The sequence below is a fragment of the Notothenia rossii genome, assembly GCF_949606895.1.
Source record: "Notothenia rossii genome assembly, chromosome: 9".
Taxonomy (NCBI): Eukaryota; Metazoa; Chordata; class Actinopteri; order Perciformes; family Nototheniidae; genus Notothenia; species Notothenia rossii.
Genome location: NC_136907.1, coordinates 81,367,083 through 81,439,171, shown reverse-complemented (window position 1 = coordinate 81,439,171; position 72,089 = coordinate 81,367,083). Strand labels below are relative to the sequence as shown.

Sequence of the window (72,089 nt, the reverse complement as noted above, 5' to 3'; positions counted from 1 at the left end):
AAGAATAGATCATATTTGTTAAGTGTTATTATGGGAGAATGACTATTCTTGTGCTACTACTGCCTAGGCCCACATTGAGCAGCGCATATTAAGACCAAAACTCATGTACAACAACTTCCTTACTTGCAGCAAATAAGCACTAATTAGAAGGTTATTGAGGAAAAACTCTCAACTAATGGCTTATTACTTGTAGAATATGGTCATGTAGAACAAGGCATTAATAAGTGTTTTATAATGACTAATAAAGAGCCAAAATACTGCTAATATGCATGTTAACAACTAGTTGATGGTTAATTTGTGTACCTTAATATAAAGTTTTACTGGTTCAATCCTAGGTCCTCTCATTTTCTCATTGGATTCAGTTCATCTCTGGGCACAATCTGATCATAGGTTCTATTGGAACAGCAGCTTGTGTTGTGGTGTTCAAGACCTTTAAATATTGAGTGATGAAGCAACATTCTTATTAGATTAAGATAATTTAAAACAGATTTCTCTCAAGATGAAACACCTCTCACTAATCTGACTTCAGGTTAACGCAAGTCATTGTTATTATTACGTTTTCTTTACTGACTGCTCAAACACTTTGAATCACCTCTCTCAATAAACTGGAACACATCAAGGACTTCAGTTTTGATAACTTTTTTTCTTATCTTTATCAAATACAATTATCTGTTGGTCTGTGATTAATCGTGGTGTACCACAGGGATAAATCATAGGTCCTCTCATGTTATATTTACAGACTGCCTTTGGATCTGTCACCCAGGAGGAAGTGTAACTGAGAGAAGTGAAATACAGATCTAAGAGGAGACAGAGAGATTCAGGGAGGAGCTAAGATGTTCCTGAACTATAGAAGAGAGAGGAACTTCCATATTCACCAGAGTTCAACACAGACCATCATCATCATCACCTTCATTCAACATGCTGTCCCTGCAGAACTCAGCTTTTTCTCTGATATGTTTTGCAATCTTATCATGTTTGTTGCACTCTTGCTTTATGAGTGTGGTTTTGCTAAAATAACTTTTATAACATGAAATAACAGAGTTAATATTTCCCTCAGGCGTCAGCTGTCAAGATCTGACTCCAGTCAAAACAGAAGAGTTCAGTCCAGAAGGCAGCTCTGTTACTCTGTCCTACAAAGCTGGATCTAATGCTAATTATTTCTTCTGGTATCGACAATATCCTGGAGAACCACCAGAGTTCCTCATCTCACACTCTGCTTCAGGCGATGTAGGAACTAACCCAATCCCTGGACTGAATATTACAGTGGAGTCAAACCGAATCAATTTGATCATCTCCTCTGCTGCAGTGACCGACTCTGCTGTGTACTACTGTGCACTACTGTGCTCTGCAGCCGACAGTGACAGGAAACACCAACACTCTGTACAAAAACCTATGGAGCAAAGACAACACAATACTGATCAACATCCACCAGAGGGAGTCTCTCTCTGTCAGACTTTACGGAAACAAGACAACTAATGTTCAAACAACTCAACCCCAAGAGAGACCTCCTTTATTTGATGCTTCAACACCACGTTACTTTAATTTATCTCTCACATTCATCCTAATAATGTTCAATGAGAGCATTCCACCAGGTGCCAGACTCCTGATGGACCTTCACCAACACTTCCTGTTTTTCATATTTATTCCCACACGCCCTGAAATCTGAAGTCAACAAACCTCTTAAAAATAAACCTTGGCACTTCACTGATGAACATTTATAGGCCGGTTAAAATAATTGGAAAAATGTTTTTTAACAATTAAACAGCTGTTTTGGCACATGATAACTGTTTTGATTTGTTCCAGTCACACAGCACTGAGACTGCTCTAATTAACATTTTAATGACATCCACTTAAACACAGACAGTGGCAGAATCTCACTGTCAGTGTTATTAGATCTCAGCGCTGCATTTGAAACTGTTGACCACAACATATTACTAGACCGACTGGAAAACTGGGTGGGACTCGGGCACTGTTTTTATTGGTCTGAATCCTACTGAAAGGACAGGAAACACTTTGTTTCTATAGGTAACTCAACATCTGAGTGGACGAATATGACCTGTGGTGTTCCTCAAGGCTCCATCCTAGGGACTCTTCTCTTTAACATATACATGCTTCCAGTAGCTTGGTTAATGGATAACTATGAAATAAGTTACCAAAGCTATGCAGACGACACACATGTGATAACATGATAACCAGGAGGAAGTGTAACTGAGACAAGTGAAATACATATCTAAGAGGAGACAGAGAGATTCAGGGAGGAGCTAAGATGTTCCTGAACTATAGAAGAGAGAGGAACTTCCATATTCACCAGAGTTCAACACAGACCATCATCATCATCATCACCTTCATTCAACATGCTGTCATTAGACTATTATTTACATTCCCTACTGTTAGTTTCCATTCTAAGAGGTACGTAACATTCTGCATGAACACGTTAATATAATTGCTGCTCTCTCCTTTGGTAAGATAGAAACTACAACATGTTTCTAGGTAACTGTTTAAAGCTACTGATTGTTCTCCTTTAATCCTTCATCTTTATTGATTCATCTCTTCCTCTGCATGGTCTCTTCTTCCCCAGAGTGTAAAGGACAAGACACAGTGACCCAGACACCAGGAGAAGTCAGCGCTACTGAAGGAGACACAGTTACACTTGACTGCACATTTAGGACAACTCAGACATCTAATACAGCCTATATGTTCTGGTACAAACAAGAAGTCAATGGTTACCCAAAGTACATGTTGATGCGTTTCTCAACCACTGGAGTTAATGCTGCAGAGTTCCAGAAAGACAGATTTGATGCTACAATCAACGATAAATCAGTTCCTCTGCAGATCTCCTCTGCTGCAGTGACAGACTCTGCTGTGTACTACTGTGCTCTGCAGCCCACAGTGACAGGAAACACCAACACTCTGTACAAAAACCTCTGGAGCAAAGACAACACAATACTGATCAACATCCATCAGAGGGAGCCTCTCTCTGTTAGACTTCAGCAGAGTTTATCAGTCCTCTTTATACTTGCTGTAGCTCAGAGTTTCTCAACCTGCAGATATGATGCATCTGGTTCTCTCAGTGTTGCTGGCTGCTATGAGTCTTGGTATGAACTCTTTGATATCAGTCCAACATTGAGATGATTCTCTAACATGTCCCTGATACTGTTTGTTGCTGTTTTACAGAATGCAGAGCCCAAAGAGACAACGTGCTGCAACCTGAAGCAGAAAAGACTGCTGCTGAAGGAGAGGCAGTAACACTTGGCTGTCACTATAACACCACTTCATCAAATCACTATCTCTTCTGGTACAGCAGCACGGAGACAACAGCCCCACATTCATCCTGAGCCGCTTTAAGATCGGCACGGGGAAAACAGAGGACGAGGACAGATTCTCATCCACACTGGATTCAAGCTTAAGATCTGTTCCTCTGAAGATCCAGAAGCTTCAGCTGTCTGACTCTGCTATGTACTACTGTGCTCTGCAGCCCACAGTGACAGGAAACACCAACACTCTGTACAAAAACCTCTGGAGCAAAGACAACACAGTACTGATCAACATCCACCAGAGGGAGCCTCACCCTGAAAAGCTCCAACAGTATATTACAAAACAGTATAGACTCTTTGTGACGGTGATACAAAAAGAAGTGCTTGAGGTAAACTTACTGAGGGAAAGTGTTTTTTCATACGAATGTGAAATCTTTCCATGGGGCCCACAATCCCTGGCGTGTATGCTCCAGAGGGCAGGACCTATAACACATGTACTACCCAATAGCATGTGAGGCTGAACAAAAGGACCCTTTGACTATGTAAATGTAGTCTTTTAAAAAACCAAAACATTTACTGACTTTTTGAGGATAGCTTCAAGTAATGTTGTAAAATTACAACCGGGGGCCTTACAGGGTTAAGGGCTATTGTTTATTGTTATTTACTTTAAGATGTTTATTCTTAACCAATAATTGAATTTAAAAACTCTTATTTAAATGATGTGTGTGTGTCTCTGTATTTCTGATGATACACTGAGAGAATGAGCTCATAGGGCTGCTGATCACCAGAAGCTAAACAGTCTGCATATTGCATTTCATTTGTATAATGTAAGCTCCGTTGATACTCTGCCTGCGGGAATACGAAAAAAATAGTGAGATATACTGAATATTATTTGATCCATTCCACCACTAGCTTAATCCCACATAATGTAGAGGTGTGTTGTAGGTGCCTTAAATAACCCCTTATTTTATAGTGAGATGTATTTTTGTGTTCATATAATAGTGATTTCAATGCCACCCCAAAATGATCACTGGTTCCATCCTGGCCACCCCACTGACAATGTCCTGGCTCCGCTACTGGATGAAAAGCCTCTCACTAATCTGACTTCACGTTAACGACTGTCATTGTTATTGCTAAGTTGTGTACATTTCAATGTATGTGTCTGTGAGAAACACAAAGAGAACTAAATGTTTTAAACAAGAGAAAAGTATTATGATGGCTCAAAACCTGCTGCTCCCGAGGGCACCGAGCCTTCGCAGCAGCTGGCCCCAGGCTCTTGAACACTCTGCCCCTCCATTACCTCATTCACACCAACGGTGTTTCAGGGCCGGTTCGGAGCTGGAGCTTGAAAAGCACCGGGTTTTCCTCTTCACACCACAGCGGAGCAGCCTCTTAGCTCCGGAATCCGGTTCATTTCGAGCACCAAAAAATTGTCCGACCAGAGCAAAAGCACCACATACGTCACGCTTACGTCGAGGAGGGGGCAGGGGCAGGGGCAGGGGCGGGGGCGGGATCAACTCCTGAACAACAACAAGAAGCCAGCGTTTTATCCAGTTTGTACAACGATGGAGAAACTTAACAAGCAGCAGTGGTCCACTGAAGAGACCAGCTACCTGCTGGGAATCTGGTCTTCTGAAGAGACCAGCTACCTACTGGGAATCTGGTCTTCTGAAGAGACCAGCTACCTGCTGGGGATCTGGTCTTCTGAAGAGACCAGCTACCTACTGGGGATCTGCTCTTCTGAAGAGGTACAGAGGAAGCTGGAGCACAATCGGCCATTGTTGTTGTTGTCGGTGTCAGCTGTGAGGGGTTTCCGCGCAGTTCGGCTTTATGAAGCAGGCACGCAAACGGTTACGTCATGACGCAAACGATGACACAGCACCAGTCGGACTCAGGGCAGTGTGAAAAGAGCCGGAGCTAAACAGAAGAACCGGTTCCGAACCTGAAAAGCTCTAGCACGGAGCTTGAACCGGAGTTGCGTTGGTGTGAATGAGGTACATGTGAGGTCGGCCCAGACCCTAGGGGTTTTTAAATCTACTCTTAAAACTCACTTCTTCTCCCTGGCCTTCTAGTCAGAGCGGAGCACGACTCCTGACTTTTCCCTGTGTTTTTATATCTGTTGTAATTTATTGTCTTTTATTGTGATTGTAGTAATGTGTTTTTATTACATGTACTGTACAGCTCTTTGGCTCGACCAAAAATCGCTTTTAAATGTGCTTTATAAATAAAACTTCATTTGAAAACCATTAAAACATGATTCTCTGGCCACGCCCACTGACGTTTGTATCAACCAATGAGATGATCTGTGAGATGTTTGAGGAACTAAAAGCACAATGATCTGATGTTGAGGAGAAGGGCTGAGCAGCAGAGAGGCTGTTTCCTGCTTCACTTCTGCAGGAGGAGAACTCATCTGCTGACTGTTTGACTTCAACATCTCCAAAGACATGTTGCTTTACCTCTGTTTACTCTTCTCTCTCTTCATAGGTGAGTGTTGGAACAGAGATAAAGTCTCATTTAACCCGCTGTATTAGCCAGAGATTTCATAACTGGAGGTTTGATTGTGTAAGGCAGCAGCCGTTGTGATCCATGAAGACATTTGGTCATGTTTTATCTCAAACTGATCAAAGATGACAGGAAATTGAAGACCCTCCGTTGAGTCTCTTAATGTCCAAATCTCCTGCAGACTAACTGACATGAGTAATTCTCATTTTGCAGCCCTGGGCTCCATGAACAGCATAAAGCCAGAAAGAAGTGAAGAACATGTTGCAGAGGGCAGAAACATCAGCCTGACATGTAAATATGAGGGGAGTATCTACAATATCCAGTGGTACCGACAATACCAGAGATCCAGACCAGAGTTCCTGCTCCACATCACAGAGGCAGGAGTGATCCATCCCACTGAATCTGATTTCTCTGCTCACATTGACAAAACAGAGAAACGAGTTGATCTGGAGATCATCTCAGCTAAAGAGACAGACTCTGCTGTGTACTACTGTGCTCTGACGCCCACAGTGACAGGAAACACCAACACTCTGTACAAAAACCTCTGGAGCACAGACAACACAATACTGATCAACATCCACCAGAGGGAGTCTCTCTCTGACAAACATCAATAGTTTGTGATCATACAGTAATGTCATTTACCTGCTCGATCTTTTGAATGATAATGTATGTACATGTCACTATTATGCAAAAACATGTACTGCCTTTGATTCACATCCACAGGTTCAAATGTTTAACTCAACCATTGAATATGGCCTTTTATCATACGTTGAAATAAAAGCAAGTAGTCTCCATGAACTTAAAATAAGTTTTTCTGTGAGTCTGTGATTTCATGTGGTGTACCACAGGGATCAATCCTAGGTCATCTCACTTTCTCATTGGATTCAGTTCATCTCTGAGCACAATGTGATCATAGGTTCTATTGGAACAGCAGCTTGTGTTGTGGTGTTCAAGACCTTTTAAATATTAAGTGATGAAGCAACATTCTTATTAGATTAAGATCATTTTAAACAGATTTCTCTCTCGATGAAACACCTCTCACTAATCCGACTTCACGTTAACGCAAGACATTCTTATTATTACGTTTTATTTACTGACTGATCAAACACTTTGAATCACATCCCTCAATAAACTGGTACACATCAAGGACTTCAGTTTTGATCACTTTTTTTCTTATCTTTATAAAATACAATTCTCTGTTGGTCTGTGATTAATCGTGGTGTACCACAGGGTTCAATCCTAGGTCATCTGACGTTTTATTTACTGCCTTTGGATCTGTCACCCAGGAGGAAGTGTAACTGAGAGAAGTGAAATACAGATCTAAGAGGAGACAGAGAGATTCAGGGAGGAGCTAAGATGTTCCTGAACTATAGAAGAGAGAGGAACTTCCATATTCAACAGAGTTCAACACAGACCATCATCATCATCACATTCATTCAACATGCTGTCCCTGCAGAACTCAGCTTTTTCTCTGATATGTTTTGCAATCTTATCCGGTTAGTTTCAGTCTGGATAAAACATCAGTGTCATTGATTTCTGAGTGTGGTTTTGCTGAAATGACTTTTATAACATGAAATAACAGAGTTAATCTTTCCTTCAGGCGTCAGCTGTGACGATCTGACTCCAGTCAAAACAGAAGAGTTCAGTCCAGAAGGCAGCTCTGTTACTCTGTCCTACAAAGCTGGATCTAATGCTCAGTTTTACTTCTGGTATCGACAATATCCAGGAGAACGACCAGAGTTCCTCATCTCACACTCTGTTTCAGGCGTTGTAGGAACTAACCCAATCCCTGGGCTGAATATTACAGTGGAGTCAAACCGAATCAATTTGATCATCTCCTCTGCTGCAGTGACAGACTCTGCTGTGTTCTACTGTGCTCTGAGGCCCACAGTGACAGGAAACACCAACACTCTGTACAAAAACCTCTGGAGCAAAGACAACACAATACTGATCAACATCCACCAGAGGGAGTCTCTCTCTGTCAAACTTTAGGGAAACAACACAACTAATGTTCAAACAACTCAACCCCCAGCAGAGAGGCCTCCTTTATTTGATGCTTCAACACCACGTTACTTTAATTTATCTCTCACATTTATCCTAATAATGTTCAATGAGAGCATTCCACCAGGTGCCAGACTCCTGATGGACCTTCACCAACACTTCCTGTTTTTCATATTTATTCCCACACGCCCTGAAATCTGAAGTCAACAAACCACTCTTAAAATCAAACCTGAGCGCTTCACTGATGAACATTTATAGGCCGGTTAAAATAATGGGAAAAATGTTTTTTAACAATTAAACAGCTGTTTTGGCACTTGATAACTGTTTTGATGTGTTCCAGTCACACAGCATTGAGACTGCTCTAATTAACATTTTAATGACATCCACTTAAACACAGACAGTGGCAGAATCTCACTGTCAGTATTATTAGATCTCAGCGCTGCATTTGAAACTGTTGACCACAACATATTACTAGATCGACTGGAAAACTGGGTGGGACTCGGGCACTGTTTTTATTGGTCTGAATCCTACTGAAAGGACAGGAAACACTTTGTTTCTATATGTAACTCAACATCTGAGTGGACGAATATGACCTGTGGTGTTCCTCAAGGCTCCATCCTGGGGACTCTTCTCTTTAACATCTACATGCCTCAACTAGCTTAGTTAATGGATAACAATGAAATAAGTTACCAAAGCTATGCAGACGGCACACACGTGATAACATGATAGCCAGGAGGAAGTGTAACTGAGAGAAGTGAAATACAGATCTAAGAGGAGACAGAGAGATTCAGGGAGGAGCTAAGATGTTCCTGAACTATAGAAGAGAGAGGAACTTCCATATTCACCAGAGTTCAACACAGACCATCATCATCACCTTCATTCAACATGCTGTCATTAGACTATTATTTACATTCCCTACTGTTAGTTTCCATTCTAAGAGGTACGTAACATTCTGCATGAAAACGTTAACTTCTAATGTTGATCAAAATGTGATCTATTAACTGAGTCTTTTGAATTACTCCTCTCTTCAGGGGTCAGCTGTGAAAATCTCACTGCATTACAGAGAGAAGAGTTCAGTCCAGAAGGCAGCTCTGTTACTCTGTCCTACAGATACTCCAAACAAGCAGCTGGTGGTGATCGGTTTTACTGGTATCGACAATATCCAGGAGAACCACCAGAGTTCATCATCTCTCATTTAGGAAATGGAAACATTATGAATAATCTGATCCCTGGACTGAATATTACAGTGGAGTCAAACCAAATCAATCTGAGCCTCTCCTCTGCTGCAGTGACAGACTCTGCTGTGTTCTACTGTGCTGTGAGGCCCACAGTGACAGGAAACACCAACACTCTGTACAAAAACACCAGCTGACACACTGACAAGCTGCTGGAAGCCTTTCCTCCACACTGTTGGACTGAGCTGTTCACCTCCACTAGAGGGCCACATTATCAAGTAGGCGGTGCACGTCTTCTGCACTGTGTTCAACCATCCAGTCAATAAGAAGTGCTGCTGTGAAGAGAACCATCCTCACACTGAATGCTGAACATCAGCTACTTCCTGCTGCTGATTTAAACCTTGTTGTAGAGATGGAACATTGGCTGTGGATTATTCTTGCTGCTCTCTCCTTTGGTAAGATAGAAACTACAACATGTTTATAGGTAACTGTTTAAAGCTACTGATTGTTCTCCTTTAATCCTTCATCTTTATTGATTCATCTCTTCCTCTGCATGGTTTCTTCTTCCCCAGAGTGTAAAGGACAAGACACAGTGACCCAGACACCAGGAGAAGTCAGCGCTACTGAAGGAGACACAGTTACACTTGACTGCACATTTCAGACATCTCAGACATCTAATACAGCCTATCTGTTCTGGTACAAACAAGAAGTCAATGGTTACCCAAAGTACATGCTGATGCGTTACTCAGACATTGGAGTTAATGCTGCAGAGTTCCAGAAAGACAGATTTGATGCTACACTCAACAAAACATCAGTTCCTCTGCAGATCTCCTCTGCTGCAGTGACAGACTCTGCTGTGTACTACTGTGCTCTGAGGCCCACAGTGACAGGAAACACCAACACTCTGTACAAAAACCTCTGGAGCAAAGACAACACAATACTGATCAACATCCACCAGAGGGAGCCTCTCTCTGACAAACATCAATAGTTTTTGATTAAAAAGTAATGTAGTTTACCTGCTTGATAATTTGAGTTATATGTACAATTTGTCACTTCCATACAAACACATGGACTGCCTTTGATTAACATCTGCAAGTTAAAATGTTTAACTCAATCAGTGAATCTGGCCTTTTATCACAGCTTGAAATACAAGTACTGTCTCCATAAACTTAAAATAAGTGTTTATGTTTTTATGTCAGTCTGTGACTTAATGTGGTGTACCACAGGGTTCAATCCTAGGTCCTCTCACTTTCTCATTGGTTTCAGTTTATCTCTGAGCACAATGTGATCGAAGGTTCTATTGGAACAACAGCTTGTGTTGTGGTGTTCAAGACCTTTTAAATGTTGGGTATGAAGTAGAATTCTTATTATATTAAGATCATTTAAAACAGATTTCTCTCTCGATGAAACACATCTCACTAATCTGACTTCACGTTAACGCCCATCATTGTTATTGCTACTGGTCCTGACTAACATACGGTTCACTGCAGTGTGAGGTGGAACAGTTCATGGTGAAGAACTAGCGTTAGATTGTTGCAGTGGTGTAATGTAACTAAGTACATTTACTCATACTGTCCGGAAGTAAAACATTGAGGTAATTGTACTCTTTTACTAATGTATACTTTGACTTCATTACATTGTGTAGGCAAGTGTTGTTCTTTTTACTTCACTACGTGTATTTTACAGATTGACTGACATAGCAGATTTAGGATATTAATACACAATATAAATCGACACACATTATATTATAGATGAAGCTACCCAGTACTCTATGAAGTCATTCAAATAAACCCCACCTTTACCCCCATCAATCATTTTAACAACCGAAAAGACCTGGTGCTTAAAATATTCACTTTGCATAACGCATACTTTTAACGTAAAATATTGTTTTGTTTCTGAAAAATCAATGGAGTATTGTGAAAGGATAGAGCAACCTGACAAATCCAAACACCTCACCACATCATCACATGTATTCCAATAGTACTCCCTTCATGCTGTTCATGAGTCAAATGATGCAACAAATGCCCGATTTTATGTGGGCTCAAAAGCCTGAGGAGGAAATCATGGTTTCAAAGAGTCAGCTGATAACCAGCTTTGTAGTTCCTGTTATATCTGATCAGGAGCTTTAGTTTTGCCTGAAAGGCCTTCATTAGACTCTTTGTTTATTCCCATATCAACATCTCTATGGAGCTAACCAATCAGAGCTGACTGGGCTCTGGTTTCAGACAGAGGGTGAAAAGAGGTGCTGCAGCACAGGCAGTATGAACATCTACAAATTCTGATATTTTTCCTGAATATCAGAAAATATTTACTTTTTCTAAATCAGATTTTTTTCTCCAAAGAAACCTCGATATTGTGATTTTTTTCCCTGAATTTCTCAACTTTTGACTTTACGGGGAATATCAACAGTTTGAGTTTCTGAAAAAATCAAAGATTTCTGAAAAAATCAGAAAAAAACGGAAGAGACTATAACCTTTTTGAATTTATTCTGAAAATCTCAATCCAATCATTTCAAAATCCTGACTTTTTCCAGAAATTCTCATAATTCAGACTAAAAATTTTGATATTTTTCAGAAAATACCAGAAATCAGAAATGTTCAGAAAACCTCAATATTGTGACATTTTGGAGGGAAAACAAATTCAAACTTTTTCTGAGAATTCTGAATTCTGACTTTTTTCTGAAGAATTCTGAATTCAGATCTTTTTTTGAAAATTCTGAATTCTGACTCTTTCAGAAAATGTTGGAACTTTGCCTTTTCCCCTGATAATGTATGCATCTGAAAAGATGTAGAGGGTATCCCAAATGTACCTAAATCCTCCACCACACACACATTTAACAATACTCAACAAAGATCACACCGAGGCTCTGGAGTCAGCAGCAGGTCTGAGAGAGAGAAGGCTTCCTGGAGCTCCTCCTTTAATGACTGGCTCTGGCTGCTGATAGGCCAGCTGAGGGTGAGGGGATCCAATCAGCCGCCAGTCTGAGGTGCTAAGGCAGGTTCTGATCAGCTGCTGATTACCTGCAGGGAAACACAGGGGAAAAGAGAAAATAGCAGGAGGACACAACAAACAACAGCCCGCCTGCTGGCACCACGTAACACTGATACAGAGTCATTTATAGAGTTCACATCTTCTGGTTCAGTGTAGAGTTTGTTAAGACCTGAAAAGGTGAACATGTCCATCAAGTCTTAAAGAGTCCCTTTCCTCTCTCTGTGGTGTTCCCTCTCCTGTAGTGTCTTCTAGGTGCATGTTGTACTGACTGAACATCCACCTGAGGGAGTCTCTCTCTGTTAAACATCAATAGTTTGTGATGATACAGTAATGTAGTTTACCTGCTTGATCATTGGAAATCTATTAACAATTGCTCCCTACCATACAAACACATGTACTGTCTTTGATTCACATCCACACGTTCAAATGTTTAACTCAGTCAGTGAATCTGGCCTTTTGTCAAACGCAGAAATAAAAGTGAGTAGTCTCCATGAACTTAAAATACGTTCTTTTCAGTTTTTCTGTGAGTCTGTGATTTCACGTGGTGTACCACAGGGTTCAATCCTAGGTCCTCTCACTTTGTCATTGGATTCAGTTTATCTTTAAGCACAACCTGATCATAGGTTCTATTGGAACAGCAGCTTATGTTGCTGTGTTCAAGACCTTTTAAATGACAACTGTGAATCAATATTCTCATTAGATTAAGATATTTTTAAGCAGATTTATCTCTCGATGAAACACCTCTCACTAATCTGACTTCACCTTAACGCCCGTCATTGTAATTGCTAAGTTTTTGTACATTTCAATGTATGTGTCAGTGAGAAACACAAAGAGAACTAAATGTTTTAAATATGAGAAAAGTATTTTGCTGGCTTAAAACCAGTAAAACATGATTCTCTGGCCCCGCCCACGGACGTTTATATCAACCAATGAGATGATCTGTGAGATGTTTGAGGAACTAAAAGCACAATGATCTGATGTTGAGGAGAAGGGCTGAGCAGCAGAGAGGCTGTTTCCTGCTTCACTTCTGCAGGAGGAGAACTCATCTGCTGACTGTTTGACTTCAACATCTCCAAAGATATGTTGCTTTACCTCTGTTTACTCTTCTCTCTCTTCATAGGTGAGTGTTGGAACAGAGATAAAGTCTCATTTAACCCGCTGTATTAGCCAGAGATTTCATAACTGGAGTTTTGATTGTGTAAGGCAGCAGCCGTTGTGATCCATGAAGACATTTGGTCATGTTTTATCTCAAACTGATCAAAGATGACAGGAAATTGAAGACCCTCCGTTGAGTCTCTTAATGTCCAAATCTCCTGCAGACTAACTGACATGAGTAATTCTCATTTTGCAGCCCTGGGCTCCATGAACAGCATAAAGCCAGAAAGAAGTGAAGAACATGTTGCAGAGGGCAGAAACATCAGCCTGACATGTAAATATGAGGGGACTATCTACAATATCCAGTGGTACCGACAATACCAGAGATCCAGACCAGAGTTCCTGCTCTACATCACAGAGGCAGGAGTGATCCATCCCACTGAATCTGATTTCTCTGCTCACATTGACAAAACAGAGAAACGAGTTGATCTGGAGATCATCTCAGCTAAAGAGACAGACTCTGCTGTGTACTACTGTGCTCTGAGGCCCACAGTGACAGGAAACACCAACACTCTGTACAAAAACCTCTGGAGCAAAGACAACACAATACTGATCAACATCCACCAGAGGGAGTCTCTCTCTGTCAGACTTTAGGGAAACAACAAAACTAATGTTCAAACAACTCAACTCCCAGCAGAGAGGCCTCCTTTATTTGATGCTTCAACACCACGTTACTTTAATTTATCTCTCACATTTATCCTAATAATGTTCAATGAGAGCATTCCACCAGGTGCCAGACTCCTGATGGACCTTCACCAACACTTCCTGTTTTTCATATTTATTCCCACAGGCCCTGAAACCTGCAGTCATCAAACCAACCTGAAAGAAAAACCTTGGCGCTTCACTGATGAACATTTATAGGCCGGGTAAAATAATTGGAAAAATGTTTTTTAACAACTAAAAAGCTGTTTTGGCACTTGATAACTGTTTTGATGTGTTCCAGTCACACAGCACTGAGACTGCTCTAATTAACGTTTTAATGACATCCACTTAAACACAGACAGTGGCAGAATCTCACTGTCAGTATTATTAGATCTCAGCGCTGCATTTGAAACTGTTGACCACAACATATTACTAGACCGACTGGAAAACTGGGTGGGACTCGGGGACTGTTTTTATTGGTCTGAATCCTACTGAAAGGACAGGAAACACTTTGTTTCTATAGGTAACTCAACATCTGAGTGGACGAATATGACCTGTGGTGTTCCTCAAGGCTCCATCCTGGAGACTCTTCTCTTTTACATCTACATGCTTCCACTAGCTTAGTTAATGGATAACAATGAAATAAGTTACCAAAGCTATGCAGACGACACACACGTGATAACATGATAACCAGGAGGAAGTGTAACTGAGAGAAGTGAAATACAGATCTAAGAGGAGACAGAGAGATTCAGGGAGGAGCTAAGATGTTCCTGAACTATAGAAGAGAGAGGAACTCCCATATTCACCAGAGTTCAACACAGACCATCATCATCATCACCTTCATTCAACATGCTGTCATTAGACTATTATTTACATTCCCTACTGTTAGTTTCCATTCTAAGAGGTACGTAACTTTCTTCATGAAAACATTAAGCTAATTGCTGCTCTCTCCTTTGGTAAGATAGAAACTACAACATGTCTCTAGGTAACTGTTTAAAGCTACTGATTGTTCTCCTTTAATCCTTCATCTTTATTGATTCATCTCTTCCTCTGCATGGTCTCTTCTTCCCCAGAGTGTAAAGGACAAGACACAGTGACCCAGACACCAGGAGAAGTCAGCGCTACTGAAGGAGACACAGTTACACTTAGCTGCACATTTCAGACATCTCAGACATCTAATACAGCCTATCTGTTCTGGTACAAACAAGAAGTCAATGGTTACCCAAAGTACATGTTGAAGCGTTTCTCAGACATTGTAGAGAATGCTGCAGAGTTCCAGAAAGACAGATTTGATGCTACAATCAACGAGACATCAGTTCCTCTGCAGATCTCCTCTGCTGCAGTGACAGACTCTGCTGTGTACTACTGTGCTCTGAGGCCCACAGTGACAGGAAACACCAACACTCTGTACAAAAACCTCTGGAGCAAAGACAACACAATACTGATCAACATCCACCAGAGGGAGCCTCTCTCTCTGTCAGACTTCAGCAGGATGTGAAGATACAGTCTCAGGCCTCGGGACCCACTTTTCTCTTTGTCAATAAATCGCGACCTGACATTTTGAACCACTCAAATCTATTCAACAAAAAATGGTGCTGTAATATATGCTTCAGCATACAATATGAATTAAAGTGAAGTACAGTGCATATATCCCTTCTCAGACCTAAAGTATGCTTTAAAGGTTTAATGAGGTGATGGAATCAAAGCTGAACTGTATCAAAAGGCCCAAATGCTGGAAACCCAACCCCAGAAAAAAGTCTGGAGGGATTCTCCCCCAGGAGACTTTTTGAAATACTAACATATAAACTACGCATTCTGGTACACTCAGAGAAGAGAATAAATACATCTATTACTACCCGACATATTCATAATATTTGATGCCATTGTTTGTTTTTCACTTAGTTCTGACAGCTTGCTGCTCCTCACAGAGAGAGAGCAAAGAGGAGAGAGTCTGAGTGAATTACTTTGTGGGTAAGGGTAGATAGCCCCCATTGTTCTGTGACCTGTCAATCATCAAACCGGGGGTCATATTTCATTATGTGTTCATTTCTATCTGAAGGTGTACCCATGGATGTATAAAGAAGAGTTCTACCGCAAAGTTATTCTCCGTGGGGACTTCCAGCAACCATCTTGATTCTGATTGGCCAGAAGACTCGAGAAAACATCAGCAAAGATGTTTTATTGAGAAGATGATCACTACTTGACAGAAGTTTTCAAAACCGTTTATGTTCTCCGGTACTTCCAGTCCAACGCCTACTGCATGCACAGCGTTAGAACATCGGGCCTTCAAAATAAAAGTTTGACTTTAAAAAAAAAAAAAAAAAAAAAAGATACTTTTTTCTTTCTTCACTCACACATCTGCGACCCACTTGAAACAGGTCCGCGACAGTTGAGAACCACTGGTCTAGATTAGATTCTCTAAAACTCACAGCTGTGATGAAGAGCTCCAGAAACTCATTGGACATCCGAGTCTCCTCCTGCTGACTGCAGAGCTTCATGACTGACACCTCTCTGATTCCAGCTGTGAACATCAGACCAAACACAACTCACTAAACGTTTCCATACTGAACAACCACAGCTTTCCCCTCTGTGAACATGGAGAAACTGGCTGCAATTCTGCTCTGTTCAGCTCTCATAGGTACGTATGTTTCTGACAGGAGAAGGGGAACTATGCAGACTTTTTCAAAGCATTACACATCCAGTTTGGATCTTGGATTTACGCTTTACAGCAGTGTGGTTTTTTCACCAAGGGATTGATGGGTTTGTGACTTTGGAGCTGTAATGATAGCATGATGTCTTCCTCTCTAGGTAACAGCTTGGAAGATGCTATTACTGCCAGCAGTGCTGAAGTGTGTTCCTCAGAGGGCCGTAGTGTTACTCTGTCCTGTACATATTCAGTTAAAGCTGAGAATCTCCAGTGGTACAGACAGGATCCTGGATCAGCTCCTCAGTTCCTCCTCCTGATCACTGACACAAATCCGCCTTCCGTGGTGGAAGCAAAACCTCCAATCCCTCGACTGACAGCCACACTGAACCAGGAGAAAAAACAAGTGGATCTGCAGATCTCCTCTGCTGCAGTGACATACTCTGCTGTGTACTACTGTGCTCTGCAGCCCACAGTGACAGGAAACACCAACACTCTGTACAAAAACCTCTGGAGCAAAGACAGCACAATACTGATCAACATCCACCAGAGGGAGCCTCTCTCTCTCTTAGACTTCAGCAGAGTTTATCAGTCCTCTTTATACTCGCTGTAGCTCAGAGTTTCTCAACCTGCAGATATGATGCATCTGGTTCTCTCAGTGTTGCTGGCTGCTATGAGTCTTGGTATGAACTCTTTGATATCAGTCCAACATTGAGATGATTCTCTAACATGTCCCTGATACTGTTTGTTGCTGTTTTACAGAATGCAGAGCCCAAAGAGACAACGTGCTGCAACCTGAAGCAGAAAAGACTGCTGCTGAAGGAGAGGCAGTAACACTTGGCTGTCACTATAACACCACTTCATCAAATGAATATCTCTTCTGGTACAAGCAGCACGGAGACAACAGCCCCACATTCATCCTGAGCCGCTTTAAGATCGGCACGGGGAAAACAGAGGACGAGGACAGATTCTCATCCACACTGGATTCAAGCTTAAGATCTGTTCCTCTGAAGATCCAGAAGCTTCAGCTGTCTGACTCTGCTGTGTACTACTGTGCTCTGAGGCCCACAGTGACAGGAAACACCAACACTCTGTACAAAAACCTCTGGAGCAAAGACACCACAGTACTGATCAGCATCCACCAGAGGGAGCCTCTCTCTGTCAGACTTTAGGAGATAAGACGACTAACGTTCAAACAACTCAACCCCCAGCAGAGAGGCCTCCTTTATTTGATGCTTCAACACCACGTTACTTTAATTTATCTCTCACATTTATCCTCATAACTTTTTATTAGTGCAGTCCACCAGGTGCCAGACTCCTGATGGACCTTCAGCAACACTTCTTATTTTTCATATTTAATCCCACTTGCCCTGAAATCTGCAGTCTTCAAACCACTCTGAAAGAGCAACCTAGGGCAGGGTTCGGTAACCGTAGGCACGTGGCACGTGGTACCGTAACCATAGGCACACTAGGAATAAGTGGAATAAGTGTGCACAATATTTAAATTGTATTTTTGGATCCTGAACGAGACAGCCGCCAGAGCGCGTTACATGCAGAAGGAAGCCATGCACGCAACGCAGCGCAGAAGGAAACAAAAAATGTAAAAAATCTAGACCGCAACAGAATTAAACAAGCAGCTGCCTGTTTTTCATGGCCATGGACAGGTTCCTTGAACACAACATGAGCGTAACGTGTGATTATGTGGTATAGTGCTGCCGGAACGCGGCTCCGGCACTTCAAATCATTGCAGTACCCATAAGGAGCCGTACACACTGGGGCGCCGCAAGGGATTTTGGGCCCCATGAAAAGATAATCATATTGGTTGCTTAAACATTTTTTCTTAATGATCTCAAATTGTTTTGGTCCCTGTCAGTCACGGGCCCTTAGAATCGTCCTAACTTTTCACCCCCTTACGGCGCCCCTGGGTACACATGCTGCAGTTTTTATGTGGCTGTGTCTTTAGTTGTAAGCCCAGTGGCATCTGTTCATCTGACATATGATCATACAATATAATAATGCCATGGAAAATAAAATGCTACATTACAGTACAACTACTTCTGGGTCTTTCTGTGTCATTCAAGCTCGGCTCTGTGTGTGTGGCACGAGCGTATCTTGTGTGAGCGAGCGAGAGAGAGAGAGAGAGAGAGAGAGAGAGAGAGCGAGAGAGAGAGAGAGAGAGAGAGAGAGAGACAGACAGACAGACAGACAGACAGACAGACAGACAGACAGACAGAGAGAGAGCGAGCAGTACTAGGGACTATCGCATCTGGTTAGCTAGCTATGCGAACGAATATAAGGAGCTTTTTCTACAACCAGGTGGAGCTCTCTCCTGTCAGACTGAGAGGCTCAGTGAGGTAAAGGCACACCTTTAAATGATCATTATAGTTATAAAAAAATAAGAGAATACATTAAAAACAGGTATAAAATACTATATGACAGTAAAAAAAAGTTGTTATTAATAAACAAGAATTGAGTTTAAAAGGGGAGTGATTTGTAAAATATCCATAAAGAAAAAGAAAATCTGTTTACAGTTCTATTTCATATGGATGACATCCACTTAAACACAGACAGTGGCAGAATCTCACTGTCGGTATTATTAGATCCCAGCGCTGCATTTGAAACTGTTGACCACAACATATTACTAGACCGACTGGAAAACTGGGTGGGACTCTGGCACTGTTTTTATTGGTCTGAATCCTACTGAAAGGACAGGAAACACTTTGTTTCTATATGTAACTCAACATCTGAGTGGACGAATATGACCTGTGGTGTTCCTCAAGGCTCCATCCTGGGGACTCTTCTCTTTAACATCTACATGCTTCCAGTAGCTTAGTTAATGGATAACAATGAAATAAGTTACCATAGCTATGCAGACGACACACACGTGATAACATGAAAACCAGGAGGAAGTGTAACTGAGAGAAGTGAAATACAGATCTAAGAGGAGACAGAGATTCAGGGAGGAGCTAAGATGTTCCTGAACTATAGAAGAGAGAGGAACTTCCATATTCACCAGAGTTCAACACAGACCATCATCATCATCACCTTCATTCAACATGCTGTCCCTGCAGAACTCAGCTTTTTCTCTGATAAGTTTTGCAATCTTATCAGGTTTGTTGCACTCTTGCTTTCTGAGTGTGGTTTTGCTAAAAATAACTTTTATAACATGAAATAACAGAGTTCATCTTTCCCTCAGGCGTCAGCTGTGACGATCTGACTCCAGTCAAAACAGAAGAGTTCAGTCCAGAAGGCAGCTCTGTTACTCTGTCCTACAGATACTCCAAAAAAGCAGGTGGTAATGATTATTTCTTCTGGTATCGACAATATTCAGGAGAACCACCAGAGTTCCTCCTGTCTATCTCAGTGGCTAATTTCACACAAAAAGCAGAATCACTTCGATCGGACACCAGGTTCTCTACTGACCTGTCTGAAGGAAAGCAACGAGTGGATCTGCAGATCTCCTCTGCTGCAGTGACAGACTCTGCTGTGTACTACTGTGCTGTGAAGCCCACAGTGACAGGAAACACCAACACTCTGTACAAAAACCTCTCGAGCAAAGACAACACAATACTGATCAACATCCACCAGAGGGAGCCTCTCCCTGACAAACATCAATAGCTTTATATTAAAAAGTAATGAAGTTTACCTGCTTGATCATTTGAGTTATATGTACAATTGTTCACTTCCATACAAACACATGGACTGCCTTTGATTAACATCTGCAAGTTAAAATGTTTAACTCAATCAGTGAATCTGGCCTTTTATCACTGCTTGAAATACAAGTACTGTCTCCATAAACTTAAAATAAGTGTTTAATATTTTTACGTCAGTCTGTGACTTAATGTGGTGTACCACAGGGTTCAATCCTAGGTCCTCTCACTTTCTCATTGGTTTCAGTTTATCTCTGAGCACAATGTGATCGAAGGTTCTATTGGAACAACAGCTTGTGTTGTGGTGTTCAAGACCTTTTAAATGTTGGGTATGAAGTACAATTCTTATTATATTAAGATCATTTTAAACAAATTTCTCTCTCGAAGAAACACATTTCACTAATCTGACTTCACGTTAATGCCCATCATTGTTATTGCTACGTTTTTATTTACTGACTGATCAAACACTTTAAATCACCTCTCTCAAAAAACTGTTACAAATCACACACTCAAGTTTTGATTGCTTTTGTTCTTATCTTTATAAAACAAGTTACTCTGGTGATCTGTGATTAATCGTGGTGTACCACAGGGATAAATCATAGGTCCTCTCATGTTCTATTTACAGACTGCCTTTGGATCTGTCACCCAGGAGGAAGTGTAACTGAGAGAAGTGAAATACAGATCTAAGAGGAGACAGAGAGATTCAGGGAGGAGCTAAGATGTTCCTGAACTATAGAAGAGAGAGGAACTCCCATATTCACCAGAGTTCAACACAGACCATCATCATCATCACCTTCATTCAACATGCTGTCATTAGACTATTATTTACATTCCCTACTGTTAGTTTCCATTCTAAGAGGTACGACATGCTGTCCCTGCAGAACTCAGCTTTTTCTCTGATATCTTTTGCAATCTTATCAGGTTTGTTGCACTCTTGCTTTCTGAGTGTGGTTTTGCTAAAATAACTTTTATAACATGAAATAACAGAGTTCATCTTTCCCTCAGGCGTCAGCTGTGACGATCTGACTCCAGTCAAAACAGATGAGTTCAGTCCAGAAGGCAGCTCTGTTACTCTGTCCTACAGATACTCCAAAAAAGCAACTGGTGATGATTATTTCTTCTGGTATCGACAATATCCAGGAGAACCACCAGAGTTCCTCCTGTCTATCTCAGGGGTTAATTTAATAAACAAAGCAGAACCACTTGGATCGGACACCAGGTTCTTCACTGACCTGTCTGAAGGAAAGCAACGAGTGGATCTGCAGATCTCCTCTGCTGCAGTGACAGACTCTGCTGTGTTCTACTGTGCTGTGAAGCCCACAGTGACAGGAAACACCAACACTCTGTACAAAAACCTCTGGAGCAAAGACAACACAATACTGATCAACATCCACCAGAGGGAGTCTCTCTCTGTTAAACATCAATAGTTAGTGATGATACAGTAATGTAGTTTACCTGCTTGATGATGTGAAATGTATGAACAATTGTTCCCTACCATACAAACACATGGACCACCTTTAAATCAATCAGTGAATATGTCCTTTCATCACAGGTTAAAATATAATTAAGTAGGGTAACACTTTATATTAAGGTACACAAATTAACCATCAACTAGTTGTTCATTAACCTGCATATTAGCAGCATATTGGCTCTTTATTAGTCATTATAAAACATTTATTAATGCCTTATTCTACAAGACCATATTCTACAAGTAATAATCCATGAGTTGAGAGTTTTTCCTCAATAACCCTCTAATTAGTGCTTATTTATTGCAAGTAAGGAAATTGTTGTACATGAGTTTTGGTCTTAATATGCTCTGCTAAATATGGGCCTAATAATGCAGTAGTAGCACAAGCAGTGGCGGCAGGCCCATAGGGGCGCTAGGGGCGCCGCCCCCCCTCTTTCCACATGTTTGATTGTCATTAAAGATTTAAAATAAATAAAAAAATATATTTCCAAAAAATATATTTTTTTTATTTTTGTTTTTACAGAACAAGGTAAATATTATATAGTTGGTATCAGTAAAATGTATAATCTACAATAAAATCTTGTTTAAAATTGTTTTACGATGTCTAAAGTTACTGATAAGTCACATGTTTCCTGGCTGGCCGCAGCGTGTATCATTACCCTCTCTCGTCCGGGCGGTAGAAAGGAGCCCTCAGCCAGAGCAGCTGCAGCCAACAAGCTGACTGTTGCTATCTGTAAACTATGCCGCCGAAACATAATTTCAGCCAATCAGCGTCGTCAGATCTGATGCTCAAAGGGTGGCCGCCCTTTCAGCGCCCTGGCCTGTGAGTCTGTGAGTTGTTTAGACTCGTATCCAAGGTGACGCTACAGTAGTTGTCTGCAGGTGTAGGCAATGCCTGTGGCACCATGGAGCATATGTGTGGGCTGGACCTGTATTTTACAGGAAAGGAGTGATCAGAGGGTCGAGTTGTCGATTCTTGTTCAGTTTTCATCTTCCTCACCCTGTCAGACTCTGAGTTGCGCGCGCTGCTAAAGAGACGTGTTTCCATGGAAACCAAACAATGGTGTAGCTGTATTAAAGTCCGAGTGGAAACAGACCTGAGTAAATCTGATTTTGTCAGAAACCGGGAGAAATGCGGGAGTCTCCCGCGAAAATCGGGAGGGTTGGCAAGTATGACACACACACACACACACACACACACACACACACACACACACACACACACACACACACACACACACACACACACACACACACACACACACACACACACACACACACACACACACACACACACACACACACACAGTTCGTAATTAGTCTCCTGATTTTAAATGCCCTAGTATGGTTTTGTCACCATTTCCATAGCCCCACCAAAAATATTTTCCACCAGCCGCCACTGAGCACAAGAATAGTCATTCTCCCATAGGGATGGGTATCGTTAAGATTTGATCGATACCGATACCGGTACTGCTTATGGGTATCGGTATTTTTCGATACTCTTATCGATACTTTTCAATAATTTGGTGCTCAAAATGATAGACATGAATACAAGATGTGAAGATTAAACAGTCATTCTATTGTAATTTTCTTGCAGAAATAACTGTATAACTTATACATTAGCTTCTCAGAAGCAGACACAAATAAATAAAATAACTTAAAGGGGCGTGGCTCGCCCTGTCATGCTTTTTGGGGTTTTCCCTCAGACAGAAGATGAAAAGAGGCATTTTTTTTAACATCTTTTAAAAAAAATTAACATTTGTAAATCATTTACATCTTCATCCAGACATTTCAAACTGACAACCTAGCTCGACAAGAGATCCTTAAAACATTGTCCTACAGTGACATCATGCAAAACTGTGATATGAAGACATTGGTCAAAAGGCTAAGATGGCAAAAAGATAAAGGCGAGTACTTATATTATTCTGGATTGTACTTTTAAATCATCACAAAAGCAATGATGTGCTGAACTGAAACACGTCAACATGTGTCTGAACGTTTAAACATAGAACAAAGTATTTGAGATTAAAATATGTCAATTCCTAAACGACCAACAATTGCTGAACCATACATTGAAACGTTGTGACCTTTAACAACATTTAAATGCAGTTTTCCAATTCACAATGACATCTCTAAGTTTAACTGGTTTATAAAGCATTCAATGAAAGGCCACATTATTATAGGTGTAGGAGCTCACATTAATACACTGTCAGTGTTAATAAACTAAAAAAAGACAAGTCAGTTCCTGACGGACACCAACAAAGTCAGAGATTATGGAAATAAACCAATACATAAAAACAAGGATAAATGTGTGTTATTGGTGAGTAAATAACAGTGTGTTATTTTGAAAAGAATAACAAATTAGAAAAAAAAAAGATTTAAAAAATACAGATTTCAGTATTCTGAGGCTCTCAGCCTCATTTATTTTCCTCACTGACGGCAACAAAATTCAGAAATTATACGATTTAAAATAAAAGCAATAATTGTGGCTTGATATTGAGTAAGAACATGTTTTTATGAACCACGCAGCTTCCGGTCTTCCTATAACACGTAATGCCGTGAGACTACCAATAGAAATACATTGCTTTTAAAATCGTGCTGTGCAACACGAAAAACAGGGGAAAATTGTTTCGGTGAACACGAAATGCCGTGAGACTGGGTTGTGTGATCATACTGTGTGACCTGCTTGTATGTACTTACACACTAGGTGTACTGTTCTCTCTGTGCTGTACTGTCTCAGTGTGAACATAGATTAAACAGCCAGCCAAACTCTTTTGAGAGCCAGGGAATGAGCAGCCATGCTCCTTTATTGAATTATTTGCAGTCCACTGACATTCAAACAGAGTTAAACTATAAAAAAAGAAGTTACAAGGCACTTAATGATCTCATACATGCAAGTGTAACATACACAGATTAACACATAGGACCGCTAAGTGTAAACAAGGTAAATATAGCTAATGCTAGCTGTACAATAAGCATGTATACAGGCTAGTATTGCTAACGCTAGCATGTATGCTAACGCTACCGTGTATGTTAACGCTAGCATGTATGCTAACGTTACTGTGTATGCTAACGCTAGCGCGAATGCTAATGTAAATGCTAGCGCGAATGCTAACGCATTTTCTCATTGTGTTTAAACATCTCCACATGTCATCACATAAACACAATACATGTTCCTAATCAGTGTTCGAATTACCCATTTGCTTTCGGGAGAGCCCTATTTTTATTTCACAGCCCTCGGTGTGGAGCTGTCAAACTCGACCCGCTTACAGCCGGCCAACTAAAAGTTGTTCCGTTCACGTTGTCATTTTTAGACCTCTCTGCTTCTTTACTTGTGAATCCAAAAGCTGCGAGGCTTGGCTGTTTTCGTTTCACCATATTTTTTATTACAAAGCCAGAGTTAAAAAAATATCAATATGAACATTTAATATACCGATCCGGCACCGCCGCCGTAACCATAGCAACGTAAGTAGCGTAAAGAATGCAGCGCCGCCACGTACAGATGGCAACACCCAGAAATGTTCACAAATATAAAACAAATATTCAGAAACTGTAATGAACAATGACTATTATTTATTTCAAGGACTTTTATTTACAGGAACTCAACATTTCTAGTCTGTGTGACACAAATATGCAAAAAATGTTTGGGCTCCCCCTATTTATCTCAAAGTCGGCCTTCAGGGTAGCTCCCCCCCTCTTTAGGGGAGCCGAGCTCCCCCTGGCTCCCCCCCATTTCGAACAGTGTTACTAATCCTTACAGTGTAAGTGTGACCCCTAGATTTAACCGGGTCCGGCGGCGGCAGTTTTGGTCCGGCCTCAGCCGGCGTCATACCCTACCGGGCGCGTTTCAGAAGCATTTCAGAAGCATTTCAGAAGCATTTCAGAAGCGGAGCGTCTTGCCTGCCGGCTCGCAGTTTTGGTTGATTTGGGCACATTTCTTGGAAAGGCTAGTTTGTACAGACAAAGTTAATAATAATTGTAATATCCCAGTTATAAACAACATGAATCAAAGATGTGTTGATGTATTTTAGTGGTAAAAAAATGCATTCATCATCATAATTATTCTATATATATAATTTACATAGTGCCTGTAAACCGGAGGAGAACGCTGGCATTTCTCCTCCTACTTGAAAGACTACGGAGGGATAGGGTCTGCAACATTAGTTTGTGTGTGTGTATATATATATGCTAGGAAGGGCTATATATGCTCTGACCGTTCCACTTCCTGCCTGCCCGACCTTACGTTACGGCAAAAATAGGATTCATCCTAATTTTAGAGGAGCCCTGCGCCGAGGCGCGTCTGGGACGCTTCTGAGCCATAACGCACCGCGTGTGGTGGAATAGCACCCATTGACTAGAGTGACCGCGATCCTTGCGGACGCCGCGGCACAGCTGTAACGCGCCGCAGACGGACCCGGTGGAATCTAGGGGTGAGGCTCACACTCACACTTACAGTCATTGCTTTCTGACGGACTTGACCCTTTCACTCTTCAGGTTGCATCGGGAAAATTAGTAGCAGTGTACTCATCGATGTCTACTGCCATGCTATCCAGTTCACTTTCTCCTACTTCCTGTACCCGGTTTCCTGGCTAACCTAAAGTACACATTTTACAAAAATATATGCAAATATGAAACATACAGGTCATAACACGCTGCTATTGGTAGCTGAACTGGCAATACCCCAAAACATATTCTTAGATATAAATACCTAATGTTGAGCTATTTAGACACAATTAACACTTATAGTTTCATGTCTTGTTACATAAGAATAGATCATATTTGTTAAGTGTTATTATGGGAGAATGACTATATTTGTGCTACTACTGCTTAGGCCCACATTGAGCAGCGCATATTAAGACCAAAACTCATGTACAACAACTTCCTTACTTGCAGCAAATAAGCACTAATTAGAAGGTTATTGAGGAAAAACTCTCAACTAATGGATTATTACTTGTAGAATATGGTCATGTAGAACAAGGCATTAATAAGTGTTTCATAATGACTAATAAAGAGCCAATATACTGCTAATATGCATGTTAACAACTAGTTGATGGTTAATTTGTGTACCTTAATATAAAGTTTTACTGGTTCAATCCTAGGTCCTCTCATTTTCTCATTGGATTCAGTTTATCTCTGGGCACAATCTGATCATAGGTTCTATTGGAACAACAGCTTATGTTGTGGTGTTCAAGACCTTTTAAATGACACCTATGAATCAATATTCTGATTAGATTAAGATATTTTTAAGCAGATTTATCTCTCGATGAAACACCTCTCACTAATCTGACTACACGTTAACCCCCGTCATTGTTATTGCTAAGTTTTTGTACATTTCAATGTATGTGTCAGTGAGAAACACAAAGAGAACTAAATGTTTTAAATATGAGAAAAGTACTTTGATGGCTTGAAACCAGTAAAACATGATTCTCTGGCCCCGCCCACTGACGTTTATATCAACCAATGAGGTGATCTGTGAGATGTTTGAGGAACTAAAAGCACAATGATCTGATGTTGAGGAGAAGGGCTGAGCAGCAGAGAGGCTGTTTCCTGCTTCACTTCTGCAGGAGGAGAACTCATCTGCTGACTGTTTGACTTCAACATCTCCAAAGACATGTTGCTTTACCTCTGTTTACTCTTCTCTCTCTTCATAGGTGAGTGTTGGAACAGAGATAAAGTCTCATTTAACCCGCTGTATTAGCCAGAGATTTCATAACTGGAGGTTTGATTGTGTAAGGCAGCAGCCGTTGTGATCCATGAAGACATTTGGTCATGTTTTATCTCAAACTGATCAAAGATGACAGGAAATTGAAGACCCTCCGTTGAGTCTCTTAATGTTCAAATGTCCTGCAGACTAACTGACATGAGTAATTCTCATTTTGCAGCCCTGGGCTCCATGAACAGCATAAAGCCAGAAAGAAGTGAAGAACATGTTGCAGAGGGCAGAAACATCAGCCTGACATGTAAATATGAGGGGAGTATCTACAATATCCAGTGGTACCGACAATACCAGAGATCCAGACCAGAGTTCCTGCTCCAAATCACAGAGGCAGGAGGGATCCATCCCACTGAATCTGATTTCTCTGCTCACATTGACAACACAGAGAAACGAGTTGATCTGGAGATCATCTCAGCTAAAGAGACAGACGCTGCTGTGTACTACTGTGCTCTGAAGCCCACAGTGACAGGAAACACCAACACTCTGTACAAAAACCTCTGGAGCACAGACAACACAATACTGATGAACATCCACCAGAGGGAGTCTCTCTCTGTCAGACTTTAGGGAAACAACACAACTAATGTTCAAACAACTCAACCCCCAGCAGAGAGGCCTCCTTTATTTGATGCTTCAACACCACGTTACTTTAATTTATCTCTCTCATTCATCCTGATAATGTTCAATTAGAGCATTCCACCATGTGCCAGACTCCTGATGGACCTTCACCAACACTTCCTGTTTTTCATATTTATTCCCACAGGCCCTGAAATCTGCAGTCATCAAACCTCTCTGAAAGACAAACCTGAGCGCTTCACTGATGAACATTTATAGGCCGGTTAAAATAATTGGAAAAATGTTTTTTAACAATTAAACAGCTGTTTCGGCACTTGATAACTGTTTTGATGTGTTCCAGTCACACAGCACTGAGACTGCTCTAATTAATGTTTTAATGACATCCACTTAAACACAGACAGTGGCAGAATCTCACTGTCAGTATTATTAGATCTCAGCGCTGCATTTGAAACTGTTGACCACAACATATTACAAGACCGACTGGAAAACTGGGTGGGACTCTGGCACTGTTTTTATTGGTCTGAATCCTACTGAAAGGACAGGAAACACTTTGTTTCTATAGGTAACTCAACATCTGAGTGGACGAATATGACCTGTGGTGTTCCTCAAGGCTCCATCCTGGGGCCTCTTCTCTTTTACATCTACATGCTTCCACTAGCTTAGTGAATGGATAACAATGAAATAAGTTACCAAAGCTATGCAGACGACACACACGTGATAACATGAAAACCAGGAGGAAGTGTAACTGAGAGAAGTGATATACAGATCTAAGAGGAGACAGAGAGATTCAGGGAGGAGCTAAGATGTTCCTGAACTATAGAAGAGAGAGGAACTTCCATATTCACCAGAGTTCAACACAGACCATCATCATCATCACCTTCATTCAACATGCTGTCCCTGCAGAACTCAGCTTTTTCTCTGATATGTTTTGCAATCTTATCAGGTTTGCTGCACTCTTGCTTTCTGAGTGTGGTTTTGCTAAAATGACTTTTATAACATGAAATAACAGAGTTCATCTTTCCCTCAGGCGTCAGCTGTCAAGATCTGACTCCAGTCAAAACAGAAGAGTTCAGTCCAGAAGGCAGCTCTGTTACTCTGTCCTACAAAGCTGGATCTAATGCTAATTATTTCTTCTGGTATCGACAATATCCTGGAGAACCACCAGAGTTCCTCATCTCACACTCTACTTCAGGCGATGTAGGAACTAACCCAATCCCTGGACTGAATATTACAGTGGAGTCAAACCGAATCAATTTGATCATCTCCTCTGCTGCAGTGACAGACTCTGCTGTGTACTACTGTGCTCTGACGCCCACAGTGACAGGAAACACCAACACTCTGTACAAAAACCTCTGGAGCAAAGACAACACAATAGTGATCAACATCCACCAGAGGGAGCCTCTCTCTGTTAAACATCAATAGTTTGTGATTAAAAAGTAATGTAGTTTACCTGCTTGATAATTTGAGTTATATGTACAATTGTTCACTTCCATACAAACACATGGACTGCCTTTGATTAACATCTGCAAGTTAAAATGTTTAACTCAATCAGTGAATCTGGCCTTTTATCACTGCTTGAAATACAAGTACTGTCTCCATAAACTTAAAATAAGTGTTTATGTTTTTATGACAGTCTGTGACTTAATGTGGTGTACCACAGGGTTCAATCCTAGGTCCTCTCACTTTCTCATTGGTTTCAGTTTATCTCTGAGCACAATGTGATCGAAGGTTCTATTGGAACAGCAGCTTGTGTTGTGGTGTTGAAGACCTTTTAAATGTTGGGTATGAAGTACAATTCTTATTATATTAAGATCATTTAAAAAAGATTTCTCTCTCGTTGAAACAACTCTCACTAATCTGACTTCATGTTAACGCCCATCATTGTTATTATTACGTTTTTATTTACTGACTAATCAGACACTTTAGATTACCTCTCTCAATAAACTGGTACACATCACACACTCAAGTTTTGATTGCTTTTGTTCTTATCTTTATAAAACAAGTTTGTCTGTTGGTCTGTGATTAATCGTGGTGTACCACAGGGTTCTATTCTAGGTCCTCTGACTTTTTATTTACAGACTGCCTTTGGATCTGTCACCCAGGAGGAAGTGTAACTGAGAGAAGTGAAATACAGATCTAAGAGGAGACAGAGAGATTCAGGGAGGAGCTAAGATGTTCCTGAACTATAGAAGAGAGAGGAACTTCCATATTCACCAGAGTTCAACACAGACCATCATCATCATCATCACCTTCATTCAACATGCTGTCATTAGACTATTATTTACATTCCCTACTGTTAGTTTCCATTCTAAGAGGTACGTAACATTCTGCATGAAAACGTTAACTTCTAATGTTGATCAAATGTGATCTATTAACTGAGTCTTTTGAATTACTCCTCTCTTCAGGGGTCAGCTGTGAAAATCTCACTGCATTACAGAGAGAAGAGTTCAGTCCAGAAGGCAGCTCTGTTACACTGTCCTACAGATACTCCAAGGTTGCTGAATTGGATGATTATTTCTTCTGGTATCGACAATATCCAGGAGAACCAACAGAGTTCATCATCTCTCATTTAGGAACTGGAGGAATAATTAAATATCCAATCCCTGGACTGAATATTACAGTGGAGTCAAACCGAATCAATTTGATCATCTCCTCTGCTGCAGTGACAGACTCTGCTGTGTACTACTGTGCTGTGAGGCCCACAGTGACAGGAAACACCAACACTCTGTACAAAAACCTCTGCAGCTTCTCCCTGAACAGTCACACACTTCAGATCCCGCCTTTTTCTGAACAACATCGCCATCAAGTGGACACCTCGAACAGTACAACTTCTCCTCAAAGTGACCCACATCCAAGCTCTGAGGGAGACTCCAAAGATGAAGAGCAGTCGGTCCGGCCTGTCCGTCCACCGGCTCCTGAATGTGGATGAACTGGTTCAACTGGTCCTGACTAACATACGGTTCACTGCAGTGTGAGGTGGAACAGTTCATGGTGAAGAACTAGCGTTAGATTGTTGCAGTGGTGTAATGTAACTAAGTACATTTACTCATACTGTCCGGGAGTAAAACATTGAGGTAATTGTACTTTTTTACTAATGTATACTTTGACTTCATTACATTGTGTAGGCAAGTGTTGTTCTTTTTACTTCACTACGTGTATTTTACAGATTGACTGACATAGCAGATTTAGGATATTAATACACAATATAAATCGACACACATTATATTATAGATGAAGCTACCCAGTACTCTATGAAGTCATTCAAATAAACCCCACCTTTAGCCCCATCAATCATTTGAACAACCAAAAAGACCTGGTGCTTAAAATGGCCACTTTGCATAACGCATACTTTTAACGTAAAATATTGTTTTGTTTCTGAAAAATCAATGGAGTATTGTGAAAGGATAGAGCAACCTGACAAATCCAAACACCTCACCACATCATCACATGTATTCCAGTAGTACTCCCTTCATGCTGTTCATGAGTCAAATGATGCAACAAATGCCCGATTGAATGTGGGCTCAAAAGCCTGAGGAGGAAATCATGGTTTCAAAGAGTCAGCTGATAACCAGCTTTGTAGTTCCTGTTATATCTGATCAGGAGCTTTAGTTTTGCCTGAAAGGCCTCCATTAGACTCTTTGTTTATTCCCATATCAACATCTCTATGGAGCTAACCAATCAGAGCAGACTGGGCTCTGGTTTCAGACAGAGGGTGAAAAGAGGTGCTGCAGCACAGGCAGTATGAACATCTACAAATTCTGACATTTTTCCTGAATATCTGAAAATATTTACTTTTTCTAAATCTGTTTTTTTCCTCCAAAGAAACCCCGATATTGTGATTTTTTTCCCCTGAATTTCTCAACTTTTGACTTTAAGGGGAATATCAACAGTTTGAGTTTTTGAAAAAATCAAAGATTTCTGAAAAAATCAGAAAAAATCAGAAAAGACTATAACATTTTTGAGTTTATTCTGAAAATCTCAATCCAATAATTTCAAAATCCTGACTTTTTCCAGAGATTCTCATAATTCAGACTAAAGATTTTGAGATTTTTCAGAAAATACCAGAAATCAGAAATGTTCAGAAAAGCTCAATATTGTGACATTTCGGAGGGAAAACAAATTCAAACTTTTTCTGTGAATTCTGAATTCTGACTTTTTTCTGAAGAATTCTGAATTCAGATTTCTTTTGAAAATTCTGAATTCTGACTCTTTCAGAAAATGTTGGAACTTTGCCTTTTCCCTGATAATGTATGAATCTGAAAAGATGTAGAGGGTATCCCAAACGTGCCTAAATCCTCCACCACACACACATTTAACAATACTCAACAAAGATCACACCGAGGCTCTGGAGTCAGCAGCAGGTCTGAGAGAGAGAAGGCTTCCTGGAGGTCCTCCTTTAATGACTGGCTCTGGCTGCTGATAGGCCAGCTGAGGGTGAGGGGATCCAATCAGCCGCCAGTCTGAGGTGCTCAGGCAGGTTCTGATCAGCTGCTGATTACCTGCAGGGAAACACAGGGGAAAAGAGAAAATAGCAGGAGGACACAACAAACAACAGCCCGCCTGCTGGCACCACGTAACACTGATACAGAGTCATTTATAGAGTTCACATCTTCTGGTTCAGTGTAGAGTTTGTTAAGACCTGAAAAGGTGAACATGTCCATCAAGTCTTAACGAGTCCCTGTTCCTCTCTCTGTGGTGTTCTCTCTCCTGTAGTGTCTTCTAGGTGCATGTTGTACTGACTGAACATCCACCTGAGGGAGTCTCTCTCTGTTAAACATCAATAGTTTGTGATGATACAGTAATGTAGTGTACCTGCTTGATCATTGGAAATCTATTAACAATTGCTCCCTACCATACAAACACATGTACTGTCTTTGATTCACATCCACACGTTCAAATGTTTAACTCAGTCAGTGAATCTGGCCTTTTGTCACACGCTGAAATAAAAGTAAGTAGTCTCCATGAACTTAAAATACGTTCTTTTCAGTTATTCTGTGAGTCTGTGATTTCACGTGGTGTACCACAGGGTTCAAGCCTAGGTCCTCTTACTTTGTCATTGGATTCAGTTTATCTTTAAGCACAATCTGATCATAGGTTCTATTGGAACAGCAGCTTATGTTGTGGTGTTCAAGACCTTTTAAATGACAACTGTGAATCAATATTCTGATTAGATTAAGATATTTTTAAGCAGATTTATCTCTCGATGAAACACCTCTCACTAATCTGACTTCACCTTGATGCCCGTCATTGTTATTGCTAAGTTTTTGTACATTTCAATGTATGTGTCAGTGAGAAACACAAAGAGAACTAAATGTTTTAAATATGAGAAAAGTATTTTGCTGGCTTAAAACCAGTAAAACATGATTCTCTGGCCCCGCCCACTGACGTTTATATCAACCAATGAGATGATCTGTGAGATGTTTGAGGAACTAAAAGCACAATGATCTGATGTTGAGGAGAAGGGCTGAGCAGCAGAGAGGCTGTTTCCTGCTTCACTTCTGCAGGAGGAGAACTCATCTGCTGACTGTTTGACTTCAACATCTCCAAAGACATGTTGCTTTACCTCTGTTTACTCTTCTCTCTCTTCATAGGTGAGTGTTGGAACAGAGATAAAGTCTCATTGAACACGCTGTATTAGCCAGAGATTTCCTAACTGGAGGTTTGATTGTGTAAGGCAGCAACCGTTGTGATCCATGAAGACATTTGGTCATGTTTTATCTCAAACTGATCAAAGATGACAGGAAATTGAAGACCCTCCGTTGAGTCTGTTAATGTTCAAATCTCCTGCAGACTAACTGACATGAGTCATTCTCATTTTGCAGCCCTGGGCTCCATGAACAGCATAAAGCCAGAAAGAAGTGAAGAACATGTTGCAGAGGGCAGAAACATCAGCCTGACATGTAAATATGAGGGGACTATCAACAATATCCAGTGGTACCGACAATACCAGAGATCCAGACCAGAGTTCCTGCTCCAAATCACAGAGGCAGGAGTGATCCATCCCACTGAATCTGATTACTCTGCTCACATTGACAAAACAGAGAAACGAGTTGATCTGGAGATCATCTCAGCTAAAGAGACAGACTCTGCTGTGTACTACTGTGCTCTGAAGCCCACAGTGACAGGAAACACCAACACTCTGTACAAAAACCTCTGGAGCAAAGACAACACAATACTGATCAACATCCACCAGAGGGAGCCTCTCTCTGACAGACTTTAGGAGATAAGACGACTAACGTTCAAACAACTCAGCCACCAGCAGGCTTCCTTTCTCTTCACTGCTGGTTCATTCTCTATCTCTTCAATACATATTTATATGTTTATCTGAATCTCTTATCCATAGAATTTTCTATAATAAAAGATAAGTATTCTTTTATAATAAATCACATTTATATCACAGTATCTGCATGTGTGTTGCGGACTGGCAGAAGAAATATTAAGATGCCCTCAGACACTGTTTCCTCAGATGACACGTTTTTCCCCAGCTATCAGGGGGAATGTGCTTAAGAGCCTGTTTTTCAGGTTTCAGGCTCGAAAATGACATTCCCAGAACAAATGACCATATCTTCTAAAAGGGTTAAATTAATAATCTTTTTTCTCAAAGTAATGATAAACCTGTCAGTTGGATGTAGAAAAATCAGATTCAATATAGATGTTTTTTATTTTAAAGAAAATTCAGATTGAACATGGTAAAAAATTGTAAATTATAGTTTCCGTCCAATATTGTGTACTTATCGTGAAAACTAACCTTGGATGATGGGTTAGTAGACTAAAAGCTTTAGGAATCCAAAGTACAACATATAATAAGTACCCTGTATCAGGATTGATGCAAAACAAGTGATATTTGACATTTTTAGAGAGATTTAGCAAAAAAAAAACCCTCTTCTGGGGCCTTTTGGGTGGATTTTTCATATCTCTGGCTCCCCCTTCTGGATTTTGACATGTGACATATCTTTCTAACCGTCAGAGCCAATGGAATCGAGGGGAACTCCCACATAGTCCTTATTTGGTTATGTGTGTGTATTATACTGCCGCATAGCCAAGACCGGAAGCAGCAGCCACTCTGGTGGCTACCATTAGCAGCTAACTTTTGCTCTGCGATTTTTACATAAAAATTGAATTTTGGATTATAAATAATTCCAATTATTACCCAGGAACTTTATCAACCTATGGATTAACCGATTCAGCCACGTTTTTTCTCGTTTTAATGCCATTGAACACGTCTTTTGATCAGATTAACAGCTACGGTGAGACGATCTCCCTAGAAGCTACGTAAAGGTACGTGTTGTGATGTCTGTCTTTGCTTCCCCTGTCGCGAGTTCGGATCACTTAGTGATGATATATATACCTAAATAATCTGTGGAACCTCAGCTATAATCAGATATCTTGTATGTGCAGCTACGATAAGTAATAAGGGTACTTTTATCTTGAGTTTTGTGCCAATGTCCGTTAGCATTTTTTGCTAAGGGTTCATTTAAATGCTTCTTATAAGACTTGTGTTTTGTTTTGGTAAAAATGGTTTATATTGTCAGTTAGCTGAGATTATTTCCGTTAATCTGGTATAACACATTAATAGGTTCTTAAATATTAAGATCCCCTGAGACACAGTGTCCTGAAAAAAAAAACAGGGTCCCCACCGGCGGGGACCTTGGGGCTTAACAGGTTAAACAGTGACACCAGTAAATTATAGTAGGCCGTCTAAACTCAATTTGACAAACCATTTGTGTTTTGTATATACTGTGATATAGAACAATACATATTATGCATTTTCATTGTGGGTTCTACAAGAATATATTTGATTATAATTAACTTTCCTTTTAATTATTCAACTTAATATGGAGACCTCAACAGTTCTTATCTTTATAAAATACAATTCTCTGTTGGTCTGTGATTAATCGTGGTGTACCACAGGGTGCAATCCAAGGTCCTCTGACTTTTTATTTACAGACTGCCTTTGGATCTGTCACCCAGGAGGAAGTGTAACTGAGAGAAGTGAAATACAGATCTAAGAGGAGACAGAGAGATTCAGGGAGGAGCTAAGATGTTCCTGAACTATAGAAGAGAGAGGAACTTCCATATTCACCAGAGTTCAACACAGACCATCATCATCATCACCTTCATTCAACATGCTGTCCCTGCAGAACTCAGCTTTTTCTCTGATATGTTTTGCAATCTTATCAGGTCTGTTGCACTCTTGCTTTCTGAGTGTGGTTTTACTAAAATAACTTTTATAACATGAAATAACAGAGTTCATCTTTCCCTCAGGCGTCAGCTGTGACGATCTGACTCCAGTCAAAACAGAAGAGTTCAGTCCAGAAGGCAGCTCTGTTACTCTGTCCTACAAAGCTGGATCTAATGCTCAGTTTTACTTCTGGTATCGACAATATCCTGGAGAACCACCAGAGTTCCTCATCTCACACTCTGCTTCAGGCGCTGTAGTAACTAACCCAATCCCTGGACTGAATATTACAGTGGAGTCAAACCGAATTAATTTGATCATCTCCTCTGCTGCAGTGACAGACTCTGCTGTGTACTACTGTGCTCTGCAGCCCACAGTGACAGGAAACACCAACACTCTGTACAAAAACCTCTGGAGCAAAGACAACACAATACTGATCAACATCCACCAGAGGGAGTCTCTCTCTGTCAGACTTTAGGGAAACAACATAACTAATGTTCAAACAACTCAACCCCCAGCAGAGAGGCCTTCTTTATTTGATGCTTCAACACCACGTTACTTTAATTTATCTCTCTCATTTATCCTAATAATGTTCAATGAGAGCATTCCACCAGGTGCCAGACTCCTGATGGACCTTCACCAACACTTCCTATTTTTCATATTTATTCCCACAGGCCCTGAAATCTGCAGTCATCAAACCACTCTGAAAGACAAACCTGAGCGCTTCACTGATGAACATTTATAGGCCGGTTAAAATAATTGGAAAAATGTTTTTTAACAATTAAAAAGTTTTTTGGCACTTGATAACTGTTTTGATTTGTTCCAGTCACACAGCACTGAGACTGCTCTAATTAACGTTTTAATGACACCCACTTAAACACAGACAGTGGCAGAATCTCACTGTCAGTGTTATTAGATCTCAGCGCTGCATTTGAAACTGTTGACCACAACATATTACAAGACCGACTGGAAAACTGGGTGGGACTCTGGCACTGTTTTTATTGGTCTGAATTCTACTGAAAGGACAGGAAACACTTTGTTTCTATAGGTAACTCAACATCTGAGTGGACGAATATGACTTGTGGTGTTCCTCAAGGCTCCATCCTGGGGACTCTTCCCTTTAACATCTACATGCTTCCAGTAGCTTAGTTAATGGATAACAATGAAATAAGTTACCATAGCTATGCCGACGACACACACGTGATAACATGAAAACCAGGAGGAAGTGTAACTGAGAGAAGTGAAATACATATCTAAGAGGAGACAGAGAGATTCAGGGAGGAGCTAAGATGTTCCTGAACTATAGAAGAGAGAGGAAATTCCATATTCACCAGAGTTCAACACAGACCATCATCATCATCACCTTCATTCAACATGCTGTCATTAGACTATTATTTACATTCCCTACTGTTAGTTTCCATTCTAAGAGGTACGTAACATTCTGCATGAAAACGTTAATCTAATTGCTGCTCTCTCCTTTGGTAAGATAGAAACTACAACATGTTTCTAGGTAACTGTTTAAAGCTACTGATTGTTCTCCTTTAATCCTTCATCTTTATTGATTCATCTCTTCCTCTGCATGGTCTCTTCTTCCCCAGAGTGTAAAGGACAAGACACAGTGACCCAGACACCAGGAGAAGTCAGCGCTACTGAAGGAGACACAGTTACACTTGGCTGCACATTTCAGACATCTAATACAGCCCAGACAGCCTATCTGTTCTGGTACAAACAAGAAGTCAATGGTTACCCAAAGTACATGCTGAAGCGTTTCTCAGATATTGAAGAGAATGCTGCAGAGTTCCAGAAAGACAGATTTGATGCTACAATCAACAAGACATCAGTTCCTCTGCAGATCTCCTCTGCTGCAGTGACAGACTCTGCTGTGTACTACTGTGCTCTGAGGCCCACAGTGACAGGAAACACCAACACTCTGTACAAAAACCTCTGGAGCAAAGACAACACAATACTGATCAACATCCACCAGAGGGAGTCTCTCTCTCTGTCAGACTTCAGCAGAGTTTATCAGTCCTCTTTATACTCGCTGTAGCTCAGAGTTTCTCAACCTGCAGATATGATGCATCTGGTTCTCTCAGTGTTGCTGGCTGCTATGAGTCTTGGTATGAACTCTTTGATATCAGTCCAACATTGAGATGATTCTCTAACATGTCCCTGATACTGTTTGTTGCTGTTTTACAGAATGCAGAGCCCAAAGAGACAACGTGCTGCAACCTGAAGCAGAAAAGACTGCTGCTGAAGGAGAGGCAGTAACACTTGGCTGTCACTATAACACCACTTCATCAAATCACTATCTCTTCTGGTACAAGCAGCACGGAGACAACAGCCCCACATTCATCCTGAGCCGCTTTAAGATCGGCACGGGGAAAACAGAGGACGAGGACAGATTCTCCTCCACACTGGATTCAAGCTTAAGATCTGTTCCTCTGAAGATCCAGAAGCTTCAGCTGTCTGACTCTGCTGTGTACTACTGTGCTCTGCAGCCCACAGTGACAGGAAACACCAACACTCTGTACAAAAACCTCTGGAGCAAAGACACCACAGTACTGATCAACATCCACCAGAGGGAGCCTCTCCCTGAAAAGCTCCAACAGTATATTACAAAAACAGTGTAGACTCTTTGTGACGGTGATACAAAAAGAAGTGCTTGAGGTAAACTTACTGAGGGAAAGTGTTTTTTCATACGAATGTGAAATCTTTTCATGGGGCCTAAAATCTCTGGCGGCGCCCCTGGTTGTGTGAGCGTATGCTCCAGAGGGCAGGACCTATAACACATGTACTACCCAATAGCATGTGAGGCTGAACAAAAGGACCTTTTGACTATGTAAATGTAGTCTTTTAAAAAACCAAAATATTTACTGACTTTTTTAGGATATCTTAAAGTAATGTTGTAAAATTACAACCGGGGGCCTTACAGGGTTAAGGGCTATTGTTTATTGTTATTTACTTTAGGATGTTTATTCTTAACCAATAATTGAATTTAAAAACTCTTATTTAAATGATGTGTGTGTGTCTCTGTATTCCTGATGATACACTAAGAGAATGAGCTCATAGGGCTGCTGATCACCAGAAGCTAAACAGTCTGTATATTGCATTTCATTTGTAGAATGTAAGCTTCGTTGATACTTAGCCTGCGGGAATACGAAAAAAATAGTGAAATATACTGAATATTATTTGATCTATTCCAGCACTAGCTTAATCCCACATAATGTAGAGGTGTGTTGTAGGTGCCTTAAATAACCCCTCATTTTATCGTGAGATGTATTTTTATGTTCCTATAATAGTGATTTTAATGCCACCCCAAAATGATCACTGGTTCCATCCTGGCCACCCCACTGAGAATGTCCTGGCTCCGCCACTGGATGAAAAGCCTCTCACTAATCTGACTTCACGTTAACGACTGTCATTGTTATTGCTAAGTTTGTGTACATTTCAATGTATGTGTCTTTGAGAAACACAAAGAGAACTAAATGTTTTAAACAAGAGAAAAGTATTATGATGGCTCAAAACCTGCTGCTCCCGAGGGCACCGAGCCTTTGCAGCAGCTGGCCCCAGGCTCTTGAACACTCTGCCCCTCCATTACCTCATTCACACCAACGGTGTTTCAGGGCCGGTTCGGAGCTGGAGCTTGAAAAGCACCGGGTTTTCCTCTTCACACCACAGCGGAGCAGCCTCTTAGCTCCGGAATCCGGTTCATTTCGATCACCAAAAAATTGTCCGACCAGAGCAAAAGCACCACATACGTCACGCTTACGTTGAGGCAGGGGCGGGGCGGGGGCAGGGGCGGGGGCGGGATCAACTCCTGAACAACAACAAGAAGCCGGCGTTTTATCCAGTTTGTACACAACGATGGAGAAACTTAACAAGCAGCAGTGGTCCACTGAAGAGACCAGCTACCTACTGGGGATCTGGTCTTCTGAAGAGGTACAGAGGAAGCTGGAGCACAATCGGCCATCGTTGTTGTTGTCGGTGTCAGCTTTGAGGGGTTTCCGCGCAGTTTGGCTTTATGAAGCAGGCACGCAAACGGTTACGTCATGACGCAAACGATGACGCAGCACCAGTCGGACTCTGGGCAGTGTGAAAAGAGCCGGAGCTAAACAGAAGAACCGGTTCAGAACCTGAAAAGCTCTAGCCCGGAGCTTGAACCGGAGTTGCGTTGGTGTGAATGAGGTAAATGTGAGGTCGGCTCAGACCCTAGGGGTTTTTAAATCTACTCTTAAAACTCACTTCTTCTCCCTGGCCTTCTCGTCAGAGCGGAGCACGACTCCTGACTTTTCCCTGTGTTTTTTATATCTGTTGTAATTTATTGTCTTTTATTGTGATTGTAGTAATGTGTTTTTATTACATGTACTGTACAGCTCTTTGGCTCGACCAAAAATCACTTTTAAATGTGCTTTATAAATAAAACTTCATTTGAAAACCAGTAAAACATGATTCTCTGGCCCCACCCACTGATGTTTATATCAACCAATGAGATGATCTGTGAGATGTTTGAGGAACTAAAAGCACAATGATCTGATGTTGAGGAGAAGGGCTGAGCAGCAGAGAGGCTGTTTCCTGCTTCACTTCTGCAGGAGGAGAACTCATCTGCTGACTGTTTGACTTCAACATCTCCAAAGACATGTTGCTTTACCTCTGTTTACTCTTCTCTCTCTTCATAGGTGAGTGTTGGAACAGAGATAAAGTCTCATTGAACACGCTGTATTAGCCAGAGATTTCATAACTGGAGGTTTGATTGTGTAAGGCAGCAACCGTTGTGATCCATGAAGACATTTGGTCATGTTTTATCTCAAACTGATCAAAGATGACAGGAAATTGAAGACCCTCTGTTGAGTCTCTTAATGTTCAAATCTCCAGCAGACTAACTGACATGAGTAATTCTCATTTTGCAGCCCTGGGCTCCATGAACAGCATAAAGCCAGAAAGAAGTGAAGAACATGTTGCAGAGGGCAGAAACATCAGCCTGACATGTAAATATGAGGGGACTATCTACAATATCCAGTGGTACCGACAATACCAGAGATCCAGACCAGAGTTCCTGCTCTACATCACAGAGGAAGGAGTGATCCATCCCACTGGAACTGATTTCTCTGCTCACATTGACAAAACAGAGAAACGAGTTGATCTGGAGATCATCTCAGCTAAAGAGGCAGACTCTGCTGTGTACTACTGTGCTCTGAGGCCCACAGTGACAGGAAACACCAACACTCTGTACAAAAACCTCTGGAGCACAGACAACACAATACTGATCAACATCCACCAGAGGGAGTCTCTCTCTGAGAAACATCAATAGTTTGTGATGATACAGTAATGTCATTTACCTGCTCGATCATTTGAATGATACTGTATGTACATTTCACTATTATGCAAAAACATGTACTGCCTTTGATTCACATCCACAGGTTCAAATGTTTAACTCAACCATTGAATCTGGCCTTTTATCACACGTTGAAATAAAAGTAAGTAGTCTCCATGAACTTAAAATAAGTTTTTCTGAGTCTGTGATTGCACGTGGTGTACCACAGGGATCAATCCTAGGTCCTCTCACTTTCTCATTGGATTCAGTTCATCTCTGAGCACAATGTGATCATAGGTTCTATTGGAACAGCAGCTTGTGTTGTGGTGTTCAAGACCTTTTAAATATTAACTGATGAAGCAACATTCTTATTAGATTAAGATCATTTTAAACAGATTTCTCTCTCGATGAAACACCTCTCACTAATCTGACTTCACGTTAACGCAAGTCATTGAATTTATTATTACGTATTATTTACTGACTGATCAAACACTTTGAATCACATCCCTCAATAAACTGGTACACATCAAGGACTTCAGTTTTGATTACTTTTTTTCTTCACTTAATAAATTACAATTCTCTGTTGGTCTGGGATTAATCGTGGTGTACCACAGGGTTCAATCCTAGGTCCTCCGACGTTTTATTTACAGACTGCCTTTGGATCTGTCACCCAGGAGGAAGTGTAACTGAGAGAAGTGAAATACTGATCTAAGACGAGACAGAGATTCAGGGAGGAGCTAAGATGTTCCTGAACTATAGAAGAGAGAGGAACTTCCATATTCACCAGAGTTCAACACAGACCATCATCATCATCACCTTCATTCAACATGCTGTCCCTGCAGAACTCAGCTTTTTCTCTGATATGTTTTGCAATCTTATCTGGTTAGTTTCAGTCTGGATAAAACATCAGTGTCATTGCTTTCTGAGTGTGGTTTTGCTGAAATGACTTTTATAACATGAAATAACAGAGTTCATCTTTCCCTCAGGCGTCAGCTGTGATGATCTGACTCCAGTCAAAACTGAAGAGTTCAGTCCAGAAGGCAGCTCTGTTACTCTGTCCTACAAAGCTGGATCTAATGCTCAGTATTACTTCTGGTATCGACAATATCCAGGAGAACCACCAGAGTTCCTCATCTCACACTCTGCTTCAGGCGCTGTAGGAACTAACCCAATCCCTGGACTGAATATTACAGTGGAGTCAAACCGAATCAATTTGATCATCTCCTCTGCTGCAGTGACAGACTCTGTTGTGTACTACTGTGCTGTGAGGCCCACAGTGACAGGAAACACCAACACTCTGTACAAAAACCTCTGGAGCAAAGACAACACAATACTGCACAGCATCCACCAGAGGGAGTCTCTCTCTGTTCACTTTCAGCAGGATGTGATGATACAGTCTAGATTAGATTCTCTAAAACTCACAGCTGTGATGAAGAGCTCCAGAAACTCATTGGACATCCGAGTCTCCTCCTGCTCACTGCAGAGCTTCATGACTGACACCTCTCTGATTCCAGCTGTGAACATCAGACCAAACACAACTCACTAAACGTTTCCATACTGAACAACCACAGCTTTCCCCTCTGTGAACATGGAGAAACTGGCTGCAATTCTGCTCTGTTCAGCTCTCATAGGTACGTATGTTTCTGACAGGAGAAGGGGAACTATGCAGACTTTTTCAAAGCATTACACATCCAGTTTGGATCTTGGATTTACGCTTTACAGCAGTGTGGTTTTTTCACTAAGGGATTGATGGGTTTGTGACTTTGGAGCTGTAATGATAGCATGATGTCTTCCTCTCTAGGTAACAGCTTGGAAGATGCTATTACTGCCAGCAGTGCTGAAGTGTGTTCCTCAGAGGGCCGTAGTGTTACTCTGTCCTGTACATATTCAGTTAAAGCTGAGAATCTCCAGTGGTACAGACAGGATCCTGGATCAGCTCCTCAGTTCCTCCTCCTGATCACTAACTCAAATCCGCCTTCCGTGGTGGAAGCAAAACCTCCAATCCCTCGACTGACAGCCACACTGAACCAGGAGAAAAAACAGGTGGATCTGCAGATCTCCTCTGCTGCAGTGACAGACTCTGCTGTGTACTACTGTGCTCTGAGGCCCACAGTGACAGGAAACACCAACACTCTGTACAAAAACCTCAGGAGCAAAGACAACACAATACTGATCAACATCCACCAGAGGGAGTCTCTCTCTGTCAGACTTTAGGGAAACAACACAACTAATGTTCAAACAACTCAACCCCCAGCAGAGAGGCCTCCTTTATTTGATGCTTCAACACCACGTTACTTTAATTTATCTCTCACATTTATCCTAATAATGTTCAATGAGAGCATTCCACCATGTGCCAGACTCCTGATGGACCTTTACCAACACTTCCTGTTTTTCATATTTATTCCCTAAGGCCCTGAAATCTGCAGTCATCAAACCTCCCTGAAAGACAAACCTAGGCGCTTCACTGATGAACATTTATAGGCCGGTTAAAATAATTGGATTTTTTTTTAAACAATTAAACAGTTGTTTTGGCACTTGATAACTGTTTTGATGTGTTCCAGTCACACAGCACTGAGACTGCTCTAATTAATGTTTTAATGACATCCACTTAAACACAGACAGTGGGAGAATCTCACTGTCAGTGTTATTAGATCTCAGTGCTGCATTTGAAACTGTTGACCACAACATATTACTAGACCGACTGGAAAACTGGGTGGGACTCGGGCACTGTTTTTATTGTTCTGAATCCTACTGAAAGGACAGGAAACACTTCGTTTCTATAGGTAACTCAACATCTGAGTGGACGAATATGACCTTATTGTAAGTCGCTTTGGATAAAAGCGTCAGCTAAATGCAATGTAATGACCTGTGGTGTTCCTCAAGGCTCCATCCTGGGGACTCTTCTCTTTTACATCTACATGCTTCCAGTAGCTTAGTTAATGGATAACAATGAAATAAGTTACCAAAGCTATGCAGACGACACACACGTGATAACATGAAAACCAGGAGGAAGTGTAACTGAGAGAAGTGAAATACAGATCTAAGAGGAGAGAGTGAGATTCAGGGAGGAGCTAAGATGTTCCTTAACTACAGAAGAGAGAGGAACTTCCATATTCACCAGAGTTCAACACAGACCATCATCATCACCTTCATTCAACATGCTGTCATTAGACTATTATTTACATTCCCTACTGTTAGTTTCCATTCTAAGAGGTACGTAACATTCTGCATGAACACGTTAACTTCTAATGTTGATCAAATGTGATCTATTAACTGAGTCTTTTGAATTACTCCTCTCTTCAGGGGTCAGGTGTGAAAATCTCACTGCATTACAGAGAGAAGAGTTCAGTCCAGAAGGCAGCTCTTTTACTCTGTCCTACAGATACTCCAAAGAAGCAGCTGGTAATGATTATTTCTTCTGGTATCGACAATATCCAGGAGAACCACCAGAGTTCCTCCTGTCTATCTCAGGGCTTAATTTCACACAAAAAGTAGAATCACTTGGATCGGACACCAGGTTCTTCACTGACCTGTCTGAAAGAAAGCAATGAGTGGATCTGCAGATCTCCTCTGCTGCAGTGACAGACTCTGCTGTGTACTACTGTGCTGTGAAGCCCACAGTGACAGGAAACACCAACACTCTGTACAAAAATCTCTGGAGCAAAGACAACACAATACTGATCAACATCCACCAGAGGGAGCCTCTCTCTCTGTCAGACTTTAGGGAAACAACACAACTAATGTTCAAACAACTCAACGCCCAGCAGAGAGGCCTCCTTTATTTGATGCTTCAACACCACGTTACTTTGACTCATCTCTCTCATTTATCCTAATAATGTTAAATGAGAGCATTCCACCATGTGCCAGACTCCTGATGGACCTTCACCAACACTTCCTGTTTTTCATATTTATTCCCAAAGGCTCTGAAACCTGCAGTCATCAAACCACTCTTAACACTAGAACCGTCAACGGGTAAATTTGACCAGCATCTGTTTTTTGATTGTATGTAACTTTTGTTCAATAACATATTAAAGTCTCCCAGTCCGTGACTTTTCCTGAAAGTGTGTTATGTAGCACCCTCTGTTGTTAACATTTGTCAATATGAAGTCAGATTTAATCAAATCGCCCAAAAAAATGCCATTTATACCTATATCCGCCAGCGGGTAATATTTACCTCATAGAAAATGCAGCGTAAACATGACGTGTTGCTATAGCAACGCCTTTTGTCTACTGTGGTTCCTTATAGATAGAGAGATAAATAGATAGATAGATAGATGGATAGAGAGAGAGATAGACAGAGAGATAGTTATTGATAGTGTAACATCTTGGAGAATACAAGATCTTGGATGACTGAGCTCACGTTGAGGACGTAATGCATGTGTGCAGGTTACGTGCCAGTTGAAGAAAGATGGACACTCGGAATGAGAGAAGTAGTCCGCGTCGTCTGTTTATGTAGACAATTATATGTCCATAGAACAGAACATTACAGAAGGATCTATAGATAGATAGAGAGAGAGATAGATGTGTACCTAAACAAAAAACAAGTCTAACACCAAGCGTTTAAATCAACACTCTTAGCGATATTTTATACTTCATGCTATCTGCACAAACTATATCATATGAAAAGCTGAGAGTCCAGAGATTATATTGGTATACATGTTATCCCTGTGCGATCAAAACTCACTGTTCTGTATGATAAATAAAAGAACATTGTACCTTGAAAATCAATAGCGGGTACATTTTACCCGTTGGCGGTTTTAGGTATACAGCGACCTCTGGCGGTTCTAGTGTTAAAAACAAACCTAGGCGCTTCACTGATGAACATTTATAGGCCGGTTAAAATATTTGGAAAATGGTTTTCAACAACTAAACAGCTGTTTTGGCACTTGATAACTGTTTTGATGTGTTCCAGTCACACAGCACTGAGACTGCTCTAATTAACGTTTTAATGACATCCACTTAAACACAGACAGTGGCAGAATCTCACTGTCAGTATTATTAGATCTCAGCGCTGCATTTGAAACTGTTGACCACAACATATTACTAGACCGACTGGAAAACTGGGTGGGACTCGGGCACTGTTTTTATTGGTCTGAATCCTACTGAAAGGACAGGAAACACTTTGTTTCTATAGGTAACTCAACATCTGAGTGGACGAATATGACCTGTGGGGTTCCTCAAGGCTCCATGCTGGGGACTCTTCTCTTTAACATCTACATGCTTCCAGTAGCTTAGTTAATGGATAACAATGAAATAAGTTACCAAAGCTATGCAGATGACACACACGTGATAACATGATAACCAGGAGGAAGTGTAACTGAGAGAAGTGAAATACAGATCTAAGAGGAGATAGAGAGATTCAGGGAGGAGCTAAGATGTTCCTGAACTATAGAAGAGAGAGGAACTTCCATATTCACCAGAGTTCAACACAGACCATCATCATCACCTTCATTCAACATGCTGTCATTAGACTATTATTTACATTTCCTACTGTTAGTTTCCATTCTAAGAGGTACGTAACATTCTGCATGAAAACGTTAACTTCTAATGTTGATCAAATGTGATCTATTAACTGAGGCTTTTGAATTACTCCTCTCTTCAGGGGTCAGCTGTGAAAATCTCACTGCATTACAGAGAGAAGAGTTCAGTCCAGAAGGCAGCTCTGTTACTCTGTCCTACAGATACTCCAAAACTATAACGGCTAGTGAAGATTTCTTCTGGTATCGACAATATCCAGGAAAACCACCAGAGCTCATCATCTCTCATTTAGGAAATGGAAAGATTGTGAATAATTTGATCCCTGGACTGAATATTACAGTGGAGTCAAACCAAATCAATCTGAGCCTCTCCTCTGCTGCAGTGACAGACTCTGCTGTGTTCTACTGTGCTGTGAGGCCCACAGTGACAGGAAACACCAACACTCTGTACAAAAACACCAGCTGACACACTGACAAGCTGCTGGAAGCCTTTCCTCCACACTGTTGGACTGAGCTGTTCACCTCCACTAGAGGGCCACATTATCAAGTAGGCGGTGCACGTCTTCTGCACTGTGTTCAACCATCCAGTCAATAAGAAGTGCTGCTGTGAAGAGAACCATCCTCACACTGAATGCTGAACATCAGCTACTTCCTGCTGCTGATTTAAACCTTGTTGTAGAGATGGAACATTGGCTGTGGATTATTCTTGCTGCTCTCTCCTTTGGTAAGATAGAAACTACAACATGTTTCTAGGTAACTGTTTAAATCTACTGATTGTTCTCCTTTAATCCTTCATCTTTATTGATTCATCTCTTCCTCTGCATGGTCTCTTCTTCCCCAGAGTGTAAAGGACAAGACACAGTGACCCAGACACCAGGAGAAGTCAGCGCTACTGAAGGAGACACAGTTACACTTGACTGCACATTTAAGAAATCGAATACAGCCCAGACAGCCTATCTGTTCTGGTACAAACAAGAAGTCAATGGTTACCCAAAGTACATGTTGAAGCGTTTCTCAGATATTGGAGAGAATGCTGCAGAGTTCCAGAAAGACAGATTTGATGCTACACTCAACGAGACATCAGTTCCTCTGCAGATCTCCTCTGCTGCAGTGACAGACTCTGCTGTGTACTACTGTGCTCTGAGGCCCTAAGTGACAGGAAACACCAACACTCTGTACAAAAACCTCTGGAGCAAAGACAACACAATACTGATCAACATCCACCAGAGGGAGCCTCTCTCTGACAAACATCAATAGTTTGTGATTAAAAAGTAATGTAGTTTACCTGCTTGATAATTTGAGTTATATGTACAGTTGTTCACTTCCATACAAACACATGGACTGCCTTTGATTAACATCTGCAAGTTAAAATGTTTAACTCAATCAGTGAATCTGGCCTTTTATCACAGCTTGAAATACAAGTACTGTCTCCATAAACTTAAAATAAGTGTTTATGTTTTTATGTCAGTCTGTGACTTAATGTGGTGTACCACAGGGTTCAATCCTAGGTCCTCTCACTTTCTCATTGGTTTCAGTTTATCTCTGAGCACAATGTGATCGAAGGTTCTATTGGAACAACAGCTTGTGTTGTGGTGTTCAAGACCTTTTAAATGTTGGGTATAAAGTAGAATTCTTATTATATTAAGATCATTTAAAACAGATTTCTCTCTCGATGAAACACATCTCACTAATCTGACTTCACGTTAACGCCCATCATTGTTATTGCTACTGGTCCTGACTAACATACGGTTCACTGCAGTGTGAGGTGGAACAGTTCATGGTGAAGAACTAGCGTTAGATTGTTGCAGTGGTGTAATGTAACTAAGTAATTTTACTCATACTGTCCGGAAGTAAAACATTGAGGTAATTGTACTCTTTTACTAATGTATACTTTGACTTCATTACATTGTGTAGGCAAGTGTTGTTCTTTTTACTTCACTACGTGTATTTTACAGATTGACTGACATAGCAGATTTAGGATATTAATACACAATATAAATCGACACACATTATATTATAGATGAAGCTACCCAGTACTCTATGAAGTCATTCAAATAAACTCCACCTTTACCCCCATCAATCATTTTAACAACCAAAAAGACCTGGTGCTTAAAATATTCACTTTGCATAACGCATACTTTTAACGTAAAATATTGTTTTGTTTCTGAAAAATCAATGGAGTATTGTGAAAGGATAGAGCAACCTAACAAATCCAAACACCTCACCACATCATCACATGTATTCCAATAGTACTCCCTTCATGCTGTTCATGAGTCAAATGATGCAACAAATGCCCGATTGAATGTGGGCTCAAAAGCCTGAGGAGGAAATCATGGTTTCAAAGAGTCAGCTGATAACCAGCTTTGTAGTTCCTGTTATTTCTGATCAGGAGCTTTAGTTTTGCCTGAAAGGCCTCCATTAGACTCTTTGTTTATTCCCATATCAACATCTCTATGGAGCTAACCAATCAGAGCAGACTGGGCTCTGGTTACAGACAGAGGGTGAAAAGAGGTGCTGCAGCACAGGCAGTATGAACATCTACAAATTCTGACGTTTTTCCTGAATATCTGAAAATGTTTACTTTTTCTAAATCTGTCTTTTTTCTCCAAAGAAACCCCGATGTTGTGATTTTCCTGAATTTCTCAACTTTTGACTTTACGGGGAATATCAACAGTTTGAGTTTCTGAAAAAATCAAAGATTTCTGAAAAAATCAGAAAAGACTATAACCTTTTTGAGTTTATTCTGAAAATCTCAATCCGATCATTTCAAAATCCTGACTTTTTCCAGAAATTCTCATAATTCAGACTAAAGATTTTGATATTTTTCAGAAAATACCAGAAATCAGAAATGTTCAGAAAACCTCAATATTGTGACATTTTGGAGGGAAAACAAATTCAAACTTTTTCTGAGAATTCTGAATTCTGACTTTTTTCTGAAGAATTCTGAATTCAGATCTTTTTTTGAAAATTCTGAATTCTGACTCTTTCAGAAAATGTTGGAACTTTGCCTTTTCCCCTGATAATGTATGCATCTGAAAAGATGTAGAGGGTATCCCAAATGTACCTAAATCCTCCACCACACACACATTTAACAATACTCAACAAAGATCACACCGAGGCTCTGGAGTCATCAGCAGGTCTGAGAGAGAGAAGGCTTCCTGGAGCTCCTCCTTTAATGACTGGCTCTGGCTGCTGATAGGCCAGCTGAGGGTGAGGGGATCCAATCAGCCGCCAGTCTGAGGTGCTCAGGCAGGTTCTGATCAGCTGCTGATTACATGCAGGGAAACACAGGGGAAAAGAGAAAATAGCAGGAGGACACAACAAACAACAGCCCGCCTGCTGGCACCACGTAACACTGATACAGAGTCATTTACAGAGTTCACATCTTCTGGTTCAGTGTAGAGTTTGTTAAGACCTGAAAAGGTGAACATGTCCATCAAGTCTTAAAGAGTCCCTGTTCCTCTCTCTGTGGTGTGCTCTCTCCTGTAGTGTCTTCTAGGTGCATGTTGTACTGACTGAACATCCACCTGAGGGAGTCTCTCTCTGTTAAACATCAATAGTTTGTGATGATACAGTAATGTAGTTTACCTGCTTGATCATTTGAAATCTATTTACAATTGCTCCCTACCATACAAACACATGTACTGTCTTTGATTCACATCCACACGTTCAAATGTTTAACTCAGTCAGTGAATCTGGCCTTTTGTCACACGCTGAAATAAAAGTAAGTAGTCTCCATGAACTTAAAATACATTATTTTCAGTTTTTCTGTGAGTCTGTGATTTCACGTGGTGTACCACAGGGTTCAAGCCTAGGTCCTCTCACTTTGTCATTGGATTCAGTTTATCTCTGAGCACAACCTGATCATAGGTTCTATTGGAACTGCAGCTTGTGTTGTGGTGTTCAAGACCTTTTAAATGACAACTGTGAATCAATATTCTCATTAGATTAAGATATTTTTAAGCAGATTTATCTCTCGATGAAACACCTCTCACTAATCTGACTTCACCTTAACGCCCGTCATTGTTATTGCTATGTTTTTGTACATTTCAATGTATGTGTCGGTGAGAAACACAAAGAGAACTAAATGTTTTAAATATGAGAAAAGTACTTTGATGGCTTAAAACCAGTAAAACATGATTCTCTTGCCCCGCCCACTGACGTTTATATCAACCAATGAGATGATCTGTGAGATGTTTGAGGAACTAAAAGCACAATGATCTTATGTTGAGGAGAAGGGCTGAGCAGCAGAGAGGCTGTTTCCTGCTTCACTTCTGCAGGAGGAGAACTCATCTGCTGACTGTTTGACTTCAACATCTCCAAAGACATGTTGCTTTACCTCTGTTTACTCTTCTCTCTCTTCATAGGTGAGTGTTGGAACAGATATAAAGTCTCATTTAACCCGCTGTATTAGCCAGAGATTTCATAACTGGAGGTTTGATTGTGTAATCAATCAATCAATCAATCAATGTTTATTTATATAGCCCAATATCACAAATGTTACATTTGTCTCAGTGGACTTCACAGTTTGTACAGAATATCAGTATGACAATACGACACCCTCTGTCCTTAGACCCTCACATCGTACAAGGAAAAACTTCCAGAGAAAACCCCACAGTTTAAAGGGAAAAATAGGAGAAACCTCAGGGAGAGCAACAGAGGAGGGATCCCTCTCCCAGGACGGACAGACGTGCAATAGATGCCGTGTGTAAATTGAAAAGATAATACATTTGCAACATAGGTAGTCCAAATGTTTTGAAATGCATCTCTGTAAGGCAGCAACCGTTGTGATCCATGAAGACATTTGGTCATGTTTTATCTCAAACTGATCAAAGATGACACGAAATTGAAGACCCTCCGTTGAGTCTCTTAATGTTCAAATCTCCTGCAGACTAACTGACATGAGTAATTCTCATTTTGCAGCCCTGGGCTCCATGAACAGCATAAAGCCAGAAAGAAGTGAAGAACATGTTGCAGAGGGCAGAAACATCAGCCTGACATGTAAATATGAGGGGAGTATCTACAATATCCAGTGGTACCGACAATACCAGAGATCCAGACCAGAGTTCCTGCTCCACATCACAGAGGCAGGAGGGATCCATCCCACTGAATCTGATTTCTCTGCTCACATTGACAACACAGAGAAACGAGTTGATCTGGAGATCATCTCAGCTAAAGAGACAGACTCTGCTGTGTACTACTGTGCTCTGCAGCCCACAGTGACAGGAAACACCAACACTCTGTACAAAAACCTCTGGAGCAAAGACAACACAATACTGATCAACATCCACCAGAGGGAGTCTCTCTCTGTCAGACTTTAGGGAAACAACACAACTAATGTTCAAACAACTCAACCCCCAGCAGAGAGGCCTCCTTTATTTGATGCTTCAACACCACGTTACTTTAATGTATCTCTCTCATTCATCCTGATAATGTTCAATTAGAGCATTCCACCAGGTGCGAGACTCCTGATGGACCTTCGCCAACACTTCCTGTTTTTCATATTTATTCCCACAGGCCCTGAAATCTGCAGTCATCAAACCACTCTTAAAGAACAACCTTGGCGCTTCACTGATGAACATTTATAGGCCGGTTAAAATAATTGGAAAAATGTTTTTTAACAATTAAAAAGTTGTTTTGGCACTTGATAACTGTTTTGATGTGTTCCAGTCACACAGCACTGAGACTGCTCTAATTAACGTCTTTATTGACATCCACTTAAACACAGACAGTGGCAGCATCTCACTGTCAGTGTTATTAGATCTCAGCGCTGCATTTGAAACTGTTGACCACAACATATTACTAGACCGACTGGAAAACTGGGTGGGACTCTGGCACTGTTTTTATTGGTCTGAATCCTACTGAAAGGACAGGAAACACTTTGTTTCTGTAGGTAACTCAACATCTGAGTGGACGAATATGACCTTTGGGGTTCCTCAAGGCTCCATCCTGGGGACTCTTCTCTTTAACATCTACATCCTTCCACTAGCTTAGTGAATGGATAACAATGAAATAAGTTACCATAGCTATGCAGACGACACACACGTGATAACATGAAAACCAGGAGGAAGTGTAACTGAGAGAAGTGAAATACAGATCTAAGAGGAGACAGAGAGATTCAGGGAGGAGCTAAGATGTTCCTGAACTATAGAAGAGAGAGGAACTTCCATATTCACCAGAGTTCAACACAGACCATCATCATCATCACCTTCATTCAACATGCTGTCCCTGCAGAACTCATCTTTTTCTCTGATATGTTTTGCAATCTTATCAGGATAGTTGCACTCTTGCTTTCTGAGTGTGGTTTTGCTAAAATAACATTTATAACATGAAATAACAGAGTTCATCTTTCCCTCAGGCGTCAGCTGTGACGATCTGACTCCAGTCAAAACAGAAGAGTTCAGTCCAGAAGGCAGCTCTGTTACTCTGTCCTACAAAGCTGGATCTAATGCTTTGTATTACTTCTGGTATCGACAATATCCAGGAGAACCACCAGAGTTCCTCATCTCACACTCTGCTTCAGGCGATGTAGGAACTAACCCAATCCCTGGACTGAATATTACAGTGGAGTCAAACCGAATCAATTTGATCATCTCCTCTGCTGCAGTGACAGACTCTGCTGTGTTCTACTGTGCTCTGAGGCCCACAGTGACAGGAAACACCAACACTCTGTACAAAAACCTCTGGAGCAAAGACAACACAATACTGGTCAACATCCACCAGAGGGAACCTCTCTCTGAGAAACATCAATAGTTTGTGATTAAAAAGTAATGAAGTTTACCTGCTTGATAATTTGAGTTATATTTAAAATTGTTCACTTCCATACAAACACATGGACTGCCTTCTATTAACATCTGCAAGTTAAAATGTTTAACTCAATCAGTGAATCTGGCCTTTTATCACAGCTTGAAATACAAGTACTGTCTCCATAAACTTAAAATAAGTGTTTATGTTTTTTATGTCAGTCTGTGACTGAATGTGGTGTACCACAGGGTTCAATCCTAGGTCCTCTCACTTTCTCATTGGTTTCAGTTTATCTCTGAGCATAATGTGATCGAAGGTTCTATTGGAACAACAGCTTGTGTTGTGGTGTTCAAGACCTTTTAAATGTTGGGTATGAAGTAGAATTCTTATTATATTAAGATCATTTTAAAAAGATTTCTCTCTCGTTGAAACAACTCTCACTAATCTGACTTCACGTTAACGCCCATCATTGTTATTATTACGTTTTTATTTACTGACTGATCAAACACTTTGAATCACCTCTCTCAATAAACTGGTACAAATCACACACTCAAGTTTTGATTGCTTTTGTTCTTATCTTTATAAAACAAGTTTCTCTGTTGGTCTGTGATTAATCGTGGTGTACCACAGGGTTCAATTCTAGGTCCTCTGACTTTTTATTTACAGACTGCCTTTGGATCTGTCACCCAGGAGGAAGTGTAACTGAGAAAAGTGAAATACAGATCTAAGAGGAGACAGAGAGATTCAGGGAGGAGCTAAGATGTTCCTGAACTATAGAAGAGAGAGGAACTTCCATATTCACCAGAGTTCAACACAGAACATCATCATCATCACCTTCATTCAACATGCTCTCATTAGACTATTATTTACATTCCCTACTGTTAGTTTCCATTCTAAGAGGTACGTAACATTCTGCATGAAAACCTTAACTTCTAATGTTGATCAAATGTGATCTATTAACTGAGTCTTTTGAATTACTCCTCTCTTCAGGGGTCAGCTGTGAGAATCTCACTGCATTACAGAGAGAATAATTCAGTCCAGAAGGCAGCTCTGTTACTCTGTCCTACAGATACTCCAAAACTATAACGGGTAGTGAAGATTTCTTCTGGTATCGACAATATCCAGGAGAACCACCAGAGTTCATCATCTCTCATTTAGGAAATGGAAACATTATGAATAATCTGATCCCTGGACTGAATATTACAGTGGAGTCAAACCAAATCAATCTGAGCCTCTCCTCTGCTGCAGAGACAGACTCTGCTGTGTTCTACTGTGCTGTGAGGCCCACAGTGACAGGAAACACCAACACTCTGTACAAAAACACCAGCTGACACACTGACAAGCTGCTGGAAGCCTTTCCTCCACACTGTTGGACTGAGCTGTTCACCTCCACTAGAGGGCCACATGATCAAGTAGGCGGTGCACGTCTTCTGCACTGTGTTCAACCATCCAGTCAATAAGAAGTGCTGCTGTGAAGAGAACCATCCTCACACTGAATGCTGAACATCCGCTACTTCCTGCTGCTGATTTAAACCTTGTTGTAGAGATGGAACATTGGCTGTGGATTATTCTTGCTGCTCTCTCCTTTGGTAAGATAGAAACTACAACATGTTTCTAGGTAACTGTTTAAAGCTACTGATTGTTCTCCTTTAATCCTTCATCTTTATTAATTCATCTCTTCCTCTGCATGGTTTCTTCTTCCCCAGAGTCACAGTGACCCAGACACCAGGAGAAGTCAGCACTACTGAAGGAGACACAGTTACACTTGACTGCACATTTCAGACATCTCAGACAGCCTCTCTGTTCTGGTACAAACAAGAAGTCAATGGTTACCCAAAGTACATGTTGAAGCGTTTCTCAGACATTGTAGAGAATGCTGCAGAGTTCCAGAAAGACAGATTTGATGCTACAATCAACGATAAATCAGTTCCTCTGCAGATCTACTCTGCTGCAGTGACAGACTCTGCTGTGTACTACTGTGCTCTGCAGCCCACAGTGACAGGAAACACCAACACTCTGTACAAAAACCTCTGGAGCAAAGACAACACAGTACTGATCAACATCCACCAGAGGGAGTCTCTCTCTCTCTGTCAGACTTCAGCAGGATGTGAAGATACAGTCTCAGGCCTCGGGACCCGCTTTTCTCTTTGTCAATAAATCGCGACCTGACATTTTGAACCACTCAAATTTATTCAACAAAAAATCGTGCTGTAATATATGCTTCAGCATACAATATTAATTAAAGTGAAGTACAGTGCATATATCCCTTCACAGACCTAAAGTATGCTTTAAAGGGTTAATGAGGTGATGGAATCAAAGCTGAACTGCATCAAAAGGCCCACATGCTGGAAACCCAACCCCAGCAGGGGGTCTGGGGGGATTCTCCCCCAGGAGATTTTTAGAAATACTAACATATAAACTACGCATTCTGGTACACTCAGAGAAGAGAATAAATACATCTATTACTACCCGACATATTCATAATATTTGATGCCATTGTTTGTGTTTCACTTAGTTGTGACAGCTTGCTGCTCCTCACAGAGAGAGAGCAAAGAGGAGAGAGTCTGAGTGAAGTACTTTGTGGGTGAGGGTAGATAGCCCCCATTGTTCTGTGACCTGTCAATCATCAAACCGGGGGTCATAGTTCATTATGTGTTCATTTCTATCTGAAGTTGTACCCATGGATGTATAAAGAAGAGTTCTACCGCAAAGTTATTCTCCGTGGGGACTTCCGGCAACCATCTTGATTCTGATTGGCCAGAAGACTTGAGAAAACATCAGCAAAGATGTTTTATTGAGAAGATGATCACTACTTGACAGAAGTTTTCAAAACCGTTTATGGTCTCCGGTACTTCCAGTCCAACGCCTACTGCATGCACAGCGTTAGAACATCGGGCCTTCAAAGTAAAAGTTTGACTTTAAAAAAAAATAAAAAATTAAAATATGCTTTTTTCTTTCTTCACTCACACATCTGCGACCCACTTGAAACAGGTCCGTGACAGTTGAGAACCACTGGTCTAGATTAGATTCTCTAAAACTCACAGCTGTGATGAAGAGCTCTAGAAACTCATTGGACATCCGAGTCTCCTCCTGCTGACTGCAGAGCTTCATGACTGACACCTCTCTGATTCCAGCTGTGAACATCAGACCAAACACAACTCACTAAACGTTTCCATACTGAACAACCACAGCTTTCCCCTCTGTGAACATGGAGAAACTGGCTGCAATTCTGCTCTGTTCAGCTCTCATAGGTACGTATGTTTCTGACAGGAGAAGGGGAACTATGCAGACTTTTTCAAAGCATTACACATCCAGTTTGGATCTTGGATTTACGCTTTACAGCAGTGTGGTTTTTTCACTAAGGGATTGATGGGTTTGTGACTTCGGAGCTGTAATGATAGCATGATGTCTTCCTCTCTAGGTAACAGCTTGGAAGATGCTATTACTGCCAGCAGTGCTGAAGTGTGTTCCTCAGAGGGCCGTAGTGTTACTCTGTCCTGTACATATTCAGTTAAAGCTGAGAATCTCCAGTGGTACAGACAGGATCCTGGATCAGCTCCTCAGTTCCTCCTCCTGATCACTGACACTAATCCGCCTTCCGTGGTGGAAGCAAAACCTCCAATCCCTCGACTGACAGCCACACTGAACCAGGAGAAAAAACAAGTGGATCTGCAGATCTCCTCTGCTGCAGTGACAGACTCTGCTGTGTACTACTGTGCTCTGAGGCCCACAGTGACAGGAAACACCAACACTCTGTACAAAAACCTCTGGAGCAAAGACAACACGATACTGATCAACATCCACCAGAGGGAGCCTCTCTCTCTCTTAGACTTCAGCAGAGTTTATCAGTCCTCTTTATACTCGCTGTAGCTCAGAGTTTCTCAACCTGCAGATATGATGCATCTGGTTCTCTCAGTGTTGCTGGCTGCTATGAGTCTTGGTATGAACTCTTTGATATCAGTCCAACATTGAGATGATTCTCTAACATGTCCCTGATACTGTTTGTTGCTGTGTTACAGAATGCAGAGCCCAAAGAGACAACGTGCTGCAACCTGAAGCAGAAAAGACTGCTGCTGAAGGAGAGGCAGTAACACTTGGCTGTCACTATAACACCACTTCATCAAATGAATATCTCTTCTGGTACAAGCAGCACGGAGACAACAGCCCCACATTCATCCTGAGCCGCTTTAAGATCGGCACGGGGAAAACAGAGGACGAGGACAGATTCTCATCCACACTGGATTCAAGCTTAAGATCTGTTCCTCTGAAGATCCAGAAGCTTCAGCTGTCTGACTCTGCTGTGTACTACTGTGCTCTGCAGCCCACAGTGACAGGAAACACCAACACTCTGAACAAAAACCTCTGGAGCAAAGACACCACAGTACTGATCAGCATCCACCAGAGGGAGCCTCTCTCTGACAAACATCAATAGTTTTTGATTAAAAAGTAATGTAGTTTACCTGCTTGATAATTTGAGTTATATGTACAATTGTTCACTTCCATACAAACACATGGACTGCCTTTGATTAACATCTGCAAGTTAAAATGTTTAACTCAATCAGTGAATCTGGCCTTTTATCACAGCTTGAAATACAAGTACTGTCTCCATAAACTTAAAATAAGTGTTTATGTTTTTATGTCAGTCTGTGACTTAATGTGGTGTACCACAGGGTTCAATCCTAGGTCCTCTCACTTTCTCATTGGTTTCAGTTTATCTCTGAGCAGAATGTGATCGAAGGTTCTATTGGAACAACAGCTTGTGTTGTGGTGTTCAAGTCCTTTGAAATGTTGGGTATGAAGTAGAATTCTTATTATATTAAGATAATTTTAAACAGATTTCTCTCTCGTTGAAACACTTCTTACTAATCTGATTTCACGTTAACGCCCATCATTGTTATTATTACGTTTTTATTTACTGACTGATCAAACACTTTGAATCACCTCTCTCAATAAACTAGTACAAATCACAGACTTAAGTTTTGATTGCTTTTGTTCTTATCTTTATAAAACAAGTTTCTCTGTTGGTCTGTGATTAATCGTGGTGTACCACAGGGTTCTATTCTAGGTCTTCTGACTTTTTATTTTCAGACTGCCTTTGGATCTGTTACCCAGGAGGAAGTGTAACTGAGAGAAGTGAGATAGAGATCTAAGAGGAGACAGAGAGATTCAGGGAGGAGCTAAGATGTTCCTGAACTATAGAAGAGAGAGGAACTTCCATATTCATCAGAGTTTAACACAGACCATCATCATCATCACCTTCATTCAACATGCTGTCATTAGACTATTATTTACATTCGCTACTGTTAGTTTCCATTCTAAGAGGTACGTAACATTCTGCATGAACACGTTAACTTCTAATGTTGATCAAATGTGATCTATTAACTGAGTCTTTTGAATTACTCCTCTCTTCAGGGGTCAGCTGTGAAAATCTCACTGCATTACAGAGAGAAGAGTTCAGTCCAGAAGGCAGCTTTGTTACTCTGTCCTACAGATACTCCAAGGTTGCTGAATTGGATGATTATTTCTTCTGGTATCGACAATATCCAGGAGAACCACCAGAGCTCATCATCTATCATTTAGGAAATGGAAACATTATGAATAATCTGATCCCTGGACTGAATATTACAGTGGAGTCAAACCAAATCAATCTGAGCCTCTCCTCTGCTGCAGTGACAGACTCTGCTGTGTTCTACTGTGCTGTGAAGCCCACAGTGACAGGAAACACCAACACTCTGTACAAAAACACCAGCTGACACACTGACAAGCTGCTGGAAGCCTTTCCTCCACACTGTTGGACTGAGCTGTTCACCTCCACTAGAGGGCCACATTATCAAGTAGGCGGTGCACGTCTTCTGCACTGTGTTCAACCATCCAGTCAATAAGAAGTACTGCTGTGAAGAGAACCATCCTCACACTGAATGCTGAACATCAGCTACTTCCTGCTGCTGATTTAAACCTTGTTGTAGAGATGGAACATTGGCTGTGGATTATTCTTGCTGCTCTCTCCTTTGGTAAGATAGAAACTACAACATGTTTCTAGGTAACTGTTTAAAGCTACTGATTGTTCTCCTTTAATCCTTCATCTTTATTGATTCATCTCTTCCTCTGCATGGTCTCTTCTTCCCCAGAGTGTAAAGGACAAGACACAGTGACCCAGACACCAGGAGAAGTCAGCGCTACTGAAGGAGACAAAGTTACACTTGGCTGCAGATTTAAGAAATCTAATACAGTCCAGACAGCCTATCTGTTCTGGTACAAACAAGAAGTCAATGGTTACCCAAAGTACATGCTGATGCGTTACTCAAAAACTGGAGAGAATGCTGCAGAATTCCAGAAAGACAGATTTGATGCTACACTCAACGAGACATCAGTTCCTCTGCAGATCTCCTCTGCTGCAGTGACAGACTCTGCTGTGTACTACTGTGCTCTGCAGCCCACAGTGACAGGAAACACCAACACTCTGTACAAAAACCTCTGGAGCAAAGACAACACAATACTGATCAGCATCCACCAGAGGGAGTCTCTCTCTGTCAGACTTTAGGGAAACAACACAACTAATGTTCAAACAACTCAACCCCCAGCAGAGAGGCCTCCTTTATTTGATGCTTCAACACCACGTTACTTTAATTTATCTCTCATTTATCCTAATAATGTTTAATTAGAGCATTCCACCAGGTGCCAGACTCCTGATGGACCTTCAACAACACTTCCTGTTTTTCATATGTATTCCCACAGGCCCTGAAATCTGCAGTCATCAAACCACTCTTAAAGACAAACCTAGGTGCTTCACTGATGAACATTTATAGGCCGGTTAAAATAATTGGAAAACATTTTTTAACAATTAAAAAGTTGTTTTGGCACTTGATAACTGTTTTGATGTGTTCCAGTCACACAGCACTGAGACTGCTCTAATTAACGTTGAAATGTCATCCACTTAAACACAGACAGTGGCAGAATCTCACTGTCAGTATTATTAGATCTCAGCGCCGCATTTGAAACTGTTGACCACAACATATTACTAGACCGACTGGAAAACTGGGTGGAACTCTGGCACTGTTTTTATTGGTCTGAATCCTACTGAAAGGACAGGAAACACTTTGTTTCTATAGGTAACTCAACATCTGAGTGGACGAATATGACCTGTGGTGTTCCTCAAGGATCCATCCTGGGGCCTCTTCTCTTTAACATCTACATGCTTCCAGTAGCTTAGTTAATGGATAACAATAAAATAAGTTACCAAAGCTAAATAGACGACACACACGTGATAACATGAAAACCAGGAGGAAGTGTAACTGAGAAGTGAAATACAGATCTAAGAGGAGACAGAGAGATTCAGGGAGGAGCTAAGATTTTCCTGAACTATAGAAGAGAGAGGAACTTCCATATTCACCAGAGTTCAACACAGACCATCATCATCATCACCTTCATTCAACATGCTGTCCCTGCAGAACTCAGCTTTTTCTCTGATATGTTTTGCAATCTTATCAGGTTTGTTGCACTCTTGCTTTCTGAGTGTGGTTTTGCTAAAATAACTTTTATAACATGAAATAACAGAGTTCATCTTTCCCTCAGGCGTCAGCTGTGACGATCTGACTCCAGTCAAAACAGAAGAGTTCAGTCCAGAAGGCAGCTCTGTTACTCTGTCCTACAGATACTCCAAACAAACAGCTCGTGATTATTTCTTCTGGTATCGACAATATCCTGGAGAACCACCAGAGTTCCTCATCTCACACTCTGCTTCAGGCGCTGTAGGAACTAACCCAATCCCTGGACTGAATATTACAGTGGAGTCAAACCGAATCAATTTGATCATCTCTTCTGCTGCAGTGACAGACTCTGCTGTGTACTACTGTGCTCTGAAGCCCACAGTGACAGGAAACACCAACACTCTGTACAAAAACCTCTTGAGCAAAGACAACACAATACTGTTCAACATCCACCAGAGGGAGCCTCTCTCTGTTAGAATTTAGGGAAACAACACAACTAATGTTCAAACAACTCAACCCCCAGCAGAGAGGCCTCCTTTATTTGATGCTTCAACACCACGTTACTTTAAATTATCTCTCACATTTATCCTGATAATGTTCAATGAGAGCATTCCACCAGGTGCCAGACTCCTGATGGACCTTTACCAACACTTCCTGTTTTTCATATTTATTCCCACAGGCCCTAAAATCTGCAGTCAACAAACCACTCTTAAAGACAAACCTTGGTGCTTCACTGATGAACATTTATAGGCCGGTTAAAATAATTGGAAAAATAATTTCTTTTAATTAAAAAGTTGTTTTGGCACTTGATAACTGTTTTGATGTGTTCCAGTCACACAGCACTGAGACTGCTCTAATTAACTTTTTAATGACATCCACTTAAACACAGACAGTGGCAGAATCTCACTGTCAGTGTTATTAGATCTCAGCGCTGCATTTGAAACTGTTGACCACAACATATTACTAGACCGACTGGAAAACTGGGTGGGACTCTGGCACTGTTTTTATTGGTCTGAATCCTACTGAAAGGACAGGAAACACTTTGTTTCTTTAGGTAACTCATCATCTGAGTGTACGAATATGACCTGTGGTGTTCCTCAAGGCTCCATCCTGGGGATTCTTCTCTTTAACATCTACATGCTTCCACTAGCTTAGTTAATGGATAACAATGACATAAGTTACCATAGCTATGCAGACGACACACACGTGATAACATGAAAACCAGGAGGAAGTGTAACTGAGAGAAGTGTAATACAGATCTAAGAGGAGACAGAGAGATTCAGGGAGGAGCTAAGATTTTCCTGAACTATAGAAGAGAGAGGAACTTCCATATTCACCAGAGTTCAACACAGACCATCATCATCACCTTCATTCAACATGCTGTCATTAGACTATTATTTACATTCCCTACTGTTAGTTTCCATTCTAAGAGGTACGTAACATTCTGCATGAAAACGTTAACTTCTAATGTTGATCAAATGTGATCTATTAACTGAGTCTTTTGAATTACTCCTCTCTTCAGGGGTCAGCTGTGAAAATCTCACTGCATTACAGAGAGAAGAGTTCAGTCCAGAAGGCAGCTCTGTTACTCTGTCCTACAGATACTCCAAGGTTGCTGAATTGGATGATTATTTCTACTGGTATCGACAATATCCTGGAAAACCACCAGAGTTCCTCATCTTTCACTTGGGAACACAACATGCAACAAACTCTCGACTGTCCGTTAAACCGAATGAGGATAAAACCCAGATCTATCTGAACATCTCCTCTGCTGCAGTGACAGACTCTGCTGTGTACTACTGTGCTGTGAGGCCCACAGTGACAGGAAACACCAACACTCTGTACAAAAACCTCTGCAGCTTCTCCCTGAACATTCACACACTTCAGATCCCGCCTTTTTCTGAACAACATCGCCATCAAGTGGACACCTCGAACAGTACAACTTCTCCTCAAAGTGACACACATCCAAGCTCTGAGGGAGACTCCAAAGATGAAGAGCAGTCGGTCCGGCCTGTCCGTCCACCGGCTCCTGAATGTGGATGAACTGGTTCAACTGGTCCTGACTAACATACGGTTCACTGCAGTGTGAGGTGGAACAGTTCATGGTGAAGAACTAGCGTTAGATTGTTGCAGTGGTGTAACTAAGTACATTTACTCATACTGTCCGGAAGTAAAACATTGAGGTAATTGTACTTTTTTACTAATGTATACTTTGACTTCATTACATTGTGTAGGCAAGTGTTGTTCTTTTTACTTCACTACGTGTATTTTACAGATTGACTGACATAGCAGATTTAGGATATTAATACACAATATAAATCGACACACATTATATTATAGATGAAGCTACCCAGTACTCTATGAAGTCATTCAAATAAACCCCACCTTTACCCCCATCAATCATTTTAACAACCGAAAAGACCTGGTGCTTAAAATGGCCACTTTGCATAACGCATACTTTTACTTTTGGTACGTAAAGTATTTTTTTAAAGCTAATTCTTTTTGGCTCTTATTGATGTTACATTTGAATGTAAATGATGAGAGTACTTCTTCCCCCTCTGGATTGCTGTCTCATTATATTCTTTGCTCCACAGCTTCTTCCTGACGGACACCAGTTCCTCCCCTTCAAAGTTTCCAGTCCATTAGACAGACTCTTATTCTCTTGCAGATATCATATATCATGTACATCCATACAGATTGAGTAATAATCAATACTTTTTCTGAAAAATCAATGGAGTATTGTGAAAGGATAGAGCAACCTGACAAATCCAAACACCTCACCACATCATCACATGTATTCCAATAGTACTCCCTTCATGCTGTTCATGAGTCAAATGATGCAACAAATGCCCGATTTAATGTGGGCTCAAAAGCCTGAGGAGGAAATCATGGTTTCAAAGAGTCAGCTGATAACCAGCTTTGTAGTTCCTGTTATATCTGATCAGGAGCTTTAGTTTTGCCTGAAAGGCCTCCATTAGACTCTTTGTTTATTCCCATATCAACATCTCTATGGAGCTAACCAATCAGAGCTGACTGGGCTCTGGTTTCAGACAGAGGGTGAAAAGAGGTGCTGCAGCACAGGCAGTATGAACATCTACAAATTCTGACATTTTTCCTGAATATCTGAAAATGTTTACTTTTTCTAAATCTGTTTTTTTTCTCCAAAGAAACCCCGATATTGTGATTTTCCTGAATATCTCAACTTTTGACTTTACGGGGAATATCAACAGTTTGAGTTTTTTTATAAATTCAAAGATTTCTGAAAAAATCATAAAAAAGACTAACATTTTTGACTTTATTTTTCCTGAAAATATTGATGACTTTATTTTTCTGCACATAACCGAATCTGACTTTTTTCTGACAATTTTAGAATTCTGACTATTTTTACGGAAAATGTTGGAACTTTGCCTTTTCCCCTGATAATGTATGCATCTGAAAAGATGTAGAGGGTATCCCAAATGTACCTAAATCCTCCACCACACACACATTTAACAATACTCAACAAAGATCACACCGAGGCTCTGGAGTCAGCAGCAGGTCTGAGAGAGAGAAGGCTTCCTGGAGCTCCTCCTTTAATGACTGGCTCTGGCTGCTGATAGGCCAGCTGAGGGTGAGGGGATCCAATCAGCCGCCAGTCTGAGGTGCTCAGGCAGGTTCTGATCAGCTGCTGATTACCTGCAGGGAAACACAGGGGAAAAGAGAAAATAGCAGGAGGACACAACAAACAACAGCCCGCCTGCTGGCACCACGTAACACTGATACAGAGTCATTTATAGAGTTCACATCTTCTGGTTCAGTGTAGAGTTTGTTAAGACCTGAAAAGGTGAACATGTCCATCAAGTCTTAATGTGTCCCTGTTCCTCTCTCTATGGTGTTCCCTCTCCTGTAGTGTCTTCTAGGTGCATGTTGTCATGGCCTGGCAGAAAGGACACGATGTAAAGAAAGATAAGTACTTGTGGGTTATCTGTCGCCACTTTTTTCAAGGTTAATCATCGATACATTGAATTGATGCAGATACTGGAGTCCAGACGCAGAATATCCAATGCTTGTGGGGATCAACAAGCGTCACCGAGGAACTACCCCACACCATCTTAAGGTGCTTACACACCAAGCCGATTTCCTGCATTACACACTGATCGGGCCGTCGATGAGCGTTGTGTCGCCCTGCTCAGATCGATGCGTCTTGGTGTGTCCCGCACCGTCGTGCCTTTGCGGCCGTGCCGACACCTTCCGCTGCCGATTTGGCATGTTGAATCGGGAGGCTGTCGGCCACAGAAATCACTCTGATTGGCTGTTCCGCTAGCGAATCAGTGCATGAGAAGTGAAACGGAAGTGAGGGACCCAAACAAATTAAGAAGGCAAATCTGAGATTTAATTGAACTCTGGTCTCGACTCAGGTTCAGGAAAGCCCCGTGAGCTCCTGCTGCAGAGGGGACATGGAACACGCTCTCTGTTTGTTTATATCACGCAGTCTTTGTTCCGGTTGTTGCCTCTTTTGAATGACGAATACACACTACCGCCGCCTGCTGGTAAGGAGAGGTATTGCCACTCACGCATGCGCAGTTCGTACGTGCTTCTTGGCCGTCGGCTGAAGTCTTTGCGGTGTGTTCCAGTGCGACACATGGCCAAGACGCAGAGACGAGAGGAGACACAACAGTCGGTCCGTCGGGACATGTCCTCTGGGGTGTAAGGTTTGGTGTATACTTTAAAGGTCCCTATTATACTGTTTTTCATCAGTATATCACAGCTCTCAGATATATACAGAAGATGTCTCTGATTGGCTGAAACACCAAACAGATCATTGCAGCATTACCCATAATCCCCTCTGTTTCAGCCCTGTTTCCAAAGTGCTGATTCTGGCCCAATCCCAAACCACTCTCTCGACCCTACCCCTCCGTGATGGAGTGAACTCCGTCTGTAGCCACACTGGCAGCTCAACGAGGCTCCCTCCTGTCAGATGGAGGGAGTAAATACAGCAGCAAGCTTTGGGGGCCTCCCCTCTCTCCGGCAGAAACACGAAATGCCGTAACTGTAACAACGGTTTCAAATCAGCATCTCTTTGACAAAAAGTTTAAATGAATAACTCAAATAAAACTCCAAACATCTTTCATTGTGTTTCAAAGCTCTTTTAGTTTTAAACCTGATGTTTATAAGCTTCTTAGTTTTTGCAACAGTCTGTAAATATACACAACTTTATAATAAAATGCACACATTTACCTTTTTCTAGACTAGACACAGGTATGATCCTAAGTTAAAACACATGAGGTTATCATGAGGTTGTTAACATCGCAGTTTATCAGTGGATGTTTGCTGGAACTACTTGCTAACAGCTTGTTTCCTGACGGACACACACAGCGTGACTCCAGTCAGGTAGAGACCGGTCTCAAGTCAGCACCGCTGCAGACTCGTTGGTTTGGAACAGCCCTCAATATGGCGGACCCTCCGCGTGAACGGAGGGGTAGGGTGTAGGGGTAGGGTGTAGGGGGCGGTTTGGGAATGGGCCTCTCTGTCTGTTACTTTAGATGAAAATAAGGAGCCACTCCTCACGCCCCTCTGAGAGACACATGTTGATGTAGAAGAGACATGAAGAAGAGGGGACACATGTTGATGTAGAAGAGACATGAAGAAGAGGGGACACATGTTGATGAAGAAGAGACATGAAGAATAGGGGACACATGTTGATGTAGAAGAGACATGGAGAAGAGGGGACACATGTTGATGTAGAAGAGACATGAAGAAGAGGGGACACATGTTGATGTAGAAGAGACATGGAGAAGAGGGGACACATGTTGATGTAGAAGAGACATGAAGAAGAGGGGACACATGTTGATGTAGAAGAGACATGAAGAAGAGGGGACACATGTTGATGTAGAAGAGACATGGAGAAGAGGGGACACATGTTGATGTAGAAGAGACATGGAGAAGAGGGGACACATGTTGATGTAGAGAGACATGAAGAAGAGGGGACACATGTTGATGTAGAAGAGACATGAAGAAGAGGGGACACATGTTGATGTAGAAGAGACATGAAGAAGAGGGGACACATGTTGATGTAGAAGAGACATGAAGAAGAGGGGACACATGTTGATGTAGAAGAGACATGGAGAAGAGGGGACACATGTTGATGTAGAAGAGACATGGAGAAGAGGGGACACATGTTGATGTAGAGAGACATGAAGAAGAGGGGACACATGTTGATGTAGAAGAGACATGAAGAATAGGGGACACATGTTGATGTAGGAGAGACATGAAGAAGAGGGGACACATGTTGATGTAGGAGAGACATGAAGAAGAGGGGACACATGTTGATGTAGAAGAGACATGAAGAAGAGGGGACACATGTTGATGTAGAAGAGACATGAAGAAGAGGGGACACATGTTGATGTAGGAGAGACATGAAGAAGAGGGGACACATGTTGATGTAGAAGAGACATGAAGAAGAGGGGACACATGTTGATGTAGGAGAGACATGGAGAAGAGGGGACACATGTTGATGTAGAAGAGACATGAAGAAGAGGGGACACATGTTGATGTAGGAGAGACATGAAGAAGAGGGGACACATGTTGATGTAGAAGAGACATGAAGAAGAGGGGACACATGTTGATGTAGAAGAGACATGAAGAAGAGGGGACACATGTTGATGTAGGAGAGACATGAAGAAGAGGGGACACATGTTGATGTAGAAGAGACATGAAGAAGAGGGGACACATGTTGATGTAGGAGAGACATGAACAAGAGGGGACACATGTTGATGTAGAAGAGACATGGAGAAGAGGGGACACATGTTGATGTAGAAGAGACATGAAGAAGAGGGGACACATGTTGATGTAGGAGAGACATGAAGAAGAGGGGACACATGTTGATGTAGAAGAGACATGAAGAAGAGGGGACACATGTTGATGTAGAAGAGACATGAAGAAGAGGGGACACATGTTGATGTAGAAGAGACATGAAGAAGAGGGGACACATGTTGATGTAGAAGAGACATGGAGAAGAGGGGACACATGTTGATGTAGAAGAGACATGAAGAAGAGGGGACACATGTTGATGTAGAAGAGACATGAAGAAGAGGGGACACATGTTGATGTAGAAGAGACATGAAGAAGAGGGGACACATGTTGATGTAGAAGAGACATGAAGAAGAGGGGACACATGTTGATGTAGGAGAGACATGGAGAAGAGGGGACACATGTTGATGTAGAAGAGACATGAAGAAGAGGGGACACATGTTGATGTAGAAGAGACATGTGGAAGAGGGGACACATGTTGATGAAGAAGAGACATGAAGAAGAGGGGACACATGTTGATGTAGAAGAGACATGTGGAAGAGGGGACACATGTTGATGAAGAAGAGACATGAAGAAGAGGGGACACATGTTGATGTAGAAGAGACATGTGTCCACTCTGTGTAAAGAGAGAGTCTCTTTACATGTTTATGTATAAAAGACGTGCAAAAGTGTATTTTGCATAATAGGTGACCTTTCTGGCCGAATGTATATTTTTGACAAAAATAGCGACATGATAACAAACATCTGTATTTGTGAAAGAGATGGAAAATTCAATTAAAAAGCGGCAACAGTCAAGTACCAAAATATATGAATACTTAACAACACATGTTGTCGTGTTGACATGGGAGAGGAGAGAGGAGAGAGGAGAGAGGAGGCTCTCTGGAGGAGCTATAACCGAGGAGAGAGGAGAGAGGAGAGAGGAGAGAGGAGAGAGGAGAGAGGAGGCTCTCTGGAGGAGCTATAACCGAGGAGACACTGATGGGTCCTCCACGGCTCCTTCGTGGATGCATTTCCGGGAATAGAGATGTTTCAGACAGTTGTGACGCACGGCCGGACCTCTCTCAGCCAATCACAGCTCTGCATGCATCCCCTGGATATTATTTTAGAAACTGCTTTCATCGCGACGCGATGTTTCCAGAGAGAACAGCTGAGAGGTCCGTGCAGAAAGCAGAGCAGTGTGTATAATATATATCACTCAGTATAACAGACCTACTCTCTGTGTCTGCTTTAGTTTAGTAGATATCTACAAACAAAGAGTCCAGATGTTTCTAAAACCATTTAGTGCTTCACAAAATAAAATACACAACGGCTGTAGCCTGATTTATGTGTGTGTGTGTGTGTGTGTGTGTGTGTGTGTGTGTGTGTGTGTGTGTGTGTGTGTGTGTGTGTGTGTGTGTGTGTGTGTGTGTGTGTGTGTGTGTGTGTGTGTGTGTGTGTGTGTGTGTGTGTGTGTGTGTGTGTGTGTGTAAGTGGTCATGAACACATCTGTCCATCAGACAGAGGGCTGCTGTGCCTCCTGTCATCATTAATGGACGTCTCTTTAAAATGACCGCTCAGAGGAGAGGAGTTCTCATTTCTCTAACCGCCTGCTGCTTCCACTCCTCTCTCCTCGCTTCCCCTCCTCGGTCCTCGGTTCCCCTCCTCTCTCCTCGGTTCCCCTCCTCGGCTCCTCCGCTCGCATCTCCTGTGGGCGGGAATAAGACACGAGGATAGGAGTCGAGGAGGGGAGTTAGAGAAATGAGAAAGGGCCCTGGTGTCGTGTGAGGTGTCCAGAACCAAAACAAGACAAACCAATGCATTCACAGGAGCTGCTCTCTCAGATCCAGCCAGGAGACCGGGCGAGACACACACACACACACACACACACACACACACACACACACACGCGCGCACACGCACACGCACGCACACGCACACACACACACACACACACACACACACACACACAGGCTTAAATCCCTGTGACAACGTGTTGATTTGAGATAAACAGTTCCTGAGGAGAGCCACAAGATGGCGCTGTCTTCCCACTGAGTAGCAAGAACCTAAAGTATGCAATGTGACCCCTACAGGAAACACAGCTGGAAATAAAATACACAGCCATTAACACAAACGATACATGTTCACACGTATAGGAAACAAGAGGAAAAACCCATTGTTTCCATGTCACTTTGTCATCAGTCCACAGAGACTACAGATATGTCCACTTCCTGGTTCAAACTGCCATTAATGAGCCTGAACATGTCGAAATGGAGTCAACATCCTCATAACCCCCGAAACACATCGGTCCAAATTGTCCAAGCCATTTTTAAACTCTTGTTTCCAGAGGCTGTAACGCTAATTAACACAACTGGTGCTAATTGTTCAGATGTCCCAACATCTGCAGCTTAGCACCCAGCCGGTTCTATGAGCTGGAGACCCTACTCTACATCTCTATCCGGACACTCTGGGGTCTCAACATCTGCAGCTTAGCACCCAGCCGGTTCTAGGAGCTGGAGACCCTACTCTACATCTCTATCCGGACACTCTGGGGTCTCAACATCTGCAGCTTAGCACCCAGCCGGTTCTATGAGCTGGAGACCCTACTCTACATCTCTATCTGGACACTCTGGGGTCTCAACATCTGCAGCTTAGCACCCAGCCGGTTCTATGAGCTGGAGACCCTACTCTACATCTCTATCCGGACACTCTGGGGTCTCAACATCTGCAGCTTAGCACCCAGCCGGTTCTATGAGCTGGAGACCCTACTCTACATCTCTATCCGGACACTCTGGGGTCTCAACATCTGCAGGTTCACTCTGATGGAAACTAAACCTAAACGTTACTCCTTTCCTGTATTTTTAAAAGTGTGTTACCAAGTCGTTCTGCAACAGAAAACTGTCTTTGCTCAAAATTCATCTGAACATATTTGTAATGAACACACTGAAGAAATGTAATGTGTTGAATGTTTACAAGTTGTTGGGAAATCTTTATTTAACATATCTAACGTTTAACCCAGTCCATCACTCTCTCCTTTCCCATAGATCTATGTCTGCTATCTCTCTGAAGGAGGAGCAGCTCTGGGTCCGTTGTTCACACGCTGCTATGGACGGTCTTTCACTCATTTACGTTCATTTATTGAGGTGAATGTTGTTTAGTGTTGATTGAGTGTTTTGTTTTTATTTAGGTCTTAACGTGTGCACATGTACAAATGTGTATTTGACTGTATAGGATATACATATTTGTATATAGATTTGTTTTTGTATTTGGGATTGTGGGAAACAGTATTTCGATCTCTCTGTACACACAAACGGAAACATTGACCATAAAGTTGACTTTGATGAGCGAGCACCAGCTGACCTGAGATAGTTTATGGTTTGTGGACGACTGAGTCCTTCTGTCGGGTGCGTCGGTCCTGCTGACGTACCGTCTTTGTCCATGGACGACAGTTTTAGTTACATTCAGTTTCCTGTTTCTTTAAGTCGTGTAAATGAAGGATGTTGATTATTACACTCTGAACCGAACTACGGAAGAGGTCTTCAGAACTGGTCGGGCCACGTCTTGACCTCAGCACCTTCAGTGTTTGACACCAAGCTCTCCCGTGTTCTCTGAGTTTCCATCAAACAAATGCCCTCTCCCCCTGAGCGACCTAAAGCCTGCCCTTCTCACCATGGCCTTTGACCCCTATCCAATCACAGTCGTTATTCTTGACCTCACTTTGTTTGTTGTCTGTCCTTCATGTGAAGCTGCCGTCGGCCCACTGAAAGGCTCTATAAAAATGAAATGCATTATTATTATTATTATGTTGATAATGTTTATGTTTTATACATGAATGAAGAAGGACAAGAGGTTAGGACGGACAGTGACATCACTTTATTGATCACATAATTAAGGGGAGACACTAATAGGGTAGAAAGAGTAGATACATAACAGATATATATAGATGTATATATATATATATATATATATATATATATAGATATATATATATATATATATATATACATCTATATATATATATATATATATATAGATGTATATGTTAATCATATGGAGAAAACAGTGCTTAAAAATCTGGTAAACGTGGACATTTAATAAATGGTAAATGGACTGTACTTATATAGCGCTTTATCCAGTCTTTAAGACCCCTCAAAGCGCTTCACATACCACATGTCATTCACCCATTCACACAGAGCAGTGTACCTTACTCTAGGACCTAACATTCACACACATTCACACACCGTTGGCCATGCCATCGGGAGCAACTCAGGGTTAAGTATCTTGCCCAAGGATACATCGACATGTTGACTGCATGGGCTGGGATCGAACCCACAACCTTCTGGTTGAAAGACGAC

The 72,089-nt window shown here is 41.4% G+C and overlaps 1 gene segment (V, D, J or C); it reads left to right on the top strand.

Moving 5' to 3' along the window:
* The first annotated feature begins 47,419 nt into the window (after window positions 1-47,419).
* LOC307019997 (T-cell receptor alpha chain V region CTL-F3-like) lies at window positions 47,420-47,890 on the top strand. The segment is given in 2 exons: window positions 47,420-47,462; window positions 47,580-47,890.
* Window positions 47,891-72,089: the final 24,199 nt, after the last annotated feature.